Source organism: Arachis hypogaea, chromosome 10, assembly GCF_003086295.3.
Source record: "Arachis hypogaea cultivar Tifrunner chromosome 10, arahy.Tifrunner.gnm2.J5K5, whole genome shotgun sequence".
NCBI lineage: Eukaryota > Viridiplantae > Streptophyta > Magnoliopsida > Fabales > Fabaceae > Arachis > Arachis hypogaea.
Window position 1 is genome coordinate 111653540 of NC_092045.1, and position 72089 is coordinate 111725628.

General features: G+C 34.4%; 4 protein-coding genes across 8 annotated transcripts; 3 read left to right on the forward strand and 1 right to left on the reverse strand.

The window, feature by feature from the left end:
• Positions 1–782: 782 nt before the first annotated feature.
• On the forward strand, positions 783–2363 carry LOC112716599 (E3 ubiquitin-protein ligase PUB23). The gene has a single exon (XM_025768533.3). It carries the CDS (start codon positions 893–895, stop codon positions 2165–2167), a length of 1275 nt encoding a protein of 424 aa, XP_025624318.1. The 5' UTR covers positions 783–892; the 3' UTR covers positions 2168–2363.
• A 15842-nt stretch (positions 2364–18205) lies between these two features.
• Positions 18206–19622, reverse strand: LOC112717974 (uncharacterized). Its single transcript, XM_025769890.1, has 2 exons — positions 19153–19622; positions 18206–19025 (listed from the first exon to the last, which is right to left on the reverse strand). The coding sequence occupies exons 1-2, from the start codon at positions 19620–19622 to the stop codon at positions 18206–18208; spliced, it is 1290 nt and encodes a 429-aa protein (XP_025625675.1).
• A 3409-nt stretch (positions 19623–23031) lies between these two features.
• On the forward strand, positions 23032–34183 carry LOC112716600 (uncharacterized). 5 transcript variants are annotated; one of them, XM_072205471.1, is made up of 27 exons: positions 23032–23324; positions 23398–23492; positions 23582–23681; positions 24101–24205; positions 24357–24519; positions 25135–25258; positions 25476–25538; positions 25639–25719; positions 25846–25940; positions 26134–26284; positions 26494–26580; positions 26693–26812; positions 26893–27021; positions 27110–27207; positions 27316–27439; positions 27653–27760; positions 28337–28478; positions 28948–29058; positions 29613–29737; positions 30780–30965; positions 31096–31206; positions 31462–31626; positions 31717–31875; positions 32159–32392; positions 32860–33024; positions 33167–33289; positions 33583–34183. In XM_072205471.1, exons 1-27 carry the CDS (start codon positions 23162–23164, stop codon positions 33631–33633), a joined length of 3378 nt encoding a protein of 1125 aa, XP_072061572.1. In that variant the 5' UTR covers positions 23032–23161; the 3' UTR covers positions 33634–34183. The 5 variants fall into 5 exon arrangements, with proteins under 5 accessions (XP_072061572.1, XP_029145634.1, XP_025624321.1 ...); XM_029289801.2 differs by having other exon boundaries at positions 33167–33285; positions 33421–34183; XM_025768536.3 differs by having other exon boundaries at positions 25138–25258; positions 33167–33285; positions 33421–34183.
• Positions 34184–34842: 659 nt separating this feature from the next.
• LOC112718367 (syntaxin-125-like) lies at positions 34843–36627 on the forward strand. Its single transcript, XM_025770142.3, has 2 exons — positions 34843–35497; positions 36100–36627. Exons 1-2 carry the CDS (start codon positions 34957–34959, stop codon positions 36498–36500), a joined length of 942 nt encoding a protein of 313 aa, XP_025625927.2. The 5' UTR covers positions 34843–34956; the 3' UTR covers positions 36501–36627.
• The last annotated feature ends 35462 nt before the right edge of the window (positions 36628–72089 follow it).

Sequence of the window (72089 nt, forward strand, 5' to 3'; positions counted from 1 at the left end):
ACCATAATCATGAAAAGTTAATTTCCATGAGTAATTATATAATAATATAAAATAGGATTGTATTATAATAAATGAATAGAAGTACATATAATAAAATTTGTAATGATAATGGACAGTTACATATATATAAATGGTAAGGTTTGTAAAACTAAAGTAATTTATTTAGACGCTCCCAGTTGGCAGTTGCGAAAATGTAAACGAAGTGCAATTTGATGATATGTCGGCCAGCCGTCAAATTAACGTTTAAGATAAGGGGGAAAGGAGGGAGAAAGTCAAAATCAAAAGAGGGTTAAATAAGAGAGGCGAGCTAGCATTAGCAAGTAGCAGTAGTATTAAGGGTGCATTGGCGCATGTGCTATTATTATTGATTCATGAATCCATTGTCTCGTTCGCGTTTACGACCAGACCAAGTTATATTATAGTAATAATAATAAGGTGGCTACTCCAATGAAGATTTAATGATTGTCATCATGTGAAGATATATCATTTTGACCATTGGATGATAGATTGTAGGACTTGATTTTATTTGAAGTAAAAGTGTTACCTTTATTTAAAGTGTTGCAAAATAAATAAGTTACACTTTTTAAACAAGGATCATCATGAGAAGATGTTTTTGGCATCTTCATGGGAGTAGCTGCCTAATAATAAAGCCACTCCTACTCACCACTTCCATTCCATTATTTTCTTTTGAAAAGTCGCTTCATGCCATCCTTCCCCCCTTTTTTGCGTGTTTTGACTTTCCCCACGTTCATAACACGCGCTTACCACTATAAATACCCTTCTCCTTCCTCTTCTCTCCTCATTCCTCAGCTCTCAGCTCTCAACTCAAGTTTCAACTTTCAAGAAAGAAAACAAATCAAATTAAATCAGATCACACCTCAGATTCAGATCCATGGATAACGAGATCGACGTTCCTCCGTTCTTTCTCTGCCCAATCTCGCTTGAAATCATGAAGGATCCAGTAACCGTCTCCACCGGCATCACCTACGACAGAGAGAGCATCGAGACATGGCTCTTCTCCGCCAAGAACAACACCTGCCCCGTAACCAAGCAACAACTATCTTCTTCTGATTTCTCCGATCTAACTCCAAACCACACTCTTCGCCGATTGATTCAGTCATGGTGTACCATCAACGCTTCCTACGGCATCCAAAGGATTCCCACACCTAAACCACCGGTCAACAGAAACCAGATCTCAAAGCTCCTCAAAGATGCTTCCCGTTCCACCACCGTCAACCAGATCAAGTGTCTCAGAAAGCTCAAATCCATTGCTTCTGGAAGCGAAACAAACAAAAGGTGCATGGAAGCTGCTGGTGCCGTTGACTTCTTGGCTTCCGTTGTCAACAACAACATCGATTGTTCTTCTTCTGATCATCACGACGACGATGATGATGATGAAGCTTTGAAGAATAGTCCCTCCGATGAAGCACTAAGCATGCTCTACAATCTTCATGTATCCGAAGCTGGATTGAAGAATCTCATAGGATTCAAGAACGGAGAGTTTGTGAATTCTCTAACGAGGATTTTGCAGAAAGGAACATACGATTCAAGAGCTTACGCAGTCTTCATGCTGAAATCAATGTGTGAGGTGGCTGAACCGGTTCACCTTCTTCACTTAAGAACCGAGTTATTCGTGGAGCTAGTTCAGGTTTTGAAGGACCAGATTTCTCACAAGGCAACAAAAGCCGCCCTCCACGCTCTGATCCAGATCTCTTCGTGGGGGAGAAACAGGATCAGAGCGGCAGAGGCCGGCACAGTTGCCGTTCTCGTGGAGCTTCTTCTCGAAACTAAAGAGAGGAAGCCCTGCGAGATGATGCTAGTTTTGTTAGAGGTGCTTTGCCAGTGTGCGGAGGGAAGAGCGGAGCTATTGAGCCATGGAGCGGGATTGGCCATTGTTTCGAAGAAGATTCTTAGGGTTTCGACGATGGCGAACGATAGGGCGGTGAGGATACTTTTGTCCGTGGCGAAATTCTCGGCGACGCCGGTGGTTGTTCAAGAGATGCTGAAGCTTGGTGTGGTGGCGAAGCTGTGCTTGAGTCTTCAGGTGGATAGTGGAAGCAAGACGAAGGAGAAGGCGAGGGAGATTCTCAAGATTCATGCTAAGGCATGGAAGAATTCTCCATGCATACCTACCAATTTGGCTTCTGCATACCCGGCTTTTGCTTAATTATTTCAAAAATTGTATAGAAATTCTTTGGAAAGGAGTAGAATAATTATTTAGGACAAACACAAAATTGGAAATTAAATACATACGCCCGGGCATCCAATTTAATTGCCCATGCATGTATAAGCTAAGAGATCTATCTACAGATTATTCACAAATTTAAATGGTTAATTAATTATACTCATTTTTTCATCATTTATTTCGGATTCTCATTCTCTTTTCTTTCCTTTCTCTCATATTTATAATTTTAATTTGCACTTGGAAACTTTATTTAACTTTATGGGATTCAATTTTAAGTTAAATATAAACTTTTCTGTCAAGTTATATTTCATGTATTGCAAAGATATACATTGATATCGAATTTAAGAGATGTCATATTAAATTAGTAATTCTACTTAATCTCATACGATATCATCAATACGCTTTTTAACTTATTATTTATACATATCGATACGATAAAAATGTGGATAAATTTATCCACATCAGCATTTATTTTCAATAAATTTATTATTATAACAACAAATTCAACTTATTGATAACTTTTATCAACAAAAAATTTAACTCTAAAGATAATTTACAGCAACAACAAATTTAATTAGGTGATTGTTTTAGTAAGACAGTAACAATTTTAAGGTTTTGATAATAAGCAATAAATTCAACTCAGTGATGATTTTCATCAACCCAAAAGTTAGCATATTTTCAGCACCAATTCAAAAAATCTACTTCATTCATGATTTACAGCAACATTTAGATTAGAAACAAAATAAATTAATTAGTTAGCAATTTAACATCATCTCAAAATATAAAGAAAAGGAAAATCTGAAAAAGACAGAATAGAAAAAGCGATGATGCAGGAATTCACCAACGGACTACGGTCCACGGCAACAGCGAGGTCCCAAAATTAGAAGACGACGACCCGACGAGTTGTTTCTGTCGCCGGCGACGAGAAGCCCAGGAAAGGTCGCAACACGTGGAGACGCCGGCGAGTGTGACTGAGATGAAACTCGAGTGATACTGAGAGAGACTATAGTGGGCTAGTGTGAAAGAGAAGAGAGAGTTTCAGTCTGAGAATTGAGAGAGAGACGTTCTCTAAAAGAGATGTAGAAAAACTCAGGAAAGATAAAAAGCAATTTTTTTATTTTTTTTTCGTATGAATGAACGTCATGAATTAGGGTTTATGGAGGAGTATTAACGAGATTGACTGTACATGAATAATCAGATGTTGTTTTATTTTTTAAATTATTTAAATTTATAACTATAAGTTAGTTCAATTTTAAAATTTGATTAATTTAAAGAGATAGATTTTGTCCAATATAAAAAAAGAATATTTAGGTTATTTTATAAAATATTTTTTATTTTCGCTAAATTATAAGAATATTTTAATAAAAATATTGATATTATATATATTTTTAAAAATAATAAATGCTGACGTAGATAATATAATTTACGTGGTGTTTTATTTTTTGTCTACGTTTTTATCGTATTAATATGTATGTATGTATTTATTTATTTCATCATCATCACATGTGCATTCAGCAATGAGCAATACATGCATGCATGTAATTCCAATTTTTCCATTTCCATGCTAGATAGCTTAATTAGTCGTAACCAAATTAAAACTATTAGGGTAATTAGTTACAATTTATTACAAATGAGTAATAGAACTCCAAATAGATCTAATTAAATAAAATAAAAATTTACAACCAGGTATTTTTATATAAAGTTAATAGTTAAAAATTATTAAATTATAATTTAATTAAACATTAAATAATGGGCCCAAAATGAGAAAGCAAAAAAATTGAGTTAACGGTGAAAATGCTGATTATATTATGATAAAACAGATAGAGAAATAATATCATATACTTCGGCTAAAACTATATAGGCATAGCTGCATTTTGCCCCTCCTGATTTAATTTATATGAAAGAGTCAACAGTTGATCGAAAAGGTTAGGTTGTGAGATGCACTTGAGACTAGTTGAGCGAAATAATTAAGATTCAGAACTCTATTATATTTGAAACAATTAAACTTAAAGTATGCAATTAAGTGTCTCTGGACTTTTGTTGAATATATACTTGCACTTTTATTTATTTTTCTTTAAAGGTTCGTGATTTAACCACTTGTAGAAGATGAATATTGATTTGTGAATGATAATTGTTATGATGTCTAAAAATATTTATCTAACTTATTAAAAAAGTTAAAAATTAATATTTAATTTTAAATATATAAAAATAAATAATTATTAAATATTCAAATTTTATCATAAAAAATAAATTAGATAAAAATTAGGTACGAAATTATAAACACCATAAAATTCACTCTTGTGAATACAATAATGTGCCTTAGTAAGTTTCAAACCCGGACGAAGCCAAGCTATATAGTTAGTGATGTAAAATTGAACACCTACCACAATTTTGTAACATGAAATCAAACTTCTCGAAACTTCTCTTACATTTGACTCAAAATAGATGAATAAAAGAATCAATGCATGCAGTAAATGGCATGAAGCCACGAACAAAACACTCGCCGTATCAGTCTGGTTCATTGGCTCCTGAAAAAAGTTACTCCAAATTCGGAACCAATACTAATGCTTAGCTTATTAGTGTGATTAATTAATTAGTCAAGTTAATTATTATATATATTCTATATAGGATTAGTATTAGCAGGTGCATGTATGAGCTTGCACACGTTAATGCCACCCTTTGATCTTGTAAGATATATATGGTGAGGACCATGTCTTAGAATAATGAAGTATATACGTTAGATGAGATCTCAATAAAATTATTACTATTATAAACTTTGTTGGTATTTCTAGGACATCATGTGTAGCACAAAAATTTGGAGAATTTATAAGTAATTCAATATTAATGAGATTTATTTATTTATTTTATTTAGTTATTATAAATATTAATAATGTAGAAAAGAAAAAGTTGTTAATTAAAAAAATGAGTTTTTTTAATTTTAAATAATAAAAATAAATCACGTTACTAATGTATCGTGCCATCGTAAAGTAAATATAATGAAAGAAAACTTTCAAAGTAGAGAATTCATTTTGTCTGAACTGAAGTACCAAACTTTTAGCACCGGCGAAGAAAAAAAAAAAGAAACTGCGGTGGCGTGGCTTCATCGCCGACTAAATAATAGTAGAAAAATGATGTGTATATGAGACACATGAATTGTATAAGAAAAGAATAATCATCTCCCAACTGGCTCCACAACACGTTCGAGAGCATTATTAGATGTCAATATTTTTTTAAAAGTGAAAATTAAAATGCAGTCGATTTTACGTGAAATTAATAGTTGGAAGCTGTTAGATGAAAATTTAATCAAATCAGTTAAATTATTTAATGATTATCAGTTATAACTACACATAAAGTCAACTGCATTTAATTTTTTACCTTTTCATAAATATAAAAATATACAAAATTATGAATAAATATTAAAAAAATAAAGACTCACACAGTTTTTTCATATAAAATTAATTATTAAAAATTATTAGATAATAATTTAATCAAATTTATTAAAATATTTAATAATTTTTAAATATTTTGTCGGTAGGAATATTTTCATATAAATAATTATCAAGTTTTTTTATATAATGAAAGAAAATTATCATTTGAATATGATTTTCTGACCATATTAATTAATTAAACAAGAAAGAGAGACCGCAGGTGAGGTTGTGTAGTTGTGTTCTGGCCATTGATAAAACTTGTGTTAGGTCTAATCCACGCCGTTGGTTCTTTTCAGAGGGTTGTTGAAAGTTATTGAGAGCTGAGCGCCTCCCCAATTGATTAAAACTTTTCCATATATTTATTTTATAATAATAAAAGAAAGAATCATTATTTTGTCATGTCATTTCTAATTATTAAAAATAACTTCAACAATATATAATTAACAGTATGCTTGTGTTGACCACGTTATGGTCATATTTGTCAGAGTGTTGAGGCTCAACATAAGATTATTAAATAAAGGGAAAAAGACAAATAGGTCCCTGACTTTTCAAATTTTTGACAAATACATCCCTGACAAAATTTAAATACAAAAAAGTTCCTGACTTTAATAAACGGAGGACAATTTAATCCTTTCGTCTATTTGCCTCTCATACACCTAACGGAACTGGCTGACGTGGCTGAAACGGTGTCCAGGTGTCCGTTACGGTGCCACGTTGGAAGGGGAAAAAAGTTCGAAGGACAAATAAGTCCTTGACGTCATTTTACAAATAAAGTTCGAAGGACAAATAGGTCATTGAGAATTTTTTTTTCAAAATTAATAAACTCATTTCCTAAATTCTCTTATCTACCTCTCTCCATTTTTATATTTCTCTCTACTATTTTTACTCTATATATGATTATATTTTATATTAGTAATTTGACAAATCAAAATATGTCATTCGATATTTTTTTATAATTAAAATATTTTAAATGTAAAATTATACACATTAAATTATTTTAAATTTTCGATAACGAATGTTAAAATTAATTACTAATAAAAAATTAGACTTTTTCATATAAAAATAATAACTAAAAATCTTATTATTTAATTTTTTATCTGCAGATATCTTGGTCTTCTTAGTCAGAAACTTTTGTCAACTTACGACTTTTTTGTAAAAGTAGTTTGATTTTATAAATCTTTTGTGTCATGTATAATTTATACTGTTAGAACAAAGTGAACTATAATTTTAAAAAAATATTCTGGTAATGTTATTATGCATAAAAATACTAGTTCTAATATAATACACAAATGCACTAGTGCTAACTTAATACATGAATGATGCACAAATAAACTAATGCTAACTTGATGCATAAATGAACTGATGCTAACTAATGCCACTGGTATGATGAAAACTGAACTAATACAATTTAACAAATTCTAATATAATACACAAATGCACTAAAACTAAACTAATGGAATTTAAGAAAAAAAGTAGAAACATAACAAGCCCAATTTCTACAATTTTAATACAAATAATTTAAATTGTAGAATAAAACAAGTTAACTAGATTTCAAAATACAAGCATAATTTTATCAGAAATTATTTTTAATATGGAAAGAAAATTGGTGTTTTGGTTGAATATTGACATTTGAAGTGTATTACAGTATTGTGGAAATTATTCAACACGCCCCCACGTGTTAGCTAAGATGCTGCCACGTGTTCAACACGCCCCCTACGTGTTGGTCAGAATGATGCCACGTGTTCACCACGCCCCCACGTGTTGCACCACGCCCCCCACGTGTTGACTTCCCACAAAAAAAATCCACCCATCTATAATTATACCACATCCTCCCATTTTCAACAAAAACACCAATATTTTTTCCATACAAAAAAAAAATTAGCCTAATTTTATAAACTAAATTCTCATAATAGAAGCATAATAGAAGTATAATGAAAAAAAAAATTCTCAAGGATCTATTTGTCCTTCGAACTTTATTTGTAAAATGACGTCAAGGACTTATTTGTCCTTCGAACTTTTTTTCCCTTCCAACGTGGCACTGTAACGGACACTTGTACACCGTTTCAGCCACGTCAGCCAGTTCCGTTAGGTGTATGAGAGGCAAATAGACGGAAGGACTAAATTGTCCTCCGTTTGTTAAAGTCAGGAACTTTTTTGTATTTAAATTTTGTCAAAAATGTATTTGTCAAAAATTTGAAAAGTCAGGGACCTATCTCTCTTTTTCCCTTAAATAAATAACATCTTCAAATATTGGCCTACCTTGCCGCTGATTCCACCACGATCTGAAGTTAGGTGACGATTCTAAGATCCAAGTGGTAGTGGTTACAACTTACAACTTGAGTATATATACCACTGGAAAATCGATCATTTAATCAATCAAATATTTTTTGGACTTTATAATTTTTGTTAGGTTCATGTTGAAAAAAAAATTATAACGGTGCAATAATAATAATAATAATAATAATAAGGATAAATTTTTTTTTTAAAAAAAATTAAAAATTTTAAAAATATTTTTAAATTTTATTTTGTTTCAGAAATTTTTAAATTGATTCTAAGTTTTTAAAAAATTTAATTATTAAAAATATATTTAATATAAATTGAAAATTTTAAAAATAAAATTAAAATAATATAAAATTTAAAAATATTTTAAAAATAAAAAATATATTTTAGCCTCATGGTCATGATTTTTGTTCGAAGCACATGGAGAATTGACAGGGACATGGAGTAGGAATGTACGAGACTTTCCAAAAAGTTGATGCTTCAAGGCTCCAGCCAGTAGTGTACATAATTGACAATGTTGACGTATATTATGTGTTTGAATAATAACAAAATGAGTTGCTGCAGGCTTCATTGTATTTATGATTATGTATTTAGGTGCCGGTTGAATAAACAACTTAAATATTTTTTTAAAAATTAAAATATAAAATTTTTAATAATAATAATTTATTTATTTAAATTTTTAATTATAAAATTACTTATTTTAAAATTATAATTTTTGAATAAATAATTTAAAAAATATAATTTTTTATATAAAAAAATAAATATTAAAATAACAATGATAACAAATATTTTTTAATATTAAATATTAATTTTACATAACTTAATCATAAAATTCTAATTCACAATAATTTTTATGATAATAATTTTAATGATAATATAAAAAAAATTATTGTGTATTTAGTGTTTAATATTTTATTGTGTATGATATAGTAGATAAAAATAGAAAACAAATATAAATTGCATGTCATGTATATTTTGTTGCTGTTTTTTAGATTTACTATTCTTACTAGAACTTTTTCCTTCTTTATTGAGGTCAAGAATTTACTCTAACAACTATAAAAAAATAGTAAGTTATATAAAAACATGTAAAACCACATGTAAAAAAAAATAGAATTAAAACTTAGATTATATACCACACATAATATTAAATACAAATTTAATAATAAAAATAGAGTGATAGAATGATAACAAAAATATCTGAAAAAAAAATATGCAATAGCTGGTTTAAATAGAACTGTTCATACCCTGACCCAACAAATAAAAGTCAGACCCACTAATAAAGTGGCCCTTTTTACGGTAAAGCCCGACCTCTTAAAGAGGTCAGATATCAACAAAAATGACCAACTCTACTTGACCTAACGAGTAATTGTCTCTGGATATTTCTCCGCAGCATCTAGAAAGGAGATCCTAATAGACTCCCAAGATAAAAGAAATAGTTATCTATCAGAAAAGTTAGAACTACTCCAACAAATGTGGTTAGCAGCTCTATGATAAATACACTGGAGTCCTCAGGTATAACTCACATTCTAATATACTAAAAACCTGCTTAAAACCCTTGCTAACTTAAGCATTGGAGTCTCTTGCAGGTACCACCCCCCACCTCCTCACGAGGAATTTGGATAGGCGGCACCTTAACACCAAAGAAGTTGGACGCTACCATACTAAGGGATTTGGACCTCATGTTCAGGCCCAAATAAACGTTTCAGGTAACCCTCTTGTTAGAGATTTTTCATACAGAACAATCAAATGGTGTCTTTCCAATGCAACATTAAAGCGACACCATTTGGGAGAACACAATACAAAAGGGTAACAGCCACAGTCACAGTAATGCAGAAAGGAAAATCTTTTCATGATCTTTTATTATTAAACGTTCTTAAATGTTTCAAGAATCAAACTCGCAAGAAAGTTAGAATGTAAAAAGAGGCCTTTTCTTAACAAAAAGGAAAAACAGCGATAACAGTAAAGGTAAAAGCTCAATAGAACAATAAAGCAAATCCTAGGCAATCAGAAATGAGAGTTCGAGAGAAAGAGAAAACGAAAACCAACATCGAAAAAAGAGTGTGAAAAAGGAAGAGCACGTCTAAAACAGCAGAAAACACGGACGATCTCCTTCACGCCGAAGAATGCAAAAATCTTCAAAGACCAAGATAAAAAAAATCTTGGAAGAAACAGAAGCAATCGAAATGACACAGAAAAGTTCTTTGTGAAGAAAAACAAAAGCAATCTTCTTAGAAACAACAACAAGGAGAAGAAGAGCCAAAAAGTCCCCCTTATAAGAGACAATAAACCAAAAACAGCTCTTATACTCCTCTTTAAACGTGCGTGCATTCTAAATAGCAACTACCGCGCAACGTTCGCCCCTCATGAAAAGCACCATTAACGTTTAAAATTTCAAACACGTCGGGTAGACCGAAGTGCTAAAGCCCAACGTCCACAACAGAAGCCGTGAAATGCTTGACCCTGACTCATAAAAGGATCTAGATTCAAGTAGAGACACTGTTCATACCATAACCCAACAAATAAAAGCCAGGCCCAATAAGACAAAAGGCCCACTAATAAAGTGGCCTTTTACGGTAAAGCCCGACCTCTTAAAGAGGTCGGACATCAACAAAAAAGACTAGCTCTACTTGACCTAACGAGTAACTGGCTCCAAATATTTCTCCGCTATCTCTAGAAGGGAGATCTTAATAGACTCCCAAGATAAAAGGAATAGTTATCAATCAGAAAAGATAGAACTACTCCAACAAAGGTGGTTAGCAACTCTATTATAAATACACTGGAGTCCCCATGTATAACTCACGTTCTAATGTACTAAAAACCTGTTTAAAGCCCTTGATAACTTAAACATTGGAGTCTCTTGCAAGTACCATCCCCCACCTCCTCACGAGGAATTCGGACAGGCGACATCTCGACACCAAAGAAGTCAGACGCTGCTATACTAAGGGATCTAGACCTCACATTTAGGACCAAATCAACGTTCCAGGTAATTCTTGGAACAAGAACATTGTGTGAGAAGAGTGGTGGAGGATTAGTACTCCCAACAGATAAAACATTACGTAAAAATAGTGGTGGAAGGTCATTACTTTTAACAGATGGAACATTGTATGAAAACGAGAGTGGAGGGCCATTGTTTCCAACAAAAATAAAAAATACTTTTCATAGAGTCGTGAATAAAAATAACACAATGATCTCTTTTATTTTAAAGTTATTTTTTTAAATAAAAATGATAAAAATAATTTTTGAGAAGGATATAAGTCTTATTTTTTAATTTTTTTAAAAATTCTAAATTAAATTTTGAAAAATTAAAAATATTTTTTAAAAATAATACCAAACATCTAATGTAATTTTTTATAATTAAAAAAAATTACTACTTCCTAAACAGACTCATATTACAATTAAAAGTTAAAACTCTTCAATAGAGCTATTATTATTGTCACCTTCGGCAATAATGTTTGCAGACTATAATACATAGACCATATATACTTCATTTGTTCTCCCCAACATGTTTAAACCAACTAATAAAATAATAATAGTTTTGATGTTAGTATTTTAATAGATACTGTTTTATTTAATAAGTATGTGAAAAAATAATAAATATGAAATTAGTTAAGATAATAAATATTTTATATTTTTACAAAAAGATTGTTTAATTTTTAAAATAATAAAAAATATTTTTTTGAATATATATGATAACAAAATTAAAAAAAAGTTATTTATAAAATATTTGTCAATTTTCATTATATACAATAAATATACAGCAGATAAGAATATATTTTCTTTTGGTAATTATAGAAAAGGATAGATAATAGATAAATATTGCATGCTTTTTTTCATGAAATGTTTACATAATCTAACCCTAATAATATATCTCTAATAAACTAATTGGGCCATATAGTCTTTTTGTATGGGCCTTAACCTTAATTATGCATTAGGGCGTTCCTTTATGGACATCATTTTGGAGTGTGAAAAATCTGTCACCCACAAGAAGTTCAACTTCTTACCATTTTCGACCAACCAAAAAGTCCATTTTAGCTTTTAAGATTGGGATTAGTTATGCCCAAAAAAAAATCTGATTGGCCGATTGGGGTATTCACAATTATAATTTTTTTTTTGTCGATTTTATTAATTAAAGATGGAGTTCCGTCTCCCATACACTTTTTTTTTTTAGGTCAGGGGACAATTCCTAATCCTAAATACTTCGGTAGATTGGACAATTCCTAATCCTAGATACACAATACACCTATACACTTTAACTTGATATAAATAACACTCTTGTTTAGTCCAGATTGTATTCCTAGTTAATCTTTTTACTTTTCAGTAGACATATTCCAAGTTTATTTCTTTTTCGGTACTTTATTTTTTAAAACTTTTTCGAGGAGTTTGGGCTTTATTTGTTATTGTTGTTTTAGGCATTGTGGCGTAACTTTAAGTTACTTAGGTATTTAGGTTTTGTTGGGCTTCGGCCAATGTGTTTGTATATTCAGACATTTCAGACCCAATATGAAATAAAAGTGAAAAGAGTCCTCCACTCCTGTTAGAGAGTCAATGCTTTATTTATAACCATCCGGGTACTAAAATTACCAAAGATTGAACTCTTGATCTTTCGCATCTAAAACTCTAAAACTATGTCATGATACCACTCATCCTAAACGCTTACACTGATAGAAAAAGATAATACTAATGGTTATATCTCTAATACTCCCTAAATTGTATGCATTGTACAAATATTCTATTGACTCCTCGTACTTTTCCATTAAGTCCCCGTGTTTGGAGTTGCAACTTGGGCGGGTGAGTTTGGAGAGTCCATTTTTCTCGAGAGGTCGGGTTTTGTAGGGCTAAGTCCATGACCCAAAAAAAATGGACTTTATGTTGCTGTCCAAAAATATTTTGCCTTGATGGTAAATTATTGAATTACGCTTTTGCTCATTCAAAATTTTACCACCTTTTATCTACATTCTCACTTAAGCTCAGTTTGAATAAACAGTTTAATTAAACTAATTTTGATAAAATAGTTTAAATAATAAATAGTTATATTAAAAGTAGCTTATAAATAAGTTATTTTGTGTTTAAATTTTTAGTTGTAAAAGTGTATTTTATAGAAATGTGATAAAAAATAATAGTATTATAAGAGAATTTATTTTTTTAACTTCTCTATAAGCTCCTAAATAGCTTTTTAGAAAGCTGCAATTTGGTTTTGAAAATTACAACAGACATTAATACTACTACTTTTCATAAGTCAAAAACTCAAAAAAAATTACTTTTAAAACTTCTCAAACAGGCACTTAATATCCAAATATTAGTCGAGGCACGTTATAATCTTAGTTATATTTTTTGGACTTAAAAATATAAGAACTTAATAATCTTAAGTTTTGAAACAAGGTTTAATAAGGAAATTGATCTTCTCAATTTTTTTTAACAATTAAAGGAGTAAAGTGTGATCTCCTATAATTAATTTTATAAGTGGAATAAAAAATAAATATGAAAAAAAAAATAATAAAAGATTAAAAATCATACTTTACATTCTCAATTTTTTTTTAACAATTGAGAGTATTTATTTCCCAATTTAATAATGTTGGCTTCAATGGCATTCCCGAACACAATGATCGTTGGGTATGTGGAACTTTGAGAGGGCCTTTAAATATGTCCGCAAACTGGTAAAATAGTTGTAAAATTACTCCAACATTCAACTCAATAATTACTTAAAAGTTAAAATATTTAGTAAAATTATATGAGCGATTATAATGTATTTGTAATAACTCAGATTCCCTTTATATATATTCCTGAAATAATCGATATACCGTAATTAATCTTTGTCCTATTAGATCCAAGAGAGCCATTCAGATTTGTTGGTAACGAGTAGAACATGTGTTTTTTGTTTCTTGCATAAAATTAATAAAAACTTATCCGACGTATTATAATACTCTGCATAAAATATAAAAGAAAAATTAATTTAAATTAATTTAATAATTAATTTATTAATCTATTTAAATAAATAATAACAGTTTAAATTTTATTTTATGTATATAATAATTTATTGATATAATAAATTTTTAAATAAAATTTTGATCCAACCACAAATTTGTAGGCCAAAGATATTGTGAACAAAATGTCGCTTTTTAATTTTGATATTGAAGAGTAGTTGGTGTTAGGCGTGGATATGGGGTGACTGGATGCTTAACATGGGTGTGGTGTCAGGAAGAAGGCCATAACAGGAATCGGACCCAGTGATTCCCCCTCCCACGAATCGGACCCAGCGTTTGGAGGAATCGGATCCTCCGATTGGTCGTGGACGAAACGCACCGTCCGATTGCGCCCCCCTTCCACGTGTCGAACAGCAGCTTCTCCCCAGGACGGTGCCCCAGCAGCCAGTATACCCCTTTTCCCCACTCTCTCACTCCGAAACATCATTTTCAAGCCTCAAACCCCATTTCTTCCTCTCTGTGTTCATCCTCTTTCTCTCTTTTTCTTCAAGAACGTTGCATGCAATAAAATATGTAGAAATGGCCAAAAAATACAAAGTTAGAGATGTTGATCGTCCTGAACTTCACATTGTAAAATATCTGTCTCATCCTGATTATGTAAGTTAAATTTTTTAATTTTTTGCAAATTTCTGAATTTTAATTAAATTTTGTAGGAAATTTTTTGTGTTTTATGGTTAAATGTTGAAGTTAGGTAGATAGATATATAAATGTTGTTTGTTACAGATTTTGTAAAAATTTTTATGGAGTAGTATTAGAAATTTTAATTAATTAATAAAATCTGATGATTAATTTAAAAATTATAATATTAGCAATTATGATAATTTGTTATTATTATGTTTAGATGTTGTTAGTTAGTTGAAGAATATGTTAGAATTTTTTTTTGTAATAGAATTAGAAAATATAATTAGTTAATTAACTTTTGTGATTAATGTTTCTTTGAATTATATCAGTTACAAATAACTTGTTGGGTTATTTAAATATAGATATATAAGATATAGATCTACTAAAGCTGCCTAAGAATAATAATACTACTGTTCAGATATAATAAAAAAATAAATGTTAAATATTATTGTATATACGTTAATTATTATTAAACAGAAGAAGCAAGATAAATTAGTTGTAATAATTAAGTAATTAAGTAATGAGTATTTAAATTGTATAGTGAAATAGTATAGTTGTTGTGAAGTTGCATTAGAAAATATATTTTTAGTGATTATGATAATTTTTTGTTATTATGTTTAGATATTGTTAGTTAATTGGAGAATATGTTAAAAAATTTTTTGTAACACGGTTAGAAATTTTAATTAATGAATAAATTTTGATGATTAATTTTAGAAATTATGATTGTAAATTTTTTGTTATTATGTATAGATGTTGTTAGTTAGTTGGAGGAAATGTAAGATATTTTTTTCTGAATAGATTTAGAAATTATAATTAGTAACTTAACTTTTATGATTAATGGTATAAATTATAAGTTTAGGAATTATGACACATTTTTGTTGGAAATTATATATTTAGGATTTATTATAATTTTTTGTTGGAGAATATGTTAGAAATTTTTTTGTGATACGATTAGATATTGTAATTAACTAATTAACTTTTATGATTAATTTTGGAAATTATAATTCTGATTTTGTAATAGATTTAGAAATTAGAATTACTTAATTTACTTTTGTTATTAATTTAAGAATTTATAAGCTGGAACTGCATCATTCATGATTTGACTAGTAATATGTTATGTTTTTGCAGAGTTTACGGATGATGACATGTGACCACCCACTGCCTCCTGATCGGTACCATCCGAGTGTAGAGGATCATTTATGGGTTACTGAGTTTTATCATGCCTCTCAGATTGGAGTAGTTCAATGTCAGAAAGCATTGATAAATGCTCTAATGGAGAGGTGGCGGCCGGAAACACACACCTTTCATCTTCCGATTGGTGAGTGCACAGTGACGCTGGAGGATGTGGCCGTTATTTTGGGCCTCCCAACGAACGGCCTTCCGGTGACAGGGATGACCTTGAGCAGCTTCGAAGCCTTGGAGGGTGAGTGTTTCCATCAGTTTGGGGTTGCACCGAGAAAGGCCGACTGCAGAGGGAGCGGCATAAAATTGACCTGGCTTAGGAATCTGAAAGAACGTATACAATTGACTGATGAAAATAGTATGCAGAGGTACGTCAAGTGCCACATTATGTTGTTATTGGGTACTATCTTACTTGGAGACAAGTCAGGGGCATCTGTGCACTGGAAGTTTCTGCCTTTGCTCTGGGATTTTCATAGTATCAGTCATTTTAGTTGGGGATCGGCATGTTTGGCGCACCTATACAGGTCCTTATGCCGGGCATCTCGTTTTGATTGTAAAGAAATCGATGGTCCGTTAACACTTCTGCTAGCTTGGTTTTGGATCCGCCTACCCTATCTTGCGCCCCCTACTAGGAAACCCCGCAGTTTTCCGCTTGCAAACAGGTAACATTGTCAACTTACTTGGTATGTTCATAATTCTATTTAAGATGTGCTAGTGACATAAATAATTTCAGGTGGCGTAACTGGGAGCGTGGTGACAATCGGTATAGATATCTTAGCCTCGCCTACTTTAGAAAGGCATTAGATGAGGTTCAGGAAGGACAGGTGTGTTTTTATTAGAAAAGTATTTGTCTCGAACTGAGATTGACTATTATTTGGCTTGTTATCATGTGTGTCTTATGCTGTGTGCAGTTCGTGTGGGTTGCTTATGGTGTGGACCGCATTGATCCAGGCATAATCCCAGAAGACATCCTCATGCACGCAGTAGTGTGGAGCGCTATGGTTCCATTAATTTCATTCGAATCTATTGAGTGGCATGCAACAGATAGAATTAGAAGACAATTTGGTTTTGTTCAGGGAGTTCCACATGAAGAATGGAATCCGGGAAGGGCACACGGAGAAACACTGGCTGATCCTAAGAATCTTGACTGGGCCACAGCCCCGTCCCATTCATGTTGGATTATGCACTGGACAAACAGGTATAATAACGTTCTGACTGAGTATCTGGAACCTTCACAGCATCCGTTGGATGTTTACATGCACTGGTATCGTACACAATATGGCAACCATTTGAACTTGTCAAATGTTGTGGTTCAAGAGAACGATGAAGGTGAACAAGTTATGGATGATGAGGGTAATCCAGTTATGAATGATGAGGGTAGCCCAGTAATGGAGGATGAGGGTAGCCCAGTTATTGATGTAGCCAATGAAGAACCGGGGGCACAGTCACAACCACATCCACCTCCAGCTCCAGCTCCTCAGGAACAACCGCAGGCCTCGGTACCATATGTTGTTCGGACACAATTTACCCCGTCATACCCAATAGATCAACAATACTGGAGTACCCCACAGTGGGATGCAGGAGAGGGTGCTTCTTTTAGCCAGTTGCTTGGGTTCATGGCTGCGGATGCAGGCCAGTCACAATTTGGCCATCAACCTGAATTTATGCCCGGTATGTATTCTTTGGACGCGAGGATTCCATGCCACACTGCCTCAGTTGCTTCTGGAGGTTTGGTTTCTGGAGATTCCAGTAGAAGTGACGGCAGTTGGGGGATACTTAATAGCCGGAACCTACGGCGTGTATCAATGGGTCAGATTGAAGAAAATGCCGGGGCAGGTGAGCATGAAACGGATAAGTATCTCATGGAAGAACCGGATGATGAGGATCAAGACGAGAGCGACGATGAGGAGATGGACGAGGATGAAGAATCCCGCAACAATGCCCCTGATGATGGGGATGATGCAGGTCCGACTTGAAATCACTGTCCATTTATTATATTGCATTCATTTCAGGACTTGTGTCTTTATGATTATGTTATGAACTTGTTGGTTTTTTTTTTGCTTGTTTATCCCGTGTTCGCATCATTTTGGATAGTCTGTTTCATTAAATTATGTACAGGTGAGACAGGTAAACATTACAATCTCAGGGTGGACCCGCCACGTCGTAGCGCTAACCGATACACCTCGTCCATGTTCAAGAAGGCCAAGAAGAAATGCAAGAACTTCGTCGAAGACATAAAATGGGCACTGAGAAAGTAGTTGTGTGGGTCACATAAGTATTGTGTATGTATGTTGGAAACTTGTAATTTGAACTTAATATTGTGTTTGTATGTTGAAACCCTTTAAATGTGAACTTCATATCGTCGATTATGCTACAACTTTTTGGTTGGATAAAGTACGTAATCTCAGGTGTCATGAAGAAGTTTCATGAAAGTACAATGTTCCGATAAGGTGGTTAGCACAAACAGATAAACATAAACAAGCAAATGCCATAAAGTACTATAATGAAACATGAAAGGCATAAATCTACTATCCTGGGTTGCTGGGACCTACACCAGCTGACCGACGGCATCTACTTCGGCTGTGTCCCTCGGCTACACATTGCCTACAACGCCTAGGAGCACGTAATATTCGTGTGTCCATTTCGTTCAAGAAACGTGTCATCCTCGGGCGACCTTTCGTCACCCGTCTCAGGTTCGGATTCGGGACAAATCGAGGTCCGCTGTACACAGGCCACGTTGTGGGATTCCCCAGTGGCCGAAACCTAGCTCGGTAAACCCTCCGAACTTGGTCCATCTTGTAAACTTCGTGGACATACACTCGCCAATCCAGTCGCTGATTCGCACAACATGCAAAAACATGTCGACAGGGAATCCGATCCACCTGGAACTCACCACAATCACATCGTTGTTGACGGAGGTCGACGGCATACTCAGTTCCACCCGGCATCTCACGAACCTCGAAGACCTCATTCATCCTGTCGAAGCAATTAACCTGGATATTTGATGATGCAAGTTGATTTGCATTCAATTTCGACGTGACAACCTCAGAAAAAACATGTCCAGCTGTTATCCGCGACTCCGCCTCGGCTCTTTTTCTAGTGAACAACTCGTTAAGCCTGTAGAATGTGGCTTTGACAAGTGCAGTTATAGGAAGATTGCGTGCACCCTTCAACACTGAGTTGATGCATTCCACTAGGTTTGTCGTCATGTGACCCCAGCGGTATCCACCGTCATACGCCAACGCGTACTGTTCGCGTGGGATTCGGTTAAGCCAGTTCGTATAAGCCTCGCCCCGTTCACGTAAACGCTGGTAGCGCACTTCGTACTCGCGCACCGTCCTCGAATAACTTGCACAACAATCAAAGCCACACAACAGAAGAATTCATGAGAAACACTGCTTGAAGGTAACTCGGTTAATAACGAAATTCGAATTATTAAAATTTACCTATATTGACCACAAGTTTTTGCAGGTACGATGCCTTGAACTTTCTCAAAAAGTTCGACTCTATATGCCTGATGCAAAACATGTGGAATGCTCTCGGGGGCGACCAAGCTCCGTTGCTCCGGGCCACAGCTGCATTGATGGATTCGTGCCTGTCAGAAATTAGTCCCACACCATCCCGAGTCACAACATGTTGTCGCAGGTTACTAAGGAAAAAGTGCCATGCATCAGAAATCTCCCCCTCCACAATTGCAAACGCAATAGAGACGATATTATTGTTACCATCCTGTGAAACTGCGACCAACAAACAACCCTTATACTTTCCGTACAAGTGAGTCCCATCGACCTGGACAACTGGCTTGCAGTGTCTAAACGCTCTAATGCAGGGGTAATAACTCCAAAAGAATCTGTGCAATACCCGGATATCAGTTACTTCCTCATCACCTTGATATGCAGACATAGTCTCAAAATGGACGATTGCTGATGGCTCCTTGTTACACATGGCCTCAAACTATATAGGCAAAGCTTCATATGATGCTTCCCAACCTCCAAATATTTTTTCCACTGCTATTTGCTTCGCCAACCATGCTTTCCGATAGCTGATGGTGTAATTGAACTTCGACTGCACTTCCGCAATAACTGATTTCACCTTTATCGACGGGTCAGCCTCAACCAACGACTTTATTGCTTCTGCAATTGTGTTCGAATCCAACTTCGAATGATCCTGAGAAATAGTGGCTCTAGTACAAGTGTGAGAACCGTTGTACCTCCTTATAACCCAACAATACTTTCTGCTGATTAGGCTAACCCTGATAAGCCAATCACACCCTGATCCATACTGTGTACACTTCGCATAGAAGGTCAACGGCTCCGACTCATACACACGGTAGTCTACGCCTCTTCGGATGGTATAATCTTTCACCGCCATCATAACAGCTTCCTTAGAACTGAATTCCATTCCGATTGCAAATTCACCATCTGCGACCATAGGAATTTCTACCATAACGACAGCCAAATCAAAATAATTTAACACAAATACATTTAATAACTGAAATTAAGACTACGTCAATGCTCCCTATATCCACATCAATATAAATATTATTCCTATCATGTTGTCATCCCACTTTTAACATCATACAAACATAAACACATAAAAAAGTTTGGACGAATGCACACAAATTAATATTCACGTGACTTATCTTCTTATTTACATCTATCAACATAGATTATTTCCCAAAGTCTAATACTTTCTATATTTATATGTTAATACGTACTGACAGTCATATATTCCGGAAACTCCGGCGCATGCATGGCTTCCAAGTCCAGAACCCGCATGAAGGACGGCTCCTCAAACGGATCTTCGTTTGCGAGTGCATTTGCAACGTCTCCCACATTTGGAGCCACCACCCCGTCACCTTGATCTTCTTCTCCGTCTGGAGCAACAGCTTCGTAATTGCTTTCAAACTCTTCCTCACTGTCATTATCGTATTCTTCCCCTTCAATATTTCGGTCCGCTTCAGATTGTTCGAATTCGACGTACAACTCTATCACCGATATCTGACCGCGAGTTTCAAAATACATTGAAAACATCTCCTGCATACTCGCTTCGTCGGTTACATACTTGGTTTGATACTGCACGAAACCACCAAATACCGGTATGGGATATCTGTATACCATACATGATATTTTTTTTGATATCTGAAAACCTATCTTCTCACAAATCACACCTTTTAGTTCCTCAAATGAGATTGTGAACGAAATAACAATATCTAACGGCTTCTCGCAACTAAATCTCACTCCTTCAGATGTTTGTAACAGAATCTGACCAAAATAATATACTCTAAGTTCAACTCTATCATCCATTTTTCATACTCTCATACATAAATATCGACTATACTCTCATTTACTCTTGGAGTTCAAATAAAATAACAGAGACGCAAGGAGAAGTAGAAAGAAGAAGACGCAGAACAACGAAGATGAATCAGATCTGAGGAGTGCATCCGAGTTTCCAAAACAAGAAAACGGACCCAACGAGTCCATAAAAAAAAAACCAAAAACCACTACACGTACCCTGCGATTCCACTTTCATACACAGAATAAAAAATTATTAACTTTGGTCCCTTAAGGAATCGGACCCTACGACTTCGGTCCAAAAAAATATTTTTTGCTTATCGGATGGTCCGATTACTACACAACTTCAATTTTTTTTCCCGCACAACGCAATCGGACGGTCCGACTCCCCCTACCATGGCTCAGAAAAAGCTGCCCCACACCATTGTCTAACACCAACATATACCATATCCAAGCACAACTCACCCTCCCCTCCAATATTGAAAAAACTGAGCCACAAAATGTACATTTACGGTGTTTTTATATTTTTAATATTTTCTTCTGTTATAAGACAATAAATTTTTCGTGTTACTTAATTTCACTTTTCACCAAATTGTGGCAGTACTTAGGGCCCGTTTGGAAAACTCGATAAGTAGCTTTTTTTAACTTTTGACTTATAAAAAGTGGTAGTATTAATGTCTGGTGCAATTCCAGAACCCGCATGAAGGATGGCTCCTCAAACGGATCTTCGTTTGCGAGTGCATTTGCAACGTCTCCCACATTTGGAGCCACCACTGACCACCCCGTCACCTTGATCTTCTTCTCCGTCTGGAGCAACAGCTTCGTAATTGCTTTCAAACTCTTCCTCACTGTCATTATCGTATTCTTCCGCTTCAATATTTCGGTCCGCTTCAGATTGTTCGAATATCTAACGGCTTATCGCAACTAAATCTCACTCCTTCAGATGTTTGTAACAGAATCTGACCAAAATAATATACTCTAAGTGCAACTCTATCATCCATTTTTCATACTCTCATACATAAATATCGACTATACTCTCATTTACTCTTGGAGTTCAAATAAAATAACAGAGACGCAAGGAGAAGTAGAAGAGAAACAGGAGGAAGAAGAAGACGCAGAACAACGAAGACGAATCAGATCTGAGGAGTGCATCCGAGTTTCCAAAAAACACACACACACACACACACACTCAACTCGGACCCTCCGAATCCTATAAAAAAATTTTTTTTCCTCCAAGAAAACGGACCCAACGAGTCCATAAAAAAAAAAAAAAAATCAAAAACCACTACACATACCCTGTGATTCCACTTTCATACACAAAATAAAAAATTATTAACTTTGGTCCCTTAAGGAATCAGACCCTACGACTTCGGTCCAAAAAAATATTTTTTGCTCATCGGATGGTCCGATTACTACACAACTTCAATTTTTTTTCCCGCGCAATGCAATCGGACGGTCCGACTCCCCCTACCATGGCTCAGAAAAAGCTGCCCCACACCATTGTCTAACACCAACATATACCATATCCAAGCACAACTCACCCTCCCCTCCAATATTGAAAAAACTGAGCCACAAAATGTACATTTATGGTGTTTTTATATTTTTTATATTTTCTTCTGTTATAAGACAATAAATTTTTTGTGTTACTTAATTTCACTTTTCACCAAATTGTGGCAGTACTTAGAGCCCGTTTGGAAAACTCGATAAGTAGCTTTTTTTAACTTTTGATTTATGAAAAGTGGTAGTATTAATGTCTGGTGTAATTTTCAAAACTAAATTGCAACTTTCTAAGAAGCTATTTTAAAGCTTATAGAGAAGTTAAAAAAAATGAATTCTCTCATAATACTTATACTTTTCATTATATTTCTATAAAATAAGCACTTTTAGAATTAAAAATATAAATATAAAATAATTTATTTATAAATTACTTTTAAAGAATTATTTAATATTTAAATTATTTTATAAAAAAGAGCTTAATTAAGTTAGTTACCAAACTTGGGCCTTAATCTTGAGTAAGGGGAGAGTAGAAAGTTAGAAGTTAGAACCCCAAAAGGCGACGTCGTGAGCTATAAGACAAATCGAGCCGGTTTTTTTTTTTTTTTTTTTTTTTAAATCCTTCTCCTGGCTACTCTGTGCTGTGTGTTCCAATCGCCATTTGACGGCTGAGATCCGATCGATCTGAAGAAGAAGATGATGGATCCGGCCACCACGCCGCTGGGCCAGATGCTCCTCGAAGAGATCACTCCCGTCGTCATGGTCCTCTCCACTCCCTCCGTCGAAGACTCTTCCCTCAAGAACGGCCTCTCCTTCCTCCATCTCCTCACTCCTTTCTGCTCCTTCAACAACATCGACGGTATTACTCTCTCTCTCTCTCTCTCTCTCTCTCTCTCAGCTGATCCAGCATTGCTTCATTTCGCTTCTTGCAGTGCCTGTTAGGACCGCCAGTGACCAGCCTTATCGCCTTCACAAGTTCAAATTGCGTTTGTTCTACGCTTCTGATGTCAGAAGGCCCGATTTGAAGGTACGCGATGCCGCTTTTGCTTCTTTAGGGCTTTGTTTCTTGTTGTTTTCAGACCTTCTCTCATTCTGCGTTTCCTCGCCTTTTACTAGGTAGCTAAAGAGCGTTTGAAACAAGTTATTACGGAGGCAGGGGAGAAAGTGTTCTCTGAGTTGGCTTCTGATGTGCCACATATTGATCATGAACATGCAAGTAAGTCACATTCTCTGTATACAATTTGTATTCGGCTGTAATTCGTTTTACATGCAATCATCGATCCTACACAACTGAATTGATACCTACTATAGTTTTGTGAATTTGTAGTAATTTAGGCGGTAATATGCTTTTTTGTAGTTCTATTTCCTGTCCACGTTTTTAAAATGGAAAATTAATTTCATCAACAAATCGTATAAATACCACTTTATGTGAATTGCTTGACTGTTTGAGTTCTGATATACAGTATGATCAAACCTGAGGCTTGGTATGTTCAAATTGAGCATGCTGATGATCTGAGAGGCTTCAATTTCTTACAGTTGTAGGATAAATTGTAAAATTTCCTTTAGTGTGACATCAAGTTAGTTGAAGTTTTGTCGTTGTCTAAGATTTGGTTTGATTAACAAATAATCTTTTAGGTTCTGAGTACAGAAACACACCATCCTGGTTTCAGTTTCTTAATAAAGAGCTTGTACGCGTGGCCTCCTTTTCAGACCATGAAGCTTTTGACCATCCTGTGGCATGTAAGATTTTACACACAGTTAGAACTCTTCTTCTTCTTAGTCTCTTACTAATATAATAGTTCATACCTAGTTTTCCTTCTTTCATTCTTCAAAGCATCATTTGGGGTTCAATATCATCAAATTTGTCTTTCCTCCTGAAAATTACTTGCAGGTATTCTAGCTGTCTCTTCAAATGATGAAGGGCCTATTAACCGATTTGTTGACCTTTATAACTCCAACAAGCTTCCGTCCCTTCTCAATGGTGGTGCAATGGATCCAAATATTTTGAAGCATTACTTGCTAGTACATGATAATCAAGATGGCCCTGCAGAGAGGTACGGACTTTCTTTTATTATTATTGCATTTGAGAAGCTATATACACATAGAAATGTATGATCGAGTACCAGTTGTAATTAGCATGTACACTACATTGTTAATTTTTGGTTTTGCCATTCTGTAAGCTGTATCTCATACATGATGCATGTTGAAGAGGTCTATATTTTGGTCTTTGTTAAGATGTCTTGGAGTGACATGGTTTTTAGGAAAAGGGTAGACATTTTCATTGGTGTCTATGTGGTGGATATTGAAACCTGAAAGTATAGTTGGAATATTCTTTGGTTGCTCTGGACAGGATTATTTTCTTGCCAGAGAATGTTTTTCATCTTTTGGCAGAGCTTAATACTGATGTAGATTTTGTGTTTTCGTAATTTTGAACCTTGATACTAGTTTCATTCCCTGATAGTTAAGAGTGAAAATGAAAATCGTTTTCACTAGAAAAGTAAAACAAAAGTATATAACAAACATGACAGTTATTTTCTAGAAACTAATGCTTTCTCAGCTCAGGTATTTCGATCCCTCGTTTTTCATTTTTTCTTCAGATAAATATTTTTATTAGTTGATGTAGTATTGTAGTGTTAGACTTGTGTGAGTTCCTTATGTATCTTCTTCAGCAGAGCAAGTAAAATTTTCACAGAAATGAGGAGTACTTTTGGTACAAGTGACTGTTCGTTGCTTTGCATTAATTCTTCAGTAGATGCTCCTATCAAACATCAAGTGAATCCTTGGGCTTCACATGTAAGTTTGTTTGAAGAACTTGTAACTTCTTCCTTTTTGTTAGAAAAAATTAAATTAGAAAATCATTAGTTACTGTGCGAGCCTTATTCTTTTGTTGTTTTTTCTTGTGTTTTAGAACCTACGTTAAATATAATATAATATAATATGATATGATATTTTGGTTTCAATCATGCAAAAACATGCAACTTAGGCTCTTGTCTGCTGAAATTTGTGACAGATGTCTGATGCATCACTTAGTCAAGGTCTGGGTTGCTTTCTTAACACTGATGATATCAATGAGGTAAGTTGCCACCAGCACCAATTATTAAATTTGCCATGGATAGAGTTATGGTTAAGTAACAGACAAACTTTGGAACTCTATTTTTATGACCCATTTACAGATCAAGAATCTCATGCAAAATTTATCATCGAAGTACATCATCCCGAACATGGAGCAAAAAATACGTGAACTCAATCAACAGGTCATTTAGTTTTAGCTTCTTTATTTTTGTTGGTGGATTGAATTCGTTATTTCAGCCTCCAATACTTCGATCCATATTCTGATCTTCCTTTGAAATTTGTTTCTGTAATGCTTCTTTTTTTTTTAGGTTTCTGCAACAAGGAAAGGTTTTAGAAATCAAATAAAAAATTTGTGGTGGAGAAAAGGGAAAGAAGATGGTGCAGATTCTCCCAATGGTCCCATGTATGTTAATATGTTATAGATGTTTCTTCTTCTTTTTTATTTATTTTTAAAAACTGTAATGTTATACATGTCTGTGTGTATATATGTATAAGAAAATATAATTATCTTTGTGATAGAATATAGATGTATGCTATCTATGTTTCACGTGATGTTGTGCATTTTTCTAATAAGGCTTTTGTTTTCATTGTTGAAGGTATAATTATAGCTCCATTGAGTCACAGATTAGAGTTTTGGGTGATTACGCTTTCATGCTGCGTGATTATGAGCTTGCATTGTCAAATTACCGCCTAATTTCCACAGATTACAAGATTGATAAAGCCTGGAAACGGTATGCTGGCGTGCAGGTAATTCATTTTTTTTTCAATTCAAAGTCTAGAGGACCGTCAGATGCATGGTCCGATGGTTGTGACACCCGTTTAAGTTAGATTAGGATTTTCAGTAAAGAAGTGGTGGAAGTATATTAACTTGGATTCTTCTTTTTTTTTCCCCTCCCCCCAACTACCACAAAAAAAAAAGAGTAATAATTTTTGCTGCTGGTGATAATTTATTTCAGGAAATGATGGGACTTACCTACTTCATGCTGGATCAATCTAGAAAGGAAGCAGAGTATTGCATGGAAAATGCTTTTAGCACATATGTAGTACGTATGGTTTATTTTGGAACATGAGAAGGATTAAGTAATAAGTTTTTCTACAAGGTGCTCACTATATTCCGTTTAATTATCTTTTAATTAATAAACTTAATATGCACAGAAACTTGGATCATTGGGTCAGCAAAATGCAACAAGATGTGGTCTGTGGTGGATAGAAATGTTGAAGGCACGAGATCAGTATAAAGAGGCAGCAACTGTTTATTTTCGCATTTGTGGTGAGGTAGTGCTTTTTTTGTTCCTTGAAAAAAAGGGGTAATTTGTAAATGTTGTTTTCTTCTCTTGACAAATTCTTTGTTGTAGGATATCCTACATTCTGCGGTGATGCTTGAACAAGCATCGTATTGCTACATGTTGTGTAAACCCTCCATGTTGCGCAAATATGGATTTCATCTGGTGCTTTCTGGTGAGCAGTATAAAAAGTGTAATCAGGTATTGGGTTGTCAACAATATGTAGAATTACCCATATTTAACAGATTGCTTTTCACGCTGATTTTATTCTCTTTCTTAACATATTCAGATAAAACATGCAATTCGAACATATAGAAATGCTCTTTCTGTTCTCAAAGGATCTACTTGGAGCTACATCAATGATCATGTTCATTTTCATATAGGACAGTAAGTTTGACTTGCTTCAGTAATAGCATATTCTGGTTGTTTAATAAATAATAATGTAGAACATATGCATCTAGATTCTTTAAACTTTCTTACTTTTCATTGTTATAGGTGGTATGCTTCACTTGGGATGTATGATGTGGCTGTCAAGCATATGATGGAAATCTTGGCCTGCAGTCACCAGTCCAAGGCAACACAGGAATTATTCCTTAGTGACTTTCTTCAAACTGTGAAGGTGATGGTGACTCTATTTCCTCTTCAGATCTCATGCTTAGAACCTGATTGTTAAAATACTGAACTGCCAATAGTTTGATTTAATGTAATTCCTGAAGTAGTGTGCTTTGTAGGATACTTGAAATTTTATTTTGCTATGTCTGTTGACAGAGTTGGACAGAAGCTAATTGGCTTGACAGCTGTCTTTGTTTTCTAATTCTCTTGTATATCACAGAAAACAGGCCGGACATTTGAGGTAACAAAACTTCAATTGCCAGTAATCAACATTTCTTCAATCAAGGTCATCTTTGAAGATTACCGAACTTTTGGATCTCCTTCAGCTGTAAGTTGACTCTAATCCAGTGCTCTCTCTCTCTCTCTCTCTCTCTCTCTCTCTCTCTCTCTCTCTGACACACACACATTGCATTTTAATTTCTAAAACATGTTTGGGACCCAATTTAACCAGGCCTTTTTACTGTTCAGTTAACTGATTATTTTAAATATTATAATTTTATGTTGAATGTGTATGGATCTGTTTGTTTAGCATCTTATATATCATCTTAAGAGATTTTTCACTCTCACTCAATCAAGTCTGTTACACTTTTTGAGAGGTCTGTCACTCTAAATATGTAATTGACCTATAATGCATGTAAAACACCTTGAATTGTCATGGGCACTTGGGTCAAGATATAATATGATAAAGCAATTCACATGCCTTTATCAATGATATGAACCTCTTAATAACTACATGATAAAATTTGGCTATCATAGTTGTATATTGTAGAATATAGAGCCTAAAGCCTTAATGTATGTGTTTGTATTTCAGATGTCATGGGAAGCATGTTTTGTTATTATATTGCACATAGGTTTAGAATGTTTATGGCTGTAGCCTCATAGTTTGAAGTATCTAAATTTTCAGGCTAATATTAGAGAAGCCTTGTGGAATTCTTTGGAGGAAGAAATGCTACCTTCATTCTCCACTGCTAAGTCTAATTGGTTGGAATTGCAATCAAAGCTAATCCCAAAAAAGAATAGTCAATCAAATGTTTGTATTGCAGGAGGTATGTAAAATTTCATCAAAAGTTGATAATTGAATTTTTTTTTTATCAATTTATCTTTTGTATTGGTGTTGAATGTATTTTCGTTTTTGTTCGGATAAAAAAAAGAAAGAATATTCCATATATTCTTCAATCATGACTTTTGGAAACAAGAAATAATATTTTCTGGTGTGGGACAATAGGGACAGATTTTAACAAAGCCATTCATGGAATTCATTTTGGGAACTGTACATATTAATTTATAACTGAGGAGCTTTTACTGGAAATTAATTGGTAGAGATTTAGATGACCCTGGGACTTCCTTGACAAAGTATTTTGTAACATGATATTTGTGAAAAGTGGATGAAAGATATTTTGATATGTCCATATCCTTCTGTGTGTGTCAGAATCAGTAAAGATTTAGAATATGACTCTTACTATGTTTACCTTGTCTGCTGTTGGTGCAATGTTTATCCACACCACCCATCTGTAGAGGCTGTGAAGGTGAATATTGAATTCAAAAACCCTCTGCAAATCCCGATTCCTATATCTGGTGTTGCACTCATTTGCAGGCATTCTGGTAGTACTGATGAAGCTAGATCAGGCAAGCTAGAGTTTCTGTCTATTTCGCCTTCCTTTGTTTTTTCATTTCTTTCTTCCTTTTCTAAAAAATATTCATTTATTTTCAACGTTGTGCTTCCCCCACGACTGTAAGTAGTAAGACTAATAGGTCTCCGAAGAATTTTTGGGATGGAGTTATAGATCCATAAGGAAAAAAAATACTGTCTTGAGAAAATTTTGCGATGGGCTTATATAGGTCCTCGAGGGAAAAAAGGACCAAGTCCCTGAAGAATTGCAATGGTAGAATTAGTGTTCCTTAACGGAACGATATGGAATATTAATAAGGATGAATTGTGTCCAGTGTTGCAATTTGTTGGGGACCTGTAAGTCTAGCATTTAAATTCTTCAAGAGTTTAGTTGATACTTTTTTTTCTCCCCTTCATGGACCTATAAGTATATGACAATTTTTTTGGGAACTTATTTGGTACTTTATTTTCTTTCAAGATCTAAGTCAATTGAAAAATTCTTCAGGGTTCTACTTGTCCTATTATTCTTTTTTTTTTTCATATTGATTATTGTTTATCATGGACACTACAGATGAAAACCAGTCAAACATGGAGAAAAATAATGAGATTGATCACTTCAGGGAAATGAGTTCAGATAACACCTCATTTTCGGTATCAGAGGTTGATTTCTCACTAGGAGGTGGTGAAACAACCATGGTGCGTTTCTAGCATTTAGTATCAATCAAGTTATTCTTTTTATGTACATCACCACAATTTACAGTTGCAATTCAGTAAAAGAGATCTTGTGACTAAAAATATGCAAATTGAGCTGCATTGTGGATAATCATGAATTTCGGCATCTTCTTAATTTTGACTAGATATATGCAAATTGAACTGCAATGTCAAAAATTCTAGATTACCTCATAATTTTGTGCACATCAAATTTTCTCATGATCATTTGTCTGGAAGTTAGGTTAGCAAGGTTGCCTTTTTTTTTTTAAAAAAAAAAAATAGAAAAAGCAATTTAACAAGGGAGTAAGAATGTTTCGCCTAATCAGCAGGCCACAATTTCCTGGACGGAAAGCTTATCCACATTCATTTGTATTATAACTTTTAACAATGCATGGTTCCCATTTGCATTTTGAATAAAGAAAAGATACTTTCAAGTTTCAATTAATGACTTGTTTTCCTTCTAAAAGAAGATTTCAGCAAAGCATTATTGATTGATGCATATGTCCTGAGTTCTAAATTTGTTAGCATAGCTGGCAAATGTCTTGCTCCGTCCTATTTACTTTATCTTTATATACATTTTGATTTTTGAATGATTTTGGTTATTGGGTTTGTAATTGGATTTGAGAAATTTTGCATATCTGGTTTTTGAGGTCCTGGAGGTTAATGTTGTACAATCATGTGTACACTCTGCTGGCCTGTGAAGCAGGTATGGGAGCCAATTGTGAGCCGATTGGCTATTTTGGGGTTTTGAATAGAACAAAATAAAATAAAATCATCAAAATAAGATGATATTTCATCATAGATCTTTTAATTTGATTCACACAATGATGTTACATCTTAGATATTTTAATTTAATTTACACATAAATGACATTCCATATGTAGTTCATGAAAGGTAAATGTATCTGGTTGCTCAATATTATTTTTGAATGTTTCTTCTTTTCCCCCTTAATTTTCCTTAAATATATTTTCATATCTTAAGTTGTGAAGTTTGTAAAATTGATATTTTTCAAAAACCTGTTTTCCAGGTTCAACTATCAGTTACTCCCAGTGTAGAAGGTACTCTTTCAATTCTTGGTGTTAGGTGGAAACTGTCTGGTACTATCATTGGCTTTCACAATTTTGAGTCAAGCCATCCCAAGAAGAATATTGTGAAAGGAAGAAGGAAATCAAATTACTCACCTAACAACATGTTTAAATTTATGGTGATTAAGGTGCATGCTGTTGTCCTATCCTTTTTCACTATTGAATTTTTTCCAATTTAATGTTGAATCCTCCTGTTCTATCTTCTTGTAGTCTTTACATTTAGACTGAACCAGCTTTGTTTCTCTCTTAAAATCCCAGAGCATTCCCAAGCTTCAGGGTTCTGTTCGCCATTTACCTGGGAAGGCATATGCTGGAGATTTACGGCAACTTGTATTAGAGTTGCGTAACCCATCAGATTTTCCTGTTAAGGTATTGCATCCTGGATTTGCATATCAACTCATTTGGCTATTGTGATTTACCTTTGGAAGAGGCAACTGTTACTGATTAATGTGCTTCAATTTTTTGTTGCGGGGTTATTTATATTGTACCTATTATTCTTGCTTAGAATTTCAGTGGACGAGTGATGTGACTTGATTGCAGAGTTAGCTTTATACTTTCCCAGTTTCCCTGCTCTTTCTCACATGCTATTTTTCTACATGCTTTATTCATTTGGGGTTTTGGCAGAATCTGAAGATGAAGATAAGTCATCCTAGATTTTTAACGATTGGGAATCCAGAACATATAAAGTCAGAATTTCCTGCTTGCTTAACAAAGAAAATAGATTCAGTGAATAATGATGCACAAGCTAATCCTGGTATCATGTCAGACACTGTTTTTATGTTTCCAGAGGTCAGTATTGAATCTTTTACATGCACATTATATAGTTGCACTTTTGAATTAGCATCATTCAACCGGTCACATGTATTCACTTCATATCAGGACACTTCAATACAAGGTGAAAATCCCTTCTTGTGGCCTCTCTGGTTTAGGGCTGCTTTTCCAGGAGACATTTCTCTTTGCATGAGCATATATTATGAGATCGGAGATATATCAAGTGTCATCAGATATCGCACTCTTCGTTTGCATTACAATGTGCAGGTTAGTATATAAATTTGTTTATATAACATTCTTGGGTTATGCTATATGGTCAACTGTTTTATAGCCAACATAAGGAAAAACAAGGAAACCAACTAACCAAGTATGCTCTCCTTTTTGCAAAGGAGGAGAGTGAAACTGGGGGTTGTTGGTTACATGTCTGCTAAAAAATTTGGTCATTAGCACTGTACGAATAACCAAATCCAGTTATGTTAAATAGCTCTATTTCAGATATACCATTTTTAGACCTAATTTATTCTGAACTGCCAAAATTTGTTAATCACAGATATTACCATCGTTGGATGTCTCATTTCAAATCAGTCCTTCTCGGATGAGAATGCAAGAATTCCTTGTTCGATTGGATGTTGTTAACAAGACAAGCTCAGAAAGTTTCCAAGTTTACCAGTTGTCCTCTGTTGGGAAGCACTGGGAAATTTCTTTACTTCAACCTCCTGATACTATTTTTCCTTTGCAATCATTGATGGCTGGTCAAGCAATATCATGCTTTTTTACACTAAAGGTTTGAGTTCTCATTTATGATATGTTTTATTTTGTAATATTTTCCCACCAAGCAGACATGATTCATTTGAATGGTTATTGGGCTGTAAAGATAGATATTAATTACTTAGTGAACGTAAATATGTTTAGTTACTGATGGTGACATACATAATACAGGTAACTAAGTCCAAGTAGAGGTGGGGTACTTGCTTGAAACTAAATGTTGCAGTATGAAATGCTTTATTGAAATAAATGATCGATAAGAAGCATTGAAGGATGGGTGCATGATAATATTATGAAATACTCTGATGTTTTCATATTCGAGCTTGAATGTTTTCTTGACCCGCTTTTATCTGATAAACCATTTAGTATCAATCTATTGTATACCCACTGTTTATTTCTTTTGTTTGAGATATGCTGGCTACTTAGTGTGTATGACACGCACAATATGATTATTGTTGACTGTATTAAGTTATTGTTTGCCATCAGAATTCAAGATTATTAACATCTGAGGCCAATGAACCTGCCATGCATGTCAGAAGTGATTTAAGTCTGGTTCCCCAAAGCAGTGACAATTTAGTTTTCAATATAAATAATGCACCTTTGATCAATTTCCACCATTTTGAAAGATTGCAGCAGGAATTTCCACACGAGGTAGACATTTATTTTAGTGTCCACTATGCTGTGTATTTTATTGTTATTGGAATTTTATGTCACCATATCATTTAGGATTCAGTATTGCAAAATCTTACACTGTTCAATAATTCTATCTTACAAGAACTTCACCTGTTTGTAGGATCAAGGTGACTTAAATACTGTTGATTTTGTATTGATCTCCCGGTCACTGAAGAGTGACAACAATAGTGGGCTTTCTGATCCTCCGTGTGTTATGTCTCACCATGCGTGTCACTTCAGGCATGTTTCATTTCAAGCATGATGCTTCTGATTTTGATTTTTACAATGCATTTTTTCCCTATTCATATGTGTGTGTATTGGCGGGGTTTATGTTAATCCTTTCCCCCCCCCCCCCCCCCTATCTCCTGATGACAGTACTGCTAGCACCGGCCCTATTTCATGGCTAGTGGATGGACCTCGAACATTGCAACATGATTTCTCTGCGTCCTTTTGCGAAATAAATCTGAAGATGCATCTTTACAATTCGTCTCATGCTACTGCTATCGTGCGCATTGACACCTTAGATTCTGCAGGCAGTGGTGGTGTGGTTCAATCACCCACTTCGGATATCCAAGCAGGTTGGCATGATGTCACACCAACGACACCAACGAGTGAGCCCAAAGTCACATCAAATGCTTTTGAAACCCAACTCAAGAAGGCGCTATCGTTGGACAGTGTCTCACCATATATTTGGTCTGGATCAAGCTCTACCAATCTACACCTTGAGCCTATGTCCTCTGTGGAAACCCCTCTTCAGATCTGTGTATTCTCTCCTGGTACGTATGATTTGTCCAGTTATGTTTTGAATTGGAAACTTTCATCCAAAGGTCACGGAGGTGGTGATGAAACGAAACAGCAATCAGGCAAGTGCCAGGGGTATAAATACTATATTACTGTGCTCCAATCCAGTTGAGAAGCTGGTAAATTTTAGTTGTCCATTTACCATTTGCTAGAATTTTAGATCTCATTTTTAACGGTGGCTGTATATATATAAAAAAAAGGTACACTTCCCTGTATTATTAAGCTTCAATAGGAACAAGGATGGATGTAAAGATTCAGAGGAAAAGGTGCAACACGTTCTTTTTGTCCAAACAATAATGAGTATGAAGAGAGTACATTACCATTTTTAGTTACAAAAGACTGAGACACTGACAAAATTATCCCAAAAGAAATTAAATTTATTTTGTATTCGTAAAAAATGCACATCAGGTGATAAAAATATCTTAACGTTAAAATGTTATTGATATTATTAAAGTATTATCCTACCCCACTATTATCGTAATGCTAAATGGATGAATTAAAAATTTCTACTTGCTGAAGATGTATAAGTACGTAATTACATTTATTTAATTGAGAAACAAGCATTTTATGGATCTTTTATTCTAATGTTAAAAAAAATATATCCTTCAACTCAACCCGCTTCTAATGTTGAGGGTCTATTTGTGAACGCAAAAGAAAAACTGATACAGTTTATTCAGAAACATAACTTTTTGTGCAACCCCAACAACGTCCATATTTTAGTTTATTATTATTATTTTTTTTTTGGGTGTCTTTAGTTTGATTTATTTTACTTACCAACTAAGTTCTTTAAAGATTTCTCGTAAATTAACTGAAACGCGCTGTGAAAATTTTCCCAAACGGATTGGATTGATCTCTTAAGTTTTTATTTTTCTTGTTTCCAAAACAACCAAACATGGTTGAAAAATTGATATAGACAAGCATAATCCCTCCCACTAAACCGTAACTACTAAAACAAAAGCAAACTTGCATTCATAAACAGACTAGTCATGCAAGCACCACTAAGTATATATGTCCACATTATTAACACTAACAACATTAGGTTAATCCATTTCATAAAACATTAAATCTTCTTAGTAACTAATATTTTCCGCTTATTAGAATAAAGAAAACATGAATGACCTTTTGGCTAGCAAATCCTTCGTCTCACGCAATGGCTCGCCGGACGACCATGCCATCGAAATCAACCCCGGCGCGGCGGGAGCCACCCTAGACCAATTCTTCGCCGACGTGGAGGCGACGAAAGATGAAATGAAGAATCTAGAGAACATTTTCCAGAGCCTCAAAAGCCTCAACGAAGAGAGCAAAACCCTTTACGACGCCACCGCCGTGAAGGACCTCCGTTCACGTATGGACGCTGACGTGGCACTTGCCCTCAAGAAAGCCAAGTTCATCAAGCTCAAGCTGGAGACTCTCGAAAGTTCCAACGCCTCCTCCCGCCGCGTCCCCACCTGTGGGCCTGGCTCCTCCTCCGACCGCACACGGATGTCCGTCGTGCATGGGCTGAAGATGAAGCTGAAGAACTCCATGGACGCCTTCAATGGGCTCAGGAACCAGATCTCGGCGGAGTATCGGGACACAGTACAGCGCCGGTATTTCACGATTACCGGCGAGAAACCCGATGAGAAGACCGTTGAGATATTGATCTCCACGGGTACATAATGCTTAATTGTTTGTGGCAACGTTCTGCATTTTAAAGCTCTGTTTGGTTTTGGATCACAAAATAATATTTTTTGCCACGGTTACATTGATTGATATCTTATATTTATGTTTCACCCTACACTGTTATTCACTTATTCATTAATTTATACACATAATTTTTTTTAATTTAGTCTACGCACTTTAAATTAAAATTTATGAAAAAATTAATTAATTTAGTAATTTTATATCAGTAAAAGCCGATAAATATTTATTTTATTTTTTAATTTTTTCTATAATCATTTAAACTTTTATTATAAATTTTAGTTAGTTAATTGACTAACACATTTGTTTTTTTTTTACATTTGAGTTAATATTAGTCAATTTTTCCTTCTTATCACTATAAAAATACTGGCTTCTTATAATTTTTTTATTATTTTCTATTTTATTAGTAGATATTTATAATATTACATATAAAAAATTACTTGCAAGTTGCAAGTGTGATTGAGAGGAGTATAAAAGATGCATGCATTCAAGCCACTAAGTTCAGAGCTTTTCATGATTCAGCACATAGCAACAAACCATAATTGTGTTTTGAGTAATAAACTAATAATGCAGGTGAGAGTGAGTCACTTGTACAAAAAGCCATAGAAGAACATGGAAGGGGAAGAATAGTTGAGACATTGAAGGAGATAGAGGAGAGGCACGATGCAGTGAAAGAGATAGAGAGGAGGCTGATGGAGTTGCAGCAAGTGTTCTTGGACATGTTAGTGTTGGTGCAATCTCAAGGGGAACAACTTAATGACATCGAAAGCTTTGTCACAAAAGCTAACTCCTTCGTGGAGAGCGGTACTCGGCAGGTGGAGGTGGCGGTGAAGACCCAGAAGAGTACCCGCAAATGGACATGCTATGCCATTATCCTTATTATTCTCATCATCTTCCTCCTCCTCTTGCTCCTCAAACCATGGCAACCTAATAAGGGAGTTCAACTCACCCATGCTGTTCCTAAAACTTTATAGTGTTTAAATGGTGTTGTTTGTTTATTACTATTTGATTGCTGTGGATATTATTTCTCATCACTTATTTGCTTTAATATTTTCTTTACTTTTAGGTTTAGAAATGTTTAGAATGTATATGTATGTTAAATTAAATGCGTAAATACTAAAATCTAGTTACTACATAATGTCTTTCTTATTAGATAAAAATTTACATATAATTTCTTTTATATGATGATAATTAAAAACTATTATATCATAATTTAATTAAACATATTAAATAATAATGTTATTTATACATTAAAATAAGTTATTATATACTTGTATATAAATAAATATTAAATTCAATTAATTTTTAATGTGCATTTTATATTCTAATATATATTTTATATTAATAATTAATTTTAGTGTATATATAATATAGTTATATGTCAAATTATCTAATAACTTTTTATTATCAACTTTACACGAAGATAATTATATATAAATTTTTATCATTTTATTATTATTTTTGTATTTTATTATCAATTTTTTGATATCAATGTATATTATTTTAACATTAAATTAAAAAAATCGTACCACTATTAATATGTATAACAATTAATATTAACAAATAATTTGTTTCATAGAACTATTAAAATTAATAATTTTATCAAAACTTAAAAATAAGTCGAGATAATAAATCCTAAATTTAAAAATTAACATCTTATTTCTTCATATTTTTATAGAATAAATTTTTTTAATAATTAAAAAATTATTGAAGAATATTTAAAAAAAATAATTTAATTATTAAAAAGTGAAGATTCATAAATAAGTATTTATATGTGAAGTTAATAAGAGAAAGAGTACGTACTCCGTACTCAGAGAAAATGAGAGAAGGAGAGAGCGGGAACGAGTGTTTGAGGGCGAAACACAGTCAGGATGGCGGCCATGCCGTCGGAAGAGATAAGGGGGAGAGTGTGGGTGGGGGTGCATCCGGTGCCAAAGAGAATTTTTTATGGGAGGATTTTTCAAAGTTTACAAAGATCTTTTTTAGAGATAAAGTCATTGGTCCAGAGAAATCGAAAGTCTTTGCACTTGTAGGATCTCTATCTGGGGATAGTATAGATAGTGGTGGGCAAGCAGGGCGATCCCCAACCTCCATGTGTAAACTTCACTGAAAAAGCCAAGCTTTGTTTGGCAGAACCTTATCGAGAAGCTTTTTGGTGATAAAGGTTCTTGATAAAAATTAAAGGTGGTTTTGATCTGCTTGATGTGGGGTTTGGGTACTTCATGGTAAAATTCGAGAAGGTCATGCCTGGTGGCCCGTGGTTGATTGAGGGACACTATGTTGCTGTAAAACCGTGGGATATAGATTTTCGGCCATGTGAGGAATCCTTCGGGTCTACACTTGTATGAGTTCGGATTTCGGGGCTCCCAATCTGGTGCTATCAGGAACATGCCATGATGCGTATTGCTTCTGCAATAGGAGTTCCCATCAAAGTGGACTTAGCCACTAAGTTGGCTGAGAGAGGACGATATGCCCGAGTATGTGTTCAAATAAATTTAGGACTGTCAGTGATCAAGCATATCATTGTGGAAGGCGTAACTCATATAGTGGAGTATGAAAGTTTAAATTTAATTTGTAACTCTTGTGCACGTTATGGTCCCGATATGGCAAAGTGTTTGGGTAGATACTCTAGGGAAGGAAAGAGTGCTGATTCCGATGCCACCAAGCCACGGGACGGTACAAAGGCAGTGCCACATTCTGAGACCAAAATTCACAATTCAAATGAAGTAAAACCTAATGTGGTAGGTGGTGTTACTGGCGAGAATCCTGCACCGAGTTTGCAAAAGGATTTAGAGGCTACTAATTTGGAAGGAAATAATGTTGAGGGGGCTTGCAAGCATGATGAACCAGGCTGGAAGCAAGTTGTGAGAAAAGGTAAAACCAAGCTGGGCTAGAAGCAATCTAACAAGGTCCAACGAGGCACTCAATCCAGAACCGATTCGGGTAGAGTAATCAGGCCCACCATCCACTTCTCTCACACGAATGGATCCAGCTCTTATCACGTCAGGGTAGGGTCACAAGTCAAGGTCAGACACAGCGCTTTCCGTGTTGGTGAGACGTCGATCTCCTCAACCCGACACACCCCAGTGCCTTGCGGGTCCTCTCTCCGGAAACAACCAAGGCCGGGGTCCCTACAGAGCTCGCCAATTGAGAAGAATGGAGGCACGGTGGTGGAAGCATCGTCATGTCTTCCGGCAACCATGAAGGAGGATGTTACCGTGGCGGTTCCATTAGAGAAGGAAGGCGCGTTGCCGGCTGTTATTGCGTCGGTAGGTGGGAATAAGGAGATATTCCATGGAGATCTGGAAAACCTGAAGGTCACAGGAGTCACTTCTGCTGGGCAAGCCTCGGTTTGAGGTTGGTGAAGTACTTTGATTTCCTTGTTTTATAATTTTATATTTTATATTATGGATAGTTTAAATATAATAGCTTGGAATATTAGGGGTGCTTCTAATAAGTTAGCCCGGGTGAATTGTAAAGAGTTGGTTAGGAAATTTAAACCTGTAATTTTTATTGTGGTTGAAACTCATTGTCCTTTTCAACACTTGAAACTGTTCTGGGAAAGACTTGGTTATCACCCTATTAGTATAGTGGAGGCGTCATGACATAAGGGGGTACCTGGTTCCTTTCTGCAATGCAGGATGTTCACTGCAAATGGGTTGATGCTTTCGATCAGTGTGTTACAGTTGAGGTTCAGGTAAATAATGTGATTTGGAGGTGCAGTGGTATCTATGGTAGTCCTCAATTTAATACCAGAGTTCTGCTATGGGATTATCTTGTTACCCAGTCTTCGTCTTTTTGCGGGCCATGGATTGTTCTTGGTGATTTTAATGAAGTACTATTCTCTCATGAATCTAAGGGTTGCCTCTTCTCGAGTCGTCATGCAGATCGGCTTGCTGCATCTCTAGGGGATAGTAATCTGTTTGACTTGAAGACTATTGGAAGACGGTTTTCTTGGTACAGAAGGGTTAAAAATGGTGTTGAGGTGGCGAAAAAACTTGACCGGGTCTGTATCAATAGTGGCTGGCTATCTCTCTTTCCAGAGGCTTATGCAGAAATTTTAAATAGGCTTCAGTCTGATCATTGTCCTATCCTAGTGCACTGTGCAGGTCATCCCCAACCGAAAAAGAATAGACCTTTTCGGTTTATTGCGGCTTGGGCAACTCATCCGGAGTACAGAGATATTGTGAACCAGTCATGGCAGCCTGGCTACAGAGAGATGCATGGCAAGCTTTCAGAAGTGCAGAAGAACTCTTTGGAGTTTAATTCTAAAGTGTTCGGCAACATTTTCGTTAGGAAATGCAAATTGGAGAAACAGATTAATTTCCTTCAGAAGCGACTTGAAGTAATGGAAGATTTGTCTATGCGGCAAAAAGAAAAACAACTGATTGAGGAATTTAATAACACGCTTGTGCAGGAGAAACTTCTATGGTTTCAAAAATCCAGAGAGCAGTGGGTAAAATTTGGGGATAGAAATACCAAATTCTTTCATATTCAGACTTTTGTGCAGAGAAAGCATAATAAGATTCATGGTCTCTTTCTTCAATATGGGGTATGGGAAACGGACCCGGATGTCCTTAGAAGGGAAGCTAAATCCTTTTATAAACACCTATTCTGCCAGTCGGAGGATGTAGACTTAGGTTGTCTTGGTGATGTGACGCTACCTTCCCTGAATGATGAAGCCTGTTGTAGCCTCACAGTGCCAGTTACTTTGGAAGAGGTTAAGTCGGCCGTTTTCAGTATGCATTCTTTTAAGGCGCCGGGCCCTGATGGATTTCAAGCTTTATTCTTTAAAGAATACTAGAGATTATTGTTGGTTTTGATGTTTGGACTATGGTTCGTCATGCGTTCTCTGGTTTGGATATGGATCCAAGGATGATGGAAACTATTGTGGTTCTTATTCCGAAGGTAGAAAACCCGGTTTCCATGAAGGATTTTCGACCAATTAGTCTCTATAATGTGGTTTACAAAGTTATAACGAAGGTCCTGGTCAATAGACTTCGTCCCCATCTTAAAGAGATTATTGGGCCCCTTCAAGGAGGGTTTATCTCGGGGAGAGGAACCCCAGACAACATCATTGTAGCACAAAAGGTTCTCCATTTCATGAAGAAGACAAAGTCAAAGAAAGGCACCCTGGCCTTTAAGATTGATTTGGAGAAAGCGTACGATAGAGTGGACTGGAGATTTTTGAAACAAACCCTGGTGAGTTTTGGCTTTCCTCCTCCGACAATCAATCTGATTATGCGTTGTGTCACTGCTTTCTCACTGTCTATCCTTTGGAATGGGGATAGATTAAATACCTTCACTCCGAGCAGGGGTCTTAGGCAAGGAGATCCTATATCACCGTATTTGTTTGTGTTGTGTATGGAGAGATTGTCTTGTTCTATTAATCAGCAAGTTGATAAGGGCTTGTGGAAGCCGGTTGCGATTTCTAGAGGGGGTCCAAGAATTTCTCATTTGATGTTTGCCGATGATTTGCTTCTTTTCTGTAAAGCTGAAAAACAGCAAGTTCAAACTGTAATGGTAGCTTTGGAAAATTTCTGCAGAGCCTCTGGGATGAAGGTTAATGTGGAGAAATCTAAAGCGCTATGCTTTAGGAATGTTTCAGCGACAAGAAAAGAGATTTTCACTGGAGTCTCCTCCATCAGATTCGTCCAGAACTTGGGCAAGTATTTAGGGGTGAACCTTAATCACTCTCAGGTGACACGCGCAACTTTCAACAATGTTCTGGACAAGATTCGGGGAAGGCTAGCCAGCTGGAAAGAGAGATTGCTTAATAAGGCAGGTAGACTCTGTTTGCTCAACTCGGTAGTGACTGCGATTCCTACTTATCGCATGCAAGTATCTCTCTTCCCTAAAGGGGTAACTAATAAGATAGAATCCATGATGCGAAACTTTCTATGGAAGGGTCAAGCTGATGGTAGAGGCCTGAATCTAGTTAACTGGAAAGTGTTGGTCACCCCTAAGAAGTTTGGAGGTCTGGGAATTAGAGATCCTTTTTGTGCCAATATTTCTCTTCTTGGAAAACTAGTTTGGCAACTTTTTCACCATCTCGATAAATTATGGGTTCAACTATTGACGGAGAAATACCATTCTTCTAAGGATGATTGTCTTAGTCGATCTCGAGAAAGGGGATCTTATTTTTGGAAAAGTATATGTCGAACTTGGGATATCCTGAAAGAAGGTTTTATTTAGTGCATTGGGGATTTGGAACATAACTTTTGGTTTTCTAAATGGAGAAGAGAGGGGCGACTATGTCAGGAGATGGATTATATTCACATTTCTGATTCGGATCTCAGGATCTTGGACCTTTGGTCATCTGGACAGTGGAACCTTGAGAATATATATTCTCCTCTGAATCAGTCTCTGTAGAGCAACATTAACTCTTACAACCCAGATGTTCAAGCTGGTTCAGAGATCGGTTGGTGTTGGACTGGTGCGGCTTCAAAGGTTTATGATGCTCATAGTGGTTATTTGTGGCTCAGTAAGAAGATGTTTCGTTGGGAGGATAGGGGTAATTAGCTTTGGCTTTGGCGTCAACATGTTTCGGAAAAGCACAAATTTTTGGCCTGGCTATGTCTTTGGGAGGCTCTTCCTACTGCTGCATTTCGTTTTAGGAGGGGCATTTCGCACACAGATAGCTGTCCCCGATGTTTCTCAGGTCAGGAATTGGTATTACATTGTATTCGGGATTGTCCAAAAGCCCAACTTGTTTGGCAAGCTTTAGGGATCTCCGATCAACCAGTGGATTTGATGAGTTAGTTCTTACAGAATAGCAAACAACGCCCATTTAGATTCTTTTCTGGTCTCTGGTAGATTTGGCGTTCGAGGAATGACAAGATCTTTCATCCTCACGAGCATTGGACCACAGACAAGGTGATTGGTATGGCTTTGTCCTTGGAAAAGGAGCTCCGAAATATTTTTGAATTGCAACGATTGTCTATCCTCTCAACCATTAGTGGCTCTTGGATTCCCCCTCAGTGGGTACCTTTAAGATTAATTGTGATGCTAGCTATCCTGGCAGTGGTGCTTGAGTTGGTTTTGCTTGTGTTAGCAGAGATTGGAAGGGAAGGTGGCAACGAGGTTGTCTTGGTAGCATTTTGCAAGGAGAGTTGTTTGCTATTTGGAGAGACTTTCTTTTAGCATAGGATTCGGGACAAATAAACATTATATGTGAGACAAATTGTGTGGAGTCTTTTACTATTGTCAATAATTTACAAGATTGCTTTGATCATGTCTTGGAAATGACGTGCTGATCTTCGGTTGATATTTAGAAATGCAAATACAGTAGCAGACATAATGGCAAAGACCACAACAAGGACCCTTTCTCTCCAAGTGGAGCTTCCGTTGCCTTGAAAGAAATTTGAGAGTAGTATTCGGGGGACTACATTTTTAAGCAGTTTCTTATTTTTTTCTCTCATTTTATTTTTGTTTATTTTTTTTTAGGTCACCAAAAAAAATATGTGAAGTTAATAATTATAAATTATTAAATAATTTAATATATTTAATTGAATAATGTTAAATTCACGGAAGAGAATATAAAATGTCCACACTCGGAAGTTGAAACTGAACATGCCTTTGATAAATGATAAGTAGAGAGACTTGTGTAACTTTTTCTCACATCTAACAAAGTCTGCATAGTAACGCACTCTCTCCATGGAAACCCTTGCCCACGGCAAACCCTACGCCGTCCACGACCCTCCGCAGCAGCGCTCCTTCTTCTCCACCTTCCTCTGGCGCTTCCTGATGGCCATGGTAGCGGCCTTCGCCCTCATGGCTATCATTTCTTTGACCGTCAAGCTCGTCTTCAAGCAACGTTACCCTGAAATTCTAGTGGTCTCAGGCTCCGCTACCTTAAGAACCAGCCGCTACGGCCTCACGGCCAAATGGGACGTCATGTGCGTCGTCAAGAACCCTAACAACAAGTTCACTATCCATTACGACGCTATTTCCGCCGGCATAACGTACGGCAAGTTCGGGATTCTGGACTCCAGACAGTACAAGCCCTTTGTACAGGGCTCGCGGCCCAGAACGCCGTGGGCCTTGGGTTCGCGGCGAAGGACGTGTTTCTTGGGAAGGAGGAGATACTGAGAATTCGGGATGACATGTCACGTGGGGCTGTTCGATTTGGTCTGAGGTTGTCGGGATGGATGAGGTTCAAGAATCATATTATCAAGTCAAGGTATCATTTTTGGGAGAGTGTGTGCGACCCTCTCATCTTTGATTTCTCAGCTACCAAAAACTTTTCCCTCACTTTGACAAACCCTGTAACATGCAAGTAACTCACCAACGCCACTAGTATACTCTTTTCTTCAACATTATAGACATTTTATACTATTTTATACTATTTTCTTTGACAGTTCAACTAGGTATCCTTTAAAAGTTGTACAATATTCAGCCTTTTATTACAATAATTTAAAAAAATAAAACAAACATATCTAAAAATTTTAAATAGATTTAGTGTCTTTTTAAAATTAAATACACATTCAAAATACAAACTAAATAAAACTGAAATTTAAAATTTAAATTTAAATTTTAAATTTCTATTTTAAATTTAATATACTTAATTATTAATATATTATAATTACAATTTAAATACACATCCAAAAATCAAATTAGTTATAATTCAAAATTTTGAATTTAAAATTTTAAAATAAATCTTAAACCGTTTTAAAATTTTGGATGTGTTTCAAACATGTTTTGTATATAAGTCAATAATTTTAGATGTGTAATAAATGAAAAATAACCAATATTTACAAACATACATTTTAATAATTTTAAAAGCATTAATGTTCAAATAAGTAACGATAAAATTCAACAAATAATAAAAAAATAAGAAATATTAGATGAATTTTATCGAATAAGATATAAAAAAATTAATTTTATATTTAATGTTTAAATTTAAATTTTTGATTTATGATTTTGGATGTGTTTTAGAAATATTTTTTGTATCACTTAATAATTTTAGATGTGTTACAATTGAAAACAAAATCGAATTTTTACAAACAAGCATTTTAATACTTTTAAAAGCATTAATATTAAAATAAGTAACGAAAAAATCTAAGTATTAAAAAAAGAGAAATATTAGATGAGTTTTTCTCGAATAAGATATAAAAAATTAATTTTATTTTTAATGTTTAAATTTAAATTTTAGATTTATAATTTTTGATGTGTTTTAAAAATATTTTATGTATAATTTAATAATTTTAGATGTGTTACAATTGAAAAAAATTAATTTTTACGAACATACATTTTAATAATTTTAAAAGCGTTAATATTTAAATAAGCAATGAAAAAATTCAAAAAAAATAAAAGAAAGAAAGAAAGAAAAAAATAAAGAAGAAGAAAAGAATATTGATATATACACTGATTATTTATTATTTAATTCAAATATTAATATAATCTTATTAAAATAATGATGAATGAGTTTTGAGTTAGTATGTAAGTCACTCGAAATAGAAACAAAATAACACGACTCATCTAATAATAATAATAATAATAATAATAATAATAATAATAATAATAATAAAATGTTAAATATGAAATAATAAATTTACCTGTAGAGAAATAATACTCTTCTATGAAAATTTTTGTAAAGAAGAGAGAAGAAAAAAAAAAAGAACGTACACGAGAGAGGGGAGGGGAACGTCCAAATAAATAAAAAACTAATAAAATAACTATTTTATGAAGTAGGTAGGAAGTTAGAGAAATTCTAGTATTTGAAATTTAAATTAATTTTAATTACAACATGTTTAGCTACAAATTAGGAATGTCTTTTAACTAAAATTTATTTAAATAATATTATTTAAATTTAAAGGCTGAATAAAGGCTGAATTTTAAAGGACACATAGCATTTTCCATTGGACACTAAATCTATTTAAAATTTTTAGATATGTTTGTTTTATTTTTTTAAATTATTGTAATAAAAGGCTGAATATTGTACAACTTTTAAAGGATACCTAGTTGAACTGAGAAAATGCTATGTGTCCTTTAAAATTCAGCCTTTATTCAGCCTTTAAATTTAAATAATATTATTTAAATAAATTTTAGTTAAAAGACATTCCTAATTTGTAGCTAAACATGTTGTAATTAAAATTAATTTAAATTTCAAATACTAGAATTTCTCTAACTTCCTACCTACTTCATAAAATAGTTATTTTATTAGTTTTTTATTTATTTGGACGTTCCCCTCCCCTCTCTCGTGTACGTTCTTTTTTTTTTCTTCTCTCTTCTTTACAAAAATTTTCATAGAAGAGTATTATTTCTCTACAGGTAAATTTATTATTTCATATTTAACATTTTATTATTATTATTATTATTATTATTATTATTATTATTATTATTATTATTAGATGAGTCGTGTTATTTTGTTTCTATTTCGAGTGACTTACATACTAACTCAAAACTCATTCATCATTATTTTAATAAGATTATATTAATATTTGAATTAAATAATAAATAATCAGTGTATATATCAATATTCTTTTCTTCTTCTTTATTTTTTTCTTTCTTTCTTTCTTTTATTTTTTTTGAATTTTTTCATTGCTTATTTAAATATTAACGCTTTTAAAATTATTAAAATGTATGTTCGTAAAAATTAATTTTTTTCAATTGTAACACATCTAAAATTATTAAATTATACATAAAATATTTTTAAAACACATCAAAAATTATAAATCTAAAATTTAAATTTAAACATTAAAAATAAAATTAATTTTTTATATCTTATTCGAGAAAAACTCATCTAATATTTCTCTTTTTTTAATACTTAGATTTTTTCGTTACTTATTTTAATATTAATGCTTTTAAAAGTATTAAAATGCTTGTTTGTAAAAATTCGATTTTGTTTTCAATTGTAACACATCTAAAATTATTAAGTGATACAAAAAATATTTCTAAAACACATCCAAAATCATAAATCAAAAATTTAAATTTAAACATTAAATATAAAATTAATTTTTTTATATCTTATTCGATAAAATTCATCTAATATTTCTTATTTTTTTATTATTTGTTGAATTTTATCGTTACTTATTTGAACATTAATGCTTTTAAAATTATTAAAATGTATGTTTGTAAATATTGGTTATTTTTCATTTATTACACATCTAAAATTATTGACTTATATACAAAACATGTTTGAAACACATCCAAAATTTTAAAACGGTTTAAGATTTATTTTAAAATTTTAAATTCAAAATTTTGAATTATAACTAATTTGATTTTTGGATGTGTATTTAAATTGTAATTATAATATATTAATAATTAAGTATATTAAATTTAAAATAGAAATTTAAAATTTAAATTTAAATTTTAAATTTCAGTTTTATTTAGTTTGTATTTTGAATGTGTATTTAATTTTAAAAAGACACTAAATCTATTTAAAATTTTTAGATATGTTTGTTTTATTTTTTTAAATTATTGTAATAAAAGGCTGAATATTGTACAACTTTTAAAGGATACCTAGTTGAACTGAGAAAATGCTATGTGTCCTTTAAAATTCAGCCTTTATTCAGCCTTTAAATTTAAATAATATTATTTAAATAAATTTTAGTTAAAAGACATTCCTAATTTGTAGCTAAACATGTTGTAATTAAAATTAATTTAAATTTCAAATACTAGAATTTCTCTAACTTCCTACCTACTTCATAAAATAGTTATTTTATTAGTTTTTTATTTATTTGGACGTTCCCCTCCCCTCTCTCGTGTACGTTCTTTTTTTTTTTCTTCTCTCTTCTTTACAAAAATTTTCATAGAAGAGTATTATTTCTCTACAGGTAAATTTATTATTTCATATTTAACATTTTATTATTATTATTATTATTATTATTATTATTATTATTATTATTATTATTATTATTATTATTAGATGAGTCGTGTTATTTTGTTTCTATTTCGAGTGACTTACATACTAACTCAAAACTCATTCATCATTATTTTAATAAGATTATATTAATATTTGAATTAAATAATAAATAATCAGTGTATATATCAATATTCTTTTCTTCTTCTTTATTTTTTTCTTTCTTTCTTTCTTTTATTTTTTTTGAATTTTTTCATTGCTTATTTAAATATTAACGCTTTTAAAATTATTAAAATGTATGTTCGTAAAAATTAATTTTTTTCAATTGTAACACATCTAAAATTATTAAATTATACATAAAATATTTTTAAAACACATCAAAAATTATAAATCTAAAATTTAAATTTAAACATTAAAAATAAAATTAATTTTTTATATCTTATTCGAGAAAAACTCATCTAATATTTCTCTTTTTTTAATACTTAGATTTTTTCGTTACTTATTTTAATATTAATGCTTTTAAAAGTATTAAAATGCTTGTTTGTAAAAATTCGATTTTGTTTTCAATTGTAACACATCTAAAATTATTAAGTGATACAAAAAATATTTCTAAAACACATCCAAAATCATAAATCAAAAATTTAAATTTAAACATTAAATATAAAATTAATTTTTTTATATCTTATTCGATAAAATTCATCTAATATTTCTTATTTTTTTATTATTTGTTGAATTTTATCGTTACTTATTTGAACATTAATGCTTTTAAAATTATTAAAATGTATGTTTGTAAATATTGGTTATTTTTCATTTATTACACATCTAAAATTATTGACTTATATACAAAACATGTTTGAAACACATCCAAAATTTTAAAACGGTTTAAGATTTATTTTAAAATTTTAAATTCAAAATTTTGAATTATAACTAATTTGATTTTTGGATGTGTATTTAAATTGTAATTATAATATATTAATAATTAAGTATATTAAATTTAAAATAGAAATTTAAAATTTAAATTTAAATTTTAAATTTCAGTTTTATTTAGTTTGTATTTTGAATGTGTATTTAATTTTAAAAAGACACTAAATCTATTTAAAATTTTTAGATATGTTTGTTTTATTTTTTTAAATTATTGTAATAAAAGGCTGAATATTGTACAACTTTTAAAGGATACCTAGTTGAACTGATAATAAATTCAATTACCCGCATTATAATTATTAAATCTGATTTAATCTGATCGATTTACATAATCTAAACTGAATCATGTTTAAATTTTTTTATAAAAAGACAAATATATCTCTGATTTTTGTTTTTAAAAACAAAAAAAAACGTAATTCAATGAATTATGTAAATTGGTCGATTCGATCAGATTTAATAACAACTAAGTTTATTATTATTGTTATAAAAAAATCAGTTTTATTTTAATTTATTAAAAAATTCAAAAATAACTGATTCATTAATACGTCTAATAATAATATAACACATAAATATCTTTACAAAAAGACGTTTTATACGTCTTTATAAAAGTATCCTCCTTAATTAATTAAGCTTTACTTTCTTTGTTCAATACAATACACGCACAAGTTCTTTAATTAAAATTCATTCGTATAAAAAAAAATTAAAAAAATATTAAATACTCTAATAAAGATTATATAATTATTTTTATATAAAAATATTTATTTTTAATTATTGAATAATAAATTATAAAATTTAATTTTAGTATGTTATAAAAATATTATTTTTATTTAAAATATAACTAAATAAATAAATTATATTTTAAAATAAATATCTTTATAGAAAGATGTTTTTATCATCTTCCCTAGAGTAGGTGGCTAATAGAATAGCATTCATGTATTTTTCTCCATCCACATGGCTGCCTTACAAGGGCATGAACTATGCTGTTTCTGCTACGCTAAAGGCAAATTACATGATTGAGACTTTGAGTTATAACGGAATCTCACTTTAAGTTACACGAATGGACAAAACCATGATATTATTGTTGACTTTTTTATTTATTAAAAATTAATGTATTTAAATATAAAACTACTCTAAATATATTATTTTTCATTATATTAAAAATGTCAAATAAACGACAACTATTTTAAAACAGAAGAAATAAATAATATGTAGTTTGGTTATTGACTTATTGGTTACTTATTAACTTATAGTTTGCTTAATTTTGATATTTGAAATGTTATCTTCAAGGCTAAGCACATTGTATATATAGAGATCAGAGTAAATCAAATGATCAAGGGCCCTTCAATACTTAAAGAGTAGGGAAACCAAAAAAGTTATATAGACACAAACTTTATAATTAAAAAAATTATATGTATATATAATTTGTATGATTTTTTTTTTGACCTGGATAATTTGTATGATTTGATCTTCATGTAAAACTCAAATTGATAAAATAAATCTTAATTAATGTTAATAGTAAAATGATGGCTTATATATATGTATATAATTTTTTGGCCCTTGGGATGAAGTATGTAGGTTTTTTTTTCTGGTTTCCCATGGTATCTCCTGACTCGACAGGTTAAGGACTAATATGTCGCAGTATTGAGCTCCATTTAAGGGTTTGCCATTGGTCAATGGATTACTGCATGTACAAGGCAGGATTCGAACCCCGACACTTGCTTAAGCGGATTAGTGCTAACCACTAAACCAACCCAACTTAGTTAAGTACGTGGGTTTTAGTTTATGCCAAGTTTTGTTTCGGTCGAAGGTTAGGCCCAGTTGTTTTTGGTCGTGGAAGGTTTGCGTTTTTTTTAAGGGTTTGGGCTCCTTAATGGGCCTAATGAAGGTTGATACTTAATAGTTGTTGCCCGTATGTTCAGAAAGAAATTCATAACGCGGTGGCTTATTACAAAAGTGCCCATGAGTTCTGTAACGTTTTTTCCGAGTAAACGAAGATGTCTATTCTGACGTTGACAACTTGTCATACATGTGCTTCGTAAAAATGGGTATTATTATGAAGTTGCCATTGATATTATTAGTAATTTAGTATTGAATTGTTGAGACGAATAATGATCATATCGGTATGATAATCGTGTAATTAGTTGAAGATTATATTGTTATGAGTAGCAAATCATAAGATCAATGACAACATTATTATGAGTTAGTGTTGGTACCATATGGCTTTTGAAATTCGTGAAGACGGTGGTTATAATAAGCTGACGACGAATCAATCAAAAGACTTATGCTGTTAGGTATATATGTTTGGTAAAGTTGGTGCATATTATTTTGAAGGAAAATAATTAATGCTTTTGTTTTTTGAACATTCAAATAGTTTGAAGAAATGTGAGAGAATTATAAAAAATTATTGTTTTTTATTATCAATTAATTATTAATATTTATAAATATAAATTAAAAGTATATTACTAAATTATTAAATTAAAAAATAATAAATTTGGATGGTAACGAGTATTACAGAATAATATTATGGGAAAGTTTTCAAATGGTCCAGGCACCTTTATTGGAACTCTGAAGATCCATGTACGGTCAGGTTAAAGGTTAACATTTTGTCTTGTAGCATCTCATGAAATATCCATTATATCCCTACAATAAATTTAAAAGTCACCATAGGGGTAGGTAGGTGCCATCAGCTGAAAGAAAAACTGAAGCCAATTTATAGCTGAGCCAGCCGATGCACAATGTTGGTGGGCTAGAGTTTTTTGGTTGACGTTCTTGGCGGGGCAGGAGTGGGCCTTAGAAGATCAAATAGTAGAGGAAATAGTGTCGGCGTCCTCAGATTGGTTAGGTCTTAACTGGGGACAAATTTATTTGGGGTGGAGGTCGTTCGTCACCGGTGGTGGGTGGAGCTCGTCGCGGTAGGCCGTGAGGGTCTGAAAGTCAGTCGCTGCCTGCCTGCTGTTGCTTTCCTGGAAGGGCCAGCAGACAAAACCAGCAACCGGTCCGTTGGGTGGTGGTGGTTGTTGTCACTTTGCTTATCCCATCAGTTTAGTTTCTCATCAACCATCGCCGTCGTTAGTCATCCGAGCAAGTAAGCGTCCCTTAGCCATGTTAAATTATTTTCAATTAATTTTCGATTTCATTAACCTATACTGAATCTGTAGCCGAATGTTTTTATCGTTGTTGAAGTAATGTTATGTGTTAGCTGAAAGGGATGCTGTTTTTGCGGTTGAAAGTTATTAGAATTAAATGTGTTGGCCAAAATGATAGTCGCCTTAATTTGTTGGTTTGAGTTGAAGTTCTAGGGTTTAGGGTGTGAGTAGACGTGGTGTTCCCATCGCCCTGTGCAAGTCCGTCCACCTTCGAGACTCAGTCTGGCAATTTTCATTTTGTTTTCAATTTAATTTCTCCATTGTGACTTTGTTTTTGAAAGTTTAACCTGTCACTGAAATAATGGAAATTTTACTACCGAAATCTGGTGGTGTTGTCCTTGAAAATTCTGGTGGTGTTGTTTTAACCGCATTGTCGACCTCATTAGGTGTATGAGCATAAATTGTGTTGTGAAAAAAGAAGAATCTACCGAGTTTGTTGCTTAATCCCGTGACAAACCCCTGAATTTGCTGCTGCAAAGAATGCTTTATACAATTCTATTTTTTGTGTAAAATCCTTCGGTATTTTTTTTGTGACAACTTGGTTTGTAGCTGTATTGGTAGCAATGTTAGGAGGTAGTGGTGAATGTGTTTGGTTCTCTGTGACCTAGTTGTAATGCATGTGGTGTTTTTGCAAGTCTGTGTTTGGAGTTGGCAAGTGGAGACTGTGAGGATGTTGGAATCATGTTGGATAGTAGATGAGTCGGCAAAGTAAGGGTTTTTTTATCTAGGTAAGTTGCCAAAGAAGTTTGTGCCATCCCTAGTTTATTGTTTGTTACAGTTTGACATGTTTGTCTTTTAGGTAATAATGGCATCGAGTAGCAAGTTTTGGAAGGATGCGTGTATGTGGAATGAGCCTCTTGCGGATTACTGGATGGAGGGCAACGGTGGTGGGTCGAATCCACAGGTACGATGGGTATACGTGCCATTATGTTTTTATAGTGTGTTAGTGGGATCTAATTAGAGGGGAATGGTGACTATGATGTGATGAGTCTGATGCGTTGAAGAAATGCTAGATTGGTGTTTTTATGTTAAGTTTGCCGTGGCTGTAGTATTTGTTAAGTTTGCAAAATCGAACTTTCACATTTTAAAGAAAAATGCACTACTTACATATGTGACAATGAACGTTGACAAGCAAATCCTTTATTAGATAGAATGGCATGAAGATCTTGGTGTGGCCAACCATTATGATGGTTGGGTAAACTGTATGTTAAATTATAACATGACAATGTTATAATTATATTGATTTTATAATCCTGAAAGGAGTTTTTCAGTTCAAGTTTTCAGGGTTGAATTAATAACCATGTCAGTGCCTATGAACATTGCATTTGCAAAATTTACTTTGAAACTAATTTAAAATGAAAGGCTTTGATGGGCAAGAGCGTTAATATGCATGGATATGCAATATTTAAACAGAATTCATTCCACCTAATGTAGTTGGTAGCGAAAATGTTTGTCTTTATTTTTCAGGACACAATGTTTGATACTAGAGTGGAGGAAGATGCTGAGTTATCCGATTGGGAAGGAAGGGGGGCTTCAATGTTGCCCGGAGTTTTGGGTTTGGATGGGTTGCGAGCAGAAAATGTTCTTGAAATGGAGTTCTCTTCACCTCAGGAGGTAGGCGGCTTCTATAACAATTACAGCCGACTAAAGGGCTTTGCATCACGGCGAGGCAAGACTGTTAGAAACACTGCCGGAGAGATCGTGCGGTACACTTTTGTTTGTAATAGGCAAGGATTTCGAGAGAAGAAATGGTTGGAAAAGGTTGATCGCAAAAGGGAGCATAAGGTAGTAACCCGATGCGGATGCATGGCGGAGATGAGGATAAAGAGGAAAGACGGTAGTGGGAGGTGGTATGTATCGCGTTTTGTCGAGGAGCATAACCACGAACTTGCGTATGGGAAGCTTGTTGATTATCTGCGGTCACACAGGAAGATATCTGAGGTAGAAGTTGCTCAACTAACAAGCATGAGGGAGATTGGGATTAGCATACCTAAGATTTATGAGTCTTTCGCAGCACAACTAGGGGGTTTTAATCTGGTAACATTCACAAAGCAAGATATGTATAATGAGATACGAAAACAGAGAGGTCTGCAAGGCGGAGATATAAGTGCGGCTATTAGGTACTTGGAAGGTCTGGCAGGCATGGATGGGAAAATGTTTTGGCGTTACAAGTTGGGGGCAGGGCAACACCTATGCAACTTGTTTTGGAGCGACGGTCGTTGCCAGGAAGATTATGGGATTTTCGGCGATGTGCTAGCATTCGATGCTACGTATGGCCGCAACAAGTACAACCTACCCGTTGTAGTCTTTTCCGGAGTAAACCATCACAACCAGACATGCGTATTTGGAACAGCAATGGTCTCCTGCGAATCGCAGGAGTCATATATTTGGGTTCTTCGCCAGTTTATGGAATGCATGCAAGGTAAGGCACCGCAATCGGTCATCACGGATGGCGACCCGGCCATGCGGATAGCAATCCAGTCTGTATTTCCTGATGCACATCATCGGTTGTGTGCCTGGCATCTGCTGAGGAATGCGACTGCTAACATAAGCGACCCGAGATTCACACAAATGTTTAGACACTGCATGTTGGCAGATATGGAAATCGATGAGTTCGAAGCGCATTGGGAGGCAATGGTCAACGAGTGCGGTGTTAGGGAGGTTGAGTGGGTTAAGGATTTGTACACCAAAAAGCACGCTTGGGCCACCGCATACATCCGCGGTAGATTTTTTGCTGGAGTACGGACGACCTCTAGGTGCGAGTCACTACATGCCAAACTAGGGAGGTTTGTGGAGAGCAGGTACGGGGTGTTAGAATTTGTAAGAAATTTTCAAAGGTGTGTGGATTTTCTGCGTGACACCGAGGACGAGCTAGAATTTCGTTCATGGTACGGAACACCTGTGCTACAAACAGAGTTTGTTGAGCTGGAAAAGTCCGGGTGGACGATGTTCACCCGCGAAATGTTTCTCAGATTCCGGGATAGCCTGAAACGGTGTGTTCGCGTTAGAATATGTGAAATTAATGACACTGCGAACCCTCATGCATACACTCTCCAGAAGTATCGAAGGCCTGAGATGAATTGGAAGGTTTATAGGGACCCTGTCGCGAACAGATTTACTTGCACCTGCATGCGTATGGAGTCGTTTGGTCTTCCTTGTGTGCATATCCTTTCCGTGTGTGTTAGGCTTGACTTAGTGGAAATCCCTGAAAGCCTAGTGCTGCGCAGGTGGTCTAAGGCAGCCAAAATGGAGGTCCATAACCAATGTGTTGAGCAACACACTGCTGACCGAAGTGTGACCTATAGGACACGATTGGGTGCTTTCTCCCAGCTATGTAAGCGTTTAGGGCGCGTTGCCTGCATGAGTGATGAAGACTTCAAGCTTTACTCAAATAAGCTTCTGAGTGATGCTCTCTTCCTTGAAATAAAGAACGGGCTCAGACCATCAACGAATGACATCACAGCTGCACAAGATTGCGGGGTGAAGGACCCGATTCGTGTTAGAACAAAAGGCACGGGACGGATGAGTCAAGCATGTGGGTCTGCCCCGAAAACCAAAAGAAAGTGCAGCACATGCGGGAAGCTAGGGCACCGGAGGACTAGATGCCCCAACGGAGGCGCACAACCTTCATCAAGGAACGATAAATCACCTGCTGGGATAAATAAACGCAAGCGATCAAAGGTTACCACGTTACCTATTCCTGCATGGACTTTTTCCTATGACACGTTACCAATAAAACTAACTCTATAAATAGGTTCAATACTGATGCAACTTAATTCCTTTAACTAAATTAATACTGTTCTAGAGCAGCAATAGTTATTTCATTATTATGTGTCTCAATGTTTTTTATCACCAATATTCAGAAAATAAGTCTGTGGGTATAGCGAATCAACATAGTAATTAATGCACGTAGGGGATTCTTGATGTGTTATTTTTTTGTTTACCATTGAGCTGTATGTTAACAAGTGTATACTCATTACCGATTGCATACTCATTACTAAGCCACTGCATTGTTCATGCCTCAACACCATCCGTTGTCATTTCAGTATGCTGGTGTTTACAGTTCTGTGGTTTGACGTTCTTGTTTGTCAATGCAACAGGCAGCCGTCGTTGTCGCAGATAAAACGCAGCCTCAAAATCCATGTCAACCCGTACGACACATTTGGGACCAATTTTCGAATGGAGAAGTCTGACGACGTTCGACTGATATGTGAGCTGTTATTCCAACTATGCTGTAACGAAGAACATGTTATGTTGAAACAGCATTTTATTCTGAGAACTTATGTATGCATATGGGGATATTGTTAATCATAAACTGGTCACTCTAGTTTATATGTTATTTAACGGCCAGAATGTTTGACTCCGGCCATACTCCCTTTTATTGGTAACAACCAATGCTGCCTTGTCGATTAGAATTATAAATTCCATTATCCACGGGATTATGCTGCTAAATTGGATTTTCCCTGCAATTACCCAATGATTTTGACCTTCTGCGGTCGGAATCGATGCATGAAGCCACTGATATTGCTAAGGTTAACCGTGAGTGTTTATTATACATGTCTAGTATAACAATTCATTTAAATGTAAGTTCTCCTATATTAAATTTTTTTTTTGTCCGTAAATCATAAATAATCCTAAGCTTTAGTTTGATTGCCTTGCAAAAGTGATAAATGAAATATTCAGAAAAAAATCAAGCCCCTTCAAGCATATTTATAAAAAAATTTAACAATTCTTTTCTCTTCATCATGACAAAAAAATTCTTTATCTTAGAGATCTTGAAGTAAAAGAATATTTTCATTACGCATATGTATAATAATATTTCTTATATTTATTTTATATTATTACTTTAGTAATAAACAGTTAACTTTAAACAAAAAATCAAGATTATAATGTTAGTTTCGTAATAAATAATTAATACTAAACAAAATTAGATAACGTTATTAAGAAGCAAACTAATCTCGGTTGTTTCCTAAATTTTGTGGATATAATTAAGATTGCTAATTATTCTGTGTTCTAGAAATGAACGCTTAAATTTCTTACATGTAAATTTTGTGCAAAAAGGTTTTAGTTCCTATTACAATAAACAATTCCTCATTGGTGTCAACCAGGTTCTTTAAAAGTTATAAGTACAACTTAATTGTATGCCCAGACTCTTTTTGTGATTTTCACTTCATACCATGGTAATGCTGCACAGGTTCCTTACCAACAATTGGATATTAGTCTTATAGCATTTCCTAACTAACATGCCCAAGGTGAGGTGAAAGCTTTTATCCATTTTCTTGTTCAATCAGCAGGTATCATATGGAGGGTGGGTGCAGGTACTGCTATTAATTTTAAACTAGCAATAACTTCATTACTAAATATAATTAGTTATCGTTAACATCATTCTGAAGCAAAAGCAGCCAAACATATATGCCATGAAGGCAAAGCAAAATGTCACAATACTGGGTACACACTCGTTTTGGCCATATACCCCCTTTCAATGACAGTTGTCGTAAGTTGGGGGGTGTGGATATTGTGCTCTAGTCTGTCGACAGGACCACTAGCATCCACACACAAAAGTGGCCATCATACACATATAGAAGCAAGCATAGATATACTACACTAAATAGTTAATAACATAACAACACCACTCAAAAGATTGCTACTGGGAAAAACAGTTTCCAGGATTAAAATCATAGGGTTATCTTTAACAAAATTCTCCAGAGTTGCATCGTTTGGCCACATGTTGAAAGTGTTTCACTCCTTAAAGCGAATAAGCTTCTTCCACGCTGCGTCTGCCTTGGAGACCACTGTTGGCCTGATCTCGTTACACTCCAAAAGCACAATCTTAGTTGCTGTTTTCATCCTTAATTTGAGCCGGTCCATCTGCTTGTAACAAAGGGAGAAGGCAAAAATTCATCTACTCCTTAATAGAGACACATGTTAACATAAGCCGTCACATACCTGCCAAGGAAGGTTGGAAACTTTGAATTTTCCCTCTGTTTGAATCCAGTTCAAAATCCTCAAACATGAATCGTTGCTGCAAAATCGGACAATTACATTTCGATCACATTTGCTCTCGGGTTTGTGCGGTGACACGTTAAGAAACAAAATTATTACCATTCAGGGTAACTTGGCACTCCATCGGGATACTTAATTGGTCCCCAAGTGGTTGGATCAGAACTAACATGGGAAAAGCTCAGCATGTTACATTCCAGTTTGAAAATCTGGCTCAGCACTAGTAGCTGCATACAAGAAAAGCAGAATGGTCACAAGTAACGTGTAATAGTCGCATTCAGAACTGTAAAAACTTGTGGCCTATTGCATGGAGGTAAAATGTTGGGCAAATTCGATTACACTTACAATGGTTCGCATTTTGCGTTCCCTCCGCTCGGTGTGCTCCGGAGCTCTCGTCACATCTAGAGAGTACACCCTTCCATGCTTAACGTCCACGACCATCAGATACCATGTGTATGTTGGCTCGCACACCGGGACCAAAACCTGTCAATAAAGAAAGATCTATCATAGGTTATAAATTGAGTGAAAAACGTTAAAATTTGGAGTGTATGATCACGTTAAATCTTATCAGAAATTATTTTTAACATGGAAACAAAATTGGTGTTTCGGTTGAATATTGACATTTGAAGTGTATTATAGTATTGTGAAAATTTTTCAACACGCCCCTACGTGTTGGCTAAGAAAACACTACATTATCCCATTTTCGACAAAAAACACCAATATTTTTTCCAACCTGGACCTTAACGGACACCTGTGCATCGTTTCAGCTAGGGCTGGAAGTGATTCAAGCCAGCTCATGAGCTAGCTCGAGCTCGACTCGCTAATAGCTCGATAGGCTAAGCTCGTGAGCTAGTGAGCCAAGCTTGAGCTTGGAATTGAGCTCATAAATTAAATGAGCCTAGTTTGAGCTTGGATAAAGCTCAGCTCATTAGCTTGTGAGCTGACTCAATTATATATATATGAAATACTACTATATAATTATATATGTTAATGATCTTAATTATTTAAAATTTCATATTTATTTTTTACATATAATTTTGATGTAGGACACAAATAAAAAATGTATAATTTATTGATAGATAACAATATATAAAATTGATCTTTTTTAATATTTTTTAAATTATATAAGTTATAATTTATTGATATAGAATTATAGATTATGTATTTATGTTTCTATTATTTGAGCCAGCTCGTGAACTCGAGCTAGCTCGTGAGCTTTCGGTGAGCCGAGCTTGAGCTTAAGAAATAGGCTCGATTGTTAATGAGTCGAGCCATGAGCCAAGCTCGATTTTTGTCAGCCGAGCTTGAGCTTGGTCTAGCTCGGCTCAGCTCGGCTCATTTCCAGCCCTAGTTTCAGCCACGTCAGCTAGTCCCGTTAGGCTTATGAGAGGCAAATAGACGGAAGTACTAAATTGTCCTTCGTTTGTTAAAGTTAGAGGCTTTTTTGTATTTAAAATTTGTCAGAGATATATTTGTGGAAAGTTTGAAAAGTCAGGGACCTTTCTGTCTTTTTCCCTTATATTTTTAATAAGTATATTCCTTTTTTCATTTTTCTATAACTGTCTTTTTTATTTGACTATTGATATAACATTCACAATTTCTGATTTCAAGCGGTTGATAGTTGATGCGTTGTTGAAAAATTTAATAAAGACTGAAAAAAAAATTTTATTCTTAAAAAGTGGAAAAAATAATTTTTTTCTAAATAAAACGGGATAGAATTTTATACTTAAAAAACATTGAAATTTTTCTAATATATTTAAAGTATATTATTTTAGCCAAATTAATTCAAATATTTGAATATTAGCTTTATTTTTCTAATTTTGTATGTTATCTAAATTTATTTTTTTAGATTTTTAGAATTTATTCTATGAAAACGTTCTAATGTCAGACTATTTAAAAAAAAACTAGACAAACAAACAAACAAACAAACAACAACAAAGCCTTGTCCCACTAAGTGGGGTCGGCTACATGAATCAAACGATGCCATTGTGCTCTGTCATGTATCATGTCTACAGAGAGACCGTTTACATGTAGATCTCGTTTGACCACCTCATGGATGGTCTTCTTAGGTCTTCCTCTGCCTTTCGCCCTTTGTCCATCTTCCATCTCATCCACCCTCCTGACTGGATGTTCTATCGGTCTTCTTCTCACATGTCCAAACCACCTGAGACGCGATTCAACCATCTTTTCCACAATGGGTGCTACTCCAACTCTCTCCCTTATATCTTCATTCCTTATTTTATCCAATCGCGTGTGACAACTCATCCATCTCAACATCTTCATCTCTGCCACACTCAGCTTATGTTCGTGCTCTCCTTTAGCCGCCCAACACTCCGTACCATACAGCATAGCCGGTCTTATAGCGGTGCGATAGAATTGACCTTTAAGTTTTAAAGGCACTTTTTTGTCGCATATAAAACCAGATGCACTCCGCCATTTTGACCAACCTGCTTGGATCCTATGATTTACATCATGTTCAATCTCTCCATTATCCTGTATGATGCACCCAAGATACTTAAAACTTTTAACTTTTCGTAAGGTGTTCTCTCCAATTTTCACCTCTATATTGGAGTTTTCCCTTCTCAGACTGAACTTACATTCCATATATTCCGTCTTGCTACGGCTTATGCACAGACCATGCACTTCTAGAGCTTCTCTCCATAACTCCAACTTCTTATTTAGGTCTTCCCTTGACTCTCCCATAAGGACGATATAATCGGCAAAAAGCATGCACCATGGCACAGGCTCTTGGATGTGCTCTGTGAGTACTTCCAAGACTAATGTGAAAAGGTATGGACTTAGAAGAAATTAATTTAATAAATATAGAATAGGTATAATTAACACTTTAACGTAAGTAGGTCTAACATGTACGAACTATTGTTTGTGGCAAAAGATTCAATTTTAGTTACTGTGACAATGTTTCACAATAAATAGAAGACACAATTACGTATTTTTATTACGATTTACTACTTGTTGTTAAAAAATGGAGGTTAATCCCTGTTTTGCTGGTACTGTACGTTCTCAAGTGGTAACACTTTAAAGTTGCTTACATTATACAAAATGAAGTTAAATTCTGCTTCAATTAAAATTACACTAATCCCTCCTAATAGTGTAACAATAATTTTAATTCGGCAATGTCTTACGAGTAAAGGCTATAAAAATTTCTATAACATACAAATACAACAAAATTCACTAGACACCAACATGCTTCCACCCAGGAATTTCATTATGCAATTGGAAAATCGTTGGCCAAAGATTTTACTGTAGACGTGTTCAAGTGGATACACGAGTACCATCTCCGCATGTCACATCCTGATATTACGAATGACGAAGTGGTTCCTGACGTCTTTTCATTAACGGGACTTGAACCCAAATCCCTTGCCCCAGAGGTATTAATAGCACGGGAGACTGCATTGCATTCACCATTCCATAAGGTTTGAATGCACTCCCATCCCCTAAGGACGAACCATTAACATTCGCCTCGCAATTCTGCCAGGGGTTGCCATCTTCCTACTGTCCAGCTGTTCCTCCCCGGTCAAATGGTTGGAGTCAATTTTTTCCAATTTCGGAACTTTCAGTGGAATGCGGCATGCTTCCTGCACCGAGAACATCTCACACACTTTTGTTGTGCAATCAAGCGTAGACATGCTGGGTAGGTCCCTGAAAATCTGAACAGCCACACGTTTCATGCATTAGCAATTTATTTAAAACATTAACGACGACTGATAGTGGAGGTATGAAGGCTGTTACTTACTTTTTCACAAACACCGTCAACTGAGTCATGTGTCGTGGTCCCAGAGGTGGTACTCCTCTTAGCCACACCAGAGGACCAGTACTGCGCAAGGGTTCGCTTAGGCACGCCAGAACTGTTCGTACCCTTAGTAGGCCGAGGAGTTGACAGTGACTCGTCTATGATGACGTCGTCGTCTAATCCGGGAGAGTTTGGGATGATTATATATAGCGAAGACATCACATTCGACGGGGCCAAACCCTTTCCTTTTTCCAAGCTTTTCTTTGTTTCTGCTAGGGATCCAATGTCGTTACTAACTGCTGCTCTATTTTGCCTTTGAGGTGGTATGTTGGTTTCAGTCAGGAGGTTACCAACAGAAGCCATTACCACGGCGGGTGCGGATGAAATTGTGGCTGCTGCAGTTGGACTCCCCCATTGGTTGGCCAGTGTTGACTGGATCTCAGTTACGGACTTACCCGTTTGGTACATGGGCCGCTCCAGTGCAGACATGCGCTCTTCCAAAGCCACTGTCCGAGCATCGATCTTCTGTGGACTCAGTCAACAAACCACAAAACACAAAAAAGGTTGAATATGACATTTCAATCCTAGTTATGAAGCTAACCGTCATGCTATGGTTGGGTCAAACTTGGGTTAGATAAGACAAGTTGACGTGGCTAAACAATGTCCATTGGTTCAAACACTTTAATCAAAATTTTGTGCACGAAAACGGGATCACCACATGTTCACCACCACAGGGCATGCCCTATAGTTTTTGAGAAAAGTTCTCCCTTTGTTCCAAACCCAGGCACATTTCATGAGTATCTCTTCGTTGATACTGTGAATAAAGCTTTTTTTAAATTTTTTTCTACATACGTACCTCGAGCAGTTTCACTGCCAGGAGAAGTAGTCCATCTTGTTGGGGCTTCGGCTCTTCCGTTAGGTTTTCCCCCTGACCAGCATTAGCGCTCTGTTCCCAAAATCGATATAACATAAACATAATTAACAACCTAGCGTTTCTAAGCAACATTCAAGGGGAGACATAACTCTGAGGAAAGCGTCATTCCTACCACGTTCATCGTCAGCTCTAGATTAAGCGTTGAGGTTCCGTCTGCTGCTGAGCCGCTTTGGCCCGTTGCCATTTCTATCACGGGTACAACACTGAAAGAGAAGCTGTAGATTGTTAGTAAATGCCCCAGACCGGTTAATAATGAAGAAAGATGATATTTTGACACCCTGATTCGGGCGAGGAACATTGTTGCTTCTGAATACCAACATCAGAGAAGCAATTTACAGTAAAGAAAATGCTACTTACGCATCATTGTGGTCAGGATCGTTGGAGTCTTCTAGCTGATTCCCATAGTCGTCCATGGCAGCCATTTGGTGTTTGAGACTAACGTGTGTCTTTCCAAATTGGTAGCTGTACCGGGGTTAGGCGTCTTTTAGCTTGTGTGTTCCCAACTTGGCTCAGCAAAGACTTGATTTTATAGAGATCCCTGGGGTTAAGCGTGGGAACGGAAAACTGATTGATGTGACCCTTTCAGGTAGACCCACATAGTTCCGTGCTACCAACCCCAATGCGATTGTGGAAATAATCCTTATTGTTTGTTCACGCTATACTCCATGTATCCCTCTATGTTGTTAGGAAAGCGAAAAGTCATGCCTATCATAGGTTGGGATTTCCCACGTGTAGTTGACACACTTATAAACCCTTCTTAGGACCATGGCTGCACCGAAGAGTTTCACTTGATGTCCGATACATTTAATAAGGAATGGAACTGAAACTAAAGCGCGATTTGATCTACATCAACCTTCATAACATGGAATAATATTCATGTAATTCCTATTAGAAGGGTTAACTATATCTATGAATAAACTTTTAACAGAATAATGAAATCGTTTTTCGTCAATTATGACAAGAATAATTTCCGAGACGAAAAGTATAAGGTACCGACATATTATTTGCCAACTTCTGCCAATTCACATTTATATTTGTGTTTCATGGAAGTGTGTTCGTATATGTGTCTAGTAATTAATATATTTTAAATATATGTATAAAGAGACACATCCATAAATTGTATCTATAAAGACACTTCTATTAAACATAGTTATAAAAAAGACATTTTTATTAGACACATCGACAAACAAACTCCGATGCAATACAATTATAAATAAGAGTTGGTAGAAGTTCGGAGATATGCTGTCTGTAACGTTACGGAATCGGTCCCGAAATTATCATTTCCCTTTGAAAGAAGTTTGGAATACATTTAATGTTTTAAGCATTCGTTACAATGCGGCTTAATAAAATTACAACTGGATAAAAAAATAAATACTTCTTGTTTGGGTACGTTATTTCATTTAAACCTGCCGAAGCAACAATAAAGTATAAAATAGAAAATACGATGTCAATAATTTGTGAAGATTTCCAACTTGAGAGATAGAAATTCTGTCTTTTTTTTTTCCGCTACCATTATTTAGCAAAACCATCCTTATAATTTAGGAAGCGTTTCAGGTGTGACAGTGTACTTTATTGGAGTTTCAGTCTTCCACTTTTTTTTTACCATTTAGATTTAATATAAAATATATGAAGGGTTTAGGTTAAGAAAACAAGTTTGATATGGACGTATCGCCCGAGAATGCACGGAAGAACTGCAACCGATTTACTCGTTGTGCGGTTTTTACCCATCGAAAATGTCAATTTTGTCCAAGTAAACACAAAATAACAGATTTATTTGGGCGCTCTCTCTGTGCCTCATTTCTCTCCTTTGATGTAATGTAGTGTCCTCCCTCAGAATTTTATTGTCTACTTGTTTTCAGGGATATTATGAATATTATTATTATTATTATTATTATTATTATTATTATTATTATTATTATTATTATTATTATTATCATTAGTATTATTAAATGAGATCATACTATTTGTAATTTAATTTCGTTTCCCGAGTATATATATAGGACGAACTTATTTATCCATTTTTTCAACTATATTGGAAACATATTATTTTATTAAATGCATGTTATTTTTTAAGAAATTGAGTATTCTTTATTTTAAATATTAAATATAGGTTAATTTAAATTATTTTAAAAGAGATAAATTTAAAAAAAATTGAACAAAAAAAATATAAAAAAAATAATAGTCATTCATAAAAGATTAACTTAACATCCTGACCATTTTCTTTCTTTTATTTCTGTTTGCTTTGTCATGTTTAGATAAAATTTCGATAGAGACAAATTTTAATAATAGATCATAAAAATTATTTTAAATGTGATATCTTATGCTATATTTAAGTGCTTTATTATAAGAAAGAAGTTAAATCACATTACATATAGTGTAATTATGATTTCTTCTAGTTTGTTTATAATTATTAAAGCGAAATAATATTAACATTAAACTTAACAAGCTAAAAAAATGAAATTAGTAACAAACATTTAAAGTCTAATAATTCTTGACCATTTTCTAGTCAAATAAAAAACTATATTCCTAACCGTGAATCTTTTTTTAACCATTATTAGTTTACAATTCTCTTCATTTTTAAAGATATTTTTCTAGCAATTAATATATTGAATAACTTAAGAGACTGAGTGTTTGGTAAGATTAACTTTTAAAATTTTTTTTTTTTGAATTAAAAAGTGCTTTTATTAGTTTGTAAACATATCTAAATACATCGTTTAAAAAACTATTTTGATTAAAAATTAATAATATTTTTTAAGAAAGCAATATTACTTTACATTTAAAAACAGCAGAAGCAAAAAGTAGGATTATTTAAAATTTTAACCAGAATAATAAAAAATTAGAATAATTTAACTTAAATGTTTTTATTTGGATAGTAGGATTGTGAATTATCAGGTTTTCAATATTAGGTTTTAAGGCTTTATAAATCTAATAGTAAGTGAATGTTTGTGCGCCATTATTTTATTTCAAAAAAAACCTTTTGAGAATTAAAAAGATCTTTTTAATTCCCAAAGCGTGTTTGGCAAATTTCTTGGTTTAAGAGTAAAAGCACTACTAAACTAAAAATTATCTTTTCTGAGAAACTGTAATTTACATGTTTTTTTTTAAAATATCTTTTTGTTTGTCATGCATAATTTGTGCTGTCAGAACGAAGTGCACTATAATTTAAAAAAAAATTATTCTCGTAATGTTATTATGCATAAAAATACTAGTTCTAATACAATACACAGATGGACTAATGCTAACTTAAGACATGAATGATGCATAAACAAACAATGCTAACTTGATGAATAAATGACCTGATGCTAACTAATGTCATTGGTATGGTGAAAACTGAACTAATGCAATTTAACAAATTCTAATATAATACACAAATGCACTCAAACTAAACTAATGCAATTTAAAAAAAAAAAGTAGAAACACAACAAGCCCAATTTCTATAATTTAAATACAAATAATTAAAATTGTATACAAAAACAAGTTAACTAGATTTAAAAATACTAGCTTAAATCTTATCAGAAATTATTTTTAACATGGAAACAAAATTGGTGTTTCGGTTGAATATTGACATTTGAAGTGTATTATAGTATTGTGAAAATTTTTCAACACGCCCCTACGTGTTGGCTAAGAAAACACTACATTATCCCATTTTCGACAAAAAACACCAATATTTTTTCCAACCTGGACCTTAACGGACACCTGTGCATCGTTTCAGCTAGGGCTGGAAGTGATTCAAGCCAGCTCATGAGCTAGCTCGAGCTCGACTCGCTAATAGCTCGATAGGCTAAGCTCGTGAGCTAGTGAGCCAAGCTTGAGCTTGGAATTGAGCTCATAAATTAAATGAGCCTAGTTTGAGCTTGGATAAAGCTCAGCTCATTAGCTTGTGAGCTGACTCAATTATATATATATGAAATACTACTATATAATTATATATGTTAATGATCTTAATTATTTAAAATTTCATATTTATTTTTTACATATAATTTTGATGTAGGACACAAATAAAAAATGTATAATTTATTGATAGATAACAATATATAAAATTGATCTTTTTTAATATTTTTTAAATTATATAAGTTATAATTTATTGATATAGAATTATAGATTATGTATTTATGTTTCTATTATTTGAGCCAGCTCGTGAACTCGAGCTAGCTCGTGAGCTTTCGGTGAGCCGAGCTTGAGCTTAAGAAATAGGCTCGATTGTTAATGAGTCGAGCCATGAGCCAAGCTCGATTTTTGTCAGCCGAGCTTGAGCTTGGTCTAGCTCGGCTCAGCTCGGCTCATTTCCAGCCCTAGTTTCAGCCACGTCAGCTAGTCCCGTTAGGCTTATGAGAGGCAAATAGACGGAAGTACTAAATTGTCCTTCGTTTGTTAAAGTTAGAGGCTTTTTTGTATTTAAAATTTGTCAGAGATATATTTGTGGAAAGTTTGAAAAGTCAGGGACCTTTCTGTCTTTTTCCCTTATATTTTTAATAAGTATATTCCTTTTTTCATTTTTCTATAACTGTCTTTTTTATTTGACTATTGATATAACATTCACAATTTCTGATTTCAAGCGGTTGATAGTTGATGCGTTGTTGAAAAATTTAATAAAGACTGAAAAAAAAATTTTATTCTTAAAAAGTGGAAAAAATAATTTTTTTCTAAATAAAACGGGATAGAATTTTATACTTAAAAAACATTGAAATTTTTCTAATATATTTAAAGTATATTATTTTAGCCAAATTAATTCAAATATTTGAATATTAGCTTTATTTTTCTAATTTTGTATGTTATCTAAATTTATTTTTTTAGATTTTTAGAATTTATTCTATGAAAACGTTCTAATGTCAGACTATTTAAAAAAAAACTAGACAAACAAACAAACAAACAAACAACAACAAAGCCTTGTCCCACTAAGTGGGGTCGGCTACATGAATCAAACGATGCCATTGTGCTCTGTCATGTATCATGTCTACAGAGAGACCGTTTACATGTAGATCTCGTTTGACCACCTCATGGATGGTCTTCTTAGGTCTTCCTCTGCCTTTCGCCCTTTGTCCATCTTCCATCTCATCCACCCTCCTGACTGGATGTTCTATCGGTCTTCTTCTCACATGTCCAAACCACCTGAGACGCGATTCAACCATCTTTTCCACAATGGGTGCTACTCCAACTCTCTCCCTTATATCTTCATTCCTTATTTTATCCAATCGCGTGTGACAACTCATCCATCTCAACATCTTCATCTCTGCCACACTCAGCTTATGTTCGTGCTCTCCTTTAGCCGCCCAACACTCCGTACCATACAGCATAGCCGGTCTTATAGCGGTGCGATAGAATTGACCTTTAAGTTTTAAAGGCACTTTTTTGTCGCATATAAAACCAGATGCACTCCGCCATTTTGACCAACCTGCTTGGATCCTATGATTTACATCATGTTCAATCTCTCCATTATCCTGTATGATGCACCCAAGATACTTAAAACTTTTAACTTTTCGTAAGGTGTTCTCTCCAATTTTCACCTCTATATTGGAGTTTTCCCTTCTCAGACTGAACTTACATTCCATATATTCCGTCTTGCTACGGCTTATGCACAGACCATGCACTTCTAGAGCTTCTCTCCATAACTCCAACTTCTTATTTAGGTCTTCCCTTGACTCTCCCATAAGGACGATATAATCGGCAAAAAGCATGCACCATGGCACAGGCTCTTGGATGTGCTCTGTGAGTACTTCCAAGACTAATGTGAAAAGGTATGGACTTAGAAGAAATTAATTTAATAAATATAGAATAGGTATAATTAACACTTTAACGTAAGTAGGTCTAACATGTACGAACTATTGTTTGTGGCAAAAGATTCAATTTTAGTTACTGTGACAATGTTTCACAATAAATAGAAGACACAATTACGTATTTTTATTACGATTTACTACTTGTTGTTAAAAAATGGAGGTTAATCCCTGTTTTGCTGGTACTGTACGTTCTCAAGTGGTAACACTTTAAAGTTGCTTACATTATACAAAATGAAGTTAAATTCTGCTTCAATTAAAATTACACTAATCCCTCCTAATAGTGTAACAATAATTTTAATTCGGCAATGTCTTACGAGTAAAGGCTATAAAAATTTCTATAACATACAAATACAACAAAATTCACTAGACACCAACATGCTTCCACCCAGGAATTTCATTATGCAATTGGAAAATCGTTGGCCAAAGATTTTACTGTAGACGTGTTCAAGTGGATACACGAGTACCATCTCCGCATGTCACATCCTGATATTACGAATGACGAAGTGGTTCCTGACGTCTTTTCATTAACGGGACTTGAACCCAAATCCCTTGCCCCAGAGGTATTAATAGCACGGGAGACTGCATTGCATTCACCATTCCATAAGGTTTGAATGCACTCCCATCCCCTAAGGACGAACCATTAACATTCGCCTCGCAATTCTGCCAGGGGTTGCCATCTTCCTACTGTCCAGCTGTTCCTCCCCGGTCAAATGGTTGGAGTCAATTTTTTCCAATTTCGGAACTTTCAGTGGAATGCGGCATGCTTCCTGCACCGAGAACATCTCACACACTTTTGTTGTGCAATCAAGCGTAGACATGCTGGGTAGGTCCCTGAAAATCTGAACAGCCACACGTTTCATGCATTAGCAATTTATTTAAAACATTAACGACGACTGATAGTGGAGGTATGAAGGCTGTTACTTACTTTTTCACAAACACCGTCAACTGAGTCATGTGTCGTGGTCCCAGAGGTGGTACTCCTCTTAGCCACACCAGAGGACCAGTACTGCGCAAGGGTTCGCTTAGGCACGCCAGAAATGTTCGTACCCTTAGTAGGCCGAGGAGTTGACAGTGACTCGTCTATGATGACGTCGTCGTCTAATCCGGGAGAGTTTGGGATGATTATATATAGCGAAGACATCACATTCGACGGGGCCAAACCCTTTCCTTTTTCCAAGCTTTTCTTTGTTTCTGCTAGGGATCCAATGTCGTTACTAACTGCTGCTCTATTTTGCCTTTGAGGTGGTATGTTGGTTTCAGTCAGGAGGTTACCAACAGAAGCCATTACCACGGCGGGTGCGGATGAAATTGTGGCTGCTGCAGTTGGACTCCCCCATTGGTTGGCCAGTGTTGACTGGATCTCAGTTACGGACTTACCCGTTTGGTACATGGGCCGCTCCAGTGCAGACATGCGCTCTTCCAAAGCCACTGTCCGAGCATCGATCTTCTGTGGACTCAGTCAACAAACCACAAAACACAAAAAAGGTTGAATATGACATTTCAATCCTAGTTATGAAGCTAACCGTCATGCTATGGTTGGGTCAAACTTGGGTTAGATAAGACAAGTTGACGTGGCTAAACAATGTCCATTGGTTCAAACACTTTAATCAAAATTTTGTGCACGAAAACGGGATCACCACATGTTCACCACCACAGGGCATGCCCTATAGTTTTTGAGAAAAGTTCTCCCTTTGTTCCAAACCCAGGCACATTTCATGAGTATCTCTTCGTTGATACTGTGAATAAAGCTTTTTTTAAATTTTTTTCTACATACGTACCTCGAGCAGTTTCACTGCCAGGAGAAGTAGTCCATCTTGTTGGGGCTTCGGCTCTTCCGTTAGGTTTTCCCCCTGACCAGCATTAGCGCTCTGTTCCCAAAATCGATATAACATAAACATAATTAACAACCTAGCGTTTCTAAGCAACATTCAAGGGGAGACATAACTCTGAGGAAAGCGTCATTCCTACCACGTTCATCGTCAGCTCTAGATTAAGCGTTGAGGTTCCGTCTGCTGCTGAGCCGCTTTGGCCCGTTGCCATTTCTATCACGGGTACAACACTGAAAGAGAAGCTGTAGATTGTTAGTAAATGCCCCAGACCGGTTAATAATGAAGAAAGATGATATTTTGACACCCTGATTCGGGCGAGGAACATTGTTGCTTCTGAATACCAACATCAGAGAAGCAATTTACAGTAAAGAAAATGCTACTTACGCATCATTGTGGTCAGGATCGTTGGAGTCTTCTAGCTGATTCCCATAGTCGTCCATGGCAGCCATTTGGTGTTTGAGACTAACGTGTGTCTTTCCAAATTGGTAGCTGTACCGGGGTTAGGCGTCTTTTAGCTTGTGTGTTCCCAACTTGGCTCAGCAAAGACTTGATTTTATAGAGATCCCTGGGGTTAAGCGTGGGAACGGAAAACTGATTGATGTGACCCTTTCAGGTAGACCCACATAGTTCCGTGCTACCAACCCCAATGCGATTGTGGAAATAATCCTTATTGTTTGTTCACGCTATACTCCATGTATCCCTCTATGTTGTTAGGAAAGCGAAAAGTCATGCCTATCATAGGTTGGGATTTCCCACGTGTAGTTGACACACTTATAAACCCTTCTTAGGACCATGGCTGCACCGAAGAGTTTCACTTGATGTCCGATACATTTAATAAGGAATGGAACTGAAACTAAAGCGCGATTTGATCTACATCAACCTTCATAACATGGAATAATATTCATGTAATTCCTATTAGAAGGGTTAACTATATCTATGAATAAACTTTTAACAGAATAATGAAATCGTTTTTCGTCAATTATGACAAGAATAATTTCCGAGACGAAAAGTATAAGGTACCGACATATTATTTGCCAACTTCTGCCAATTCACATTTATATTTGTGTTTCATGGAAGTGTGTTCGTATATGTGTCTAGTAATTAATATATTTTAAATATATGTATAAAGAGACACATCCATAAATTGTATCTATAAAGACACTTCTATTAAACATAGTTATAAAAAAGACATTTTTATTAGACACATCGACAAACAAACTCCGATGCAATACAATTATAAATAAGAGTTGGTAGAAGTTCGGAGATATGCTGTCTGTAACGTTACGGAATCGGTCCCGAAATTATCATTTCCCTTTGAAAGAAGTTTGGAATACATTTAATGTTTTAAGCATTCGTTACAATGCGGCTTAATAAAATTACAACTGGATAAAAAAATAAATACTTCTTGTTTGGGTACGTTATTTCATTTAAACCTGCCGAAGCAACAATAAAGTATAAAATAGAAAATACGATGTCAATAATTTGTGAAGATTTCCAACTTGAGAGATAGAAATTCTGTCTTTTTTTTTTTCCGCTACCATTATTTAGCAAAACCATCCTTATAATTTAGGAAGCGTTTCAGGTGTGACAGTGTACTTTATTGGAGTTTCAGTCTTCCACTTTTTTTTACCATTTAGATTTAATATAAAATATATGAAGGGTTTAGGTTAAGAAAACAAGTTTGATATGGACGTATCGCCCGAGAATGCACGGAAGAACTGCAACCGATTTACTCGTTGTGCGGTTTTTACCCATCGAAAATGTCAATTTTGTCCAAGTAAACACAAAATAACAGATTTATTTGGGCGCTCTCTCTGTGCCTCATTTCTCTCCTTTGATGTAATGTAGTGTCCTCCCTCAGAATTTTATTGTCTACTTGTTTTCAGGGATATTATGAATATTATTATTATTATTATTATTATTATTATTATTATTATTGTTATTATCATTAGTATTATTAAATGAGATCATACTATTTGTAATTTAATTTCGTTTCCCGAGTATATATATAGGACGAACTTATTTATCCATTTTTTCAACTATATTGGAAACATATTATTTTATTAAATGCATGTTATTTTTTAAGAAATTGAGTATTCTTTATTTTAAATATTAAATATAGGTTAATTTAAATTATTTTAAAAGAGATAAATTTAAAAAAATTGAACAAAAAAAATATAAAAAAAATAATAGTCATTCATAAAAGATTAACTTAACATCCTGACCATTTTCTTTCTTTTATTTCTGTTTGCTTTGTCATGTTTAGATAAAATTTCGATAGAGACAAATTTTAATAATAGATCATAAAAATTATTTTAAATGTGATATCTTATGCTATATTTAAGTGCTTTATTATAAGAAAGAAGTTAAATCACATTACATATAGTGTAATTATGATTTCTTCT

Bases quoted from the DNA above. Each gene is read 5' to 3' on its own strand.
- LOC112716600 (XM_029289801.2), top strand. From the start codon at position 23,162: ATGATGGATCCGGCCACCACGCCGCTGGGCCAGATGCTCCTCGAAGAG. The intron at 23,493-23,581 runs GTACGCGATGCC...GCCTTTTACTAG, and splicing joins TCAGAAGGCCCGATTTGAAG to GTAGCTAAAGAGCGTTTGAA. The intron at 25,259-25,475 runs GTAAGTTTGTTT...AATTTGTGACAG, and splicing joins TGAATCCTTGGGCTTCACAT to ATGTCTGATGCATCACTTAG.
- LOC112717974 (XM_025769890.1), bottom strand. From the start codon at position 19,622: ATGTGTAACAAGGAGCCATCAGCAATCGTCCATTTTGAGACTATGTCT. The intron at 19,026-19,152 runs GTACCTGCAAAA...TTGTTGTGCAAG, and splicing joins TTGAGAAAGTTCAAGGCATC to TTATTCGAGGACGGTGCGCG.
- LOC112718367 (XM_025770142.3), top strand. From the start codon at position 34,957: ATGAATGACCTTTTGGCTAGCAAATCCTTCGTCTCACGCAATGGCTCG. The intron at 35,498-36,099 runs GTACATAATGCT...CTAATAATGCAG, and splicing joins TGAGATATTGATCTCCACGG to GTGAGAGTGAGTCACTTGTA.
- LOC112716599 (XM_025768533.3), top strand. From the start codon at position 893: ATGGATAACGAGATCGACGTTCCTCCGTTCTTTCTCTGCCCAATCTCG.